Consider the following 71123-nt stretch of genomic DNA (forward strand, 5'->3'; position numbering starts at 1 on the left):
TTGAGATTTTCTGAAGGACAAGGGGTTAAGTACTTTGACCCCGATAAAATTGACGACTATCTTGAAGAATCAATTGGGGGACATTAAAGTTGCTAAAGTCCTGAGAGATGGGAACCTGTTGATTGTTTGTAGAAGTGAGGAGCAGAGGGACAGGGCCTGTAAAATGAGAGAAGTGGGGAAACATAAAGTTGTTAGTATGAGCAAGGTAGGATTGGGAGGTCAGGGGCGGAGGGGAGTGATTTGGGGCATACCTGTGGAGATGTCTATTACAGAATTTAAAGCTAACCTACGAGGGGCAGAAATAAGAGAAGCAAGGAGATTAAGTGTTTTTCGGGATGGTGTGAGGAGGGAGTCTGAGGGAATATTGTTGGAATTTATGGGAAGGAGCCTGCCGGACAGAGTGTCCCTGGGATACATGTCTTATACTGTGAGGGAATATGTCCCTAAACCCATTAGATGTTTTCACTGCCAGAGATTTGGACACACTGCTGCTGTATGTAAAGGCAAGCAGAGGTGTCCCAGGTGTGGAGAAGATCATAGCTATGAGTCCTGTGGAAACAAGATGAAACCAAAGTGTTGTAACTGTGGGGGGGACCATAGTGCTGCATATGCAGGCTGTGAGGTTATGAGGAGAGAAGTCCATATTAAAAAAAAACAGAGTAATACATAGAATCTCATATGCAGATGCAGTTAAAATGGTTGGTAAAAGTTCTGATAGACAGGCAGGAGTCATACATGAGGTGCCAAACAGTATACAGGGCAGGAATGTTGAGGGGAGAGTTTTGATAGATTTGAAGAAACTGGTCACGTTTGTAGCTGGAGTTATAAATGCAACGATGGAAACTAAATCAAAAACGGAAAGAATACAAATCATTGTAAAAGCAGCAGCGAACCATATGGACATCAATGAGTTGACATGGGAAGAGGTTCGGAACAACCTTAGTGCCCAGTCTAGTCAGGAGGTGGGAAGTGTGGGATAGTAAATGGTGCTTATACTTCAATGGAATGCAAGGAGCTTATTGGCAAATGGACAGGAATTGAAAAAGTGTATAGATGACTTGGATCAAAAACCGGATATTATCTGTATTCAAGAGACGTGGTTAAGGCCAAATTTAGATTTTAGAATTATCCAATATACGGGAATCCGGTGTGATAGAGCAGAGGGAGGTGGGGGTGGTTGTGCCACCTTTATAAAAAATAATTTCAATTACAGGGTGATTAAAATAGGAACACGAGAAGAATTTATTGGCATTGAAATTTATATTGGTCTGGGGAGAATATACGTTGTTAATTACTATAATCCATGCAAAAAGTTAGATCTCAGTCTTCTTAAATCAATTATTCATCAAGACAATGGGCATGTCATTGTTTGTGGGGATTTTAATGCACATAGCACATTATGGGGGGGAAGGTGACAGATGTTAATGGTGAGGTATTGGAGGATTTGATGGATGAATTACACTTGGTGTGTCTCAATGATGGGAGAGGAACAAGAATTGATGTTCGAACAGGGAATATGTCAGCACTAGATCTAACTTTTGTTTCAAATGTTTTGGCAGGGGGTAGTGAGTGGAATGTACACAACAGCACAGTGGGGAGTGACCATTATCCTGTGTTCTCTAGGGTTGGTGGTGATAGAGAACCACCAAGTAATGGAAAGGAAGGAAGATGGCTTTTTCATAAAGCAAAATGGGATGAATTTACTTTTATGTGTGAGGAGGAATGTTCAAACATTAGTATGGAGAGTACAGCTGAAGAAATGGAAAAGAAAATTCGAAATTTAAAAACAATTCCTAGAAGTAAAGCAACTATGACGAGGAGAAATGTTCCATGGTGGACTGAAGACTGCAAAATAGCAGTTAAGAATAGGAATAAGGGTTTGAAACTCTTAAAACGGACTCACACATATGAAAATCTGTTGAATTATAAGAGACTTTGTGCACAGGCAAGAAGGATTATTAAAAAGGAGAAAAGGGAGTACTGGAGGGCTTTTTGTGATAAAATTGATCGAACAACTCCAGTTAGCACGGTTTGGGGAATGATTAGAAAAATGAAGGGTATAAGGAGGGAGTTACAATATCCAGTATTGGAAATGGGTGATGACCTGGCGATATCGGACACGGATAAAGCAGAAATGTTGGCTAAAACTTTTGTGAGAAGTCAAAGTAATGAGAATTTGTCAGGGTATAGGAAAGGGAGGAGAGATTAAATTAGGGAACGGCACTACAAGGAATTTGATGATAACACTTATTTGACAACTATGGATGCTCCGTTTACCTGCTTTGAATTGGATTTAGCACTACATAAATCTAAAATTACATCACCCGGTAGGGATGGTATAAGTTATGTTAAAACATTTAGGTAGGAAAATGAAGTTGAAATTATTGGACATGGATAATAGGGTCTGGTGTGAAGGTAAATTGCCGTGGTTATTCCTATATTAAAACATGGGAAAGATCCGAGCAGCCCAGAAAATTACAGGCCCATAGCACTCACATCACATGTTGGGAAAGTGATGGAAAGAATGATAAATGAGAGATTGCAGTATTAACTGGAAAGTAAAGATTTGCTGTCCCCATATCAGAATGGTTTTAGGAAAGGTCGAGGGACAATGGATCCTGTAATCTGTCTAGAAGCAGACGTTCGGAAAGCCCAAGTAAATAAAGAATATTTTGTGGCAGTATTCTTTGATATTAAAAAGGCTTATGATATGGTCTGGAAAGAGGGTTAAATGATAAAATTAGGTATGTTAGGACTTAATGGAAGAATCTATAATTGGATTTAGGGGTTTTTGTTTGATAGATATGTTCAAGTTAGGATAGGAAAGTCCTTTTCTAATAGGTACGTAGTGGATAATGTAACCCCACAAGGTAGTGTGATAAGCCCTGTGCTGTTTTCAATTATGATTAATGATATATTTAATTCAATTAGATGTGAATTTGGGAAAGCATTATTTGCAGATGATGGAGCCTTGTGGAAGAGGGGAAGCAATATTCATTATGTGGAGAGAAAGATACAAGACGCGATTACGGAGGCGGAAAACTGGTCTTATGACTGGGGATTCAAATTTTCAGTAACTAAAACAAAATGCATGGTATTTACTAGGAAACGTGGAACTGTTTTGAACTTAAGGTTATATGGAGAAGCAATTGAGCAAGTACATAGTTTTAGGTACCTGGGTGTTATATTGGATACAAAATTGAAATGGAAAGAGAAAATTGAAAGTATAGTAGGGAGATGTTAGAAAGTCATAAATATAATGAGATGCTTGAAAGGTACTGGGTGGGGAGCTAGTGCACAGGCTTTAAAACAAATATATATTACAATGATTAGGTCAGTCACAGATTATGGACTTATTGTTTACAATACAGCGTGCAAAACGTTATTACATAAAATAGAAGTCATCCAAAATCAGGCTTTGAGAATATGCACTGGGGCTATGAGGTCAACTCCTGCTGTGTCATTACAAGTTGAACTGGGGGAACTACCATTGAAACTAAGAATTAAACAGCTGATGCTTAACTATTGGGTGAAAATACAGGGTTGTGTAGGTGTAGAGAACATGGTTAGGAGGGCTATTGATCCTTGTTGGGAAAGTGATAATGAGACAAATGAAAGTGCTGCTTGGAAATTAGCTAGGTTAGCGAGAAAAGCAAATATTCATGGAAAAACCCTAGTTAAGACGTTTTTGTACCCGACCACTCCTTTCTGGATTTTTCCAACTGCACAAGTGGATTTGTATCTCCATAGAACAATAGAAGATAGAAAAGGGAAGGGAAACTGGGATGAGATAACAGCAGACAGATTAGACACAGTCCATGCTTCATTTATACCCATATATACAGATGGATCTAAAGACCCAAAAAAACAATGAGAACTGGTTATTCTTTCTGTATCCCTACATTGGACGAATATGTTGGGGTTAAGACGTCAAAGGATCTTTCAGTTTTTGCAGTTGAAATGTTGCCAATATCATATAGTTTACACTGGCTAGAACAGAACAGAATTGGGGATGGTATAATTTGTTCAGATTCATTGTCAGCTTTGATATCTCTGAAGTCATACTATTCTGAGAGCAGATCAGATATATTATATGAAATTTATGAGAGTTTGATCAGGTTGGCAAACTTGAAAATAAACATTAGATTTATGTGGGTCCCAGCACATAGGGGGGTGGAGGGAAATGAAATGGCTGACTTCCTGGCAAAAAGGGCATTGAAACAGGGAATAGAGATAGAAATTCCATTAGGTTGGACAGAATTTAGGGCAATTATTAGGAGGCGTATTATGGAAGAATGGCAGACACAATGGGAAAGGGAGAGGAAAGGTCGACATCTATTTAGTATTCAGGACAAAGTAGGGAGAGGTATGAATGTCAGAGTAATCACCAGAGATAGCTGCATAATATCACAGTTGAGGATGGGACACACTGGTTTTAATAATACATTGCATCTGATAGGGAAACATCCAACTGGTTTGTGTGAGTGCGGGAAAGGGGAAGAGTCGGTGGAGCATGTTCTATGTCAGTGTGAACTGTATAGGGAGGAAAGACGACAACTGGAAAGTAGGGTACGGATGATAGAGGGTGAGCAAATGACTTTAAAGAAGATTTTGGGAGGGGAGGAGAATTTAAATGGTGCAATTATAGGTTTTTTGAAAAGAACTAGGTTATTGAGGAGAATTTAGTTTTTTTTTTTTGTTTTTTTAAGTTAAATTTGGTTAGGTAATCCCCACTCTGACCCACACTCCAACACAGTAGGTGGCGGTAATGCACCTTCACGTTAGTGCCTCCCACCAATAAAATCACAAGAAGAAGAAGAAGATGGAGTAGCGATTTCAGATCGGGTAGCGACTTGAGTGTTCAGAAGAGGTTGGCGGTGTTTTTTCGTCTTCGTTTTGGTGAATGTCGGAGCCGCTGTGTCAAGAATGTCTTCCGTTCCGCCTCCTAAATGTTGTGTATTGAAGTTAGTAATGTTGAACTCCATTACCCAGCATGCATGTGTTACCCAGAATGCTTAGAGAACGGTCACGTGAGAGTGCGCTGAGCAGAGAGCTAGGAAGCGGTTGATAGCCATGCACTGTGTAGTACGTTGAAAGAGACTGTTAAATAAAAGGTCATAGAAACCCAGCGACTGACTTGGCTTACTTTAAGATAAGCAAGACAACACATGGTGTCAGAAGTGAGCAGCAAGATTAAAGAGAAAAATTCTTGTGAGTGAAAACATGCCGAGGAGCAACAGGCTGACAGCGAGTGCTACATCGAGTGATGGCTACGAGCAGCAGTGACAGTGAAGCGGGAGCCGAGGGAGAAATTGAACAAACAGAAGAAGATTTTGTTCCTGATTTGGTGAATAACGCACAGCAGCAGAGGACTGTGGATGCCCAAATACCCCGACTCGCCATGGATAAGCTAAGTCCGCCCACTTCCATGCAATTGACAGGCAATCTGGCTGATAACTGGAAACGTTTCAAGCAAAGATTTAACATTTATTTGGCAGCAAGTGGAGCAGGGAACGGTGATGAAAAACTTAAAGCTAATATCCTATTGCATGTTATTGGAGAAGATGCTTTGGATATATTTAACAGCTTTCAGCTGGATGAAGCTAACCTGACTCTGGCAGAATTAATGACAAAATTTGAAGAGTATTTTGTACCCACTCAGAATGTGACCTTTGAAAGGTACAAGTTTTTCACCCATGATCAAAAGCAAGGAATACCTTTTGATCAATACTTAGCAGAGCTTCACACATTAAGCAAAACATGTGAATTCGGGACTCTGAGAGACTCACTGGTGAGAGACAGGATTGTCTGCGGTACAGCGGATAATGGACTAAGAGAAAGACTGCTTAGAGAAACTGGACTTACATTAGATAAGTGTGTTTCTATGTGTCGAGCAGCAGAGACCACAAGAGCACAAGCAAAAGAGCTTCGGAGAGATGATACAACAGTACATGCAATACAGAAAGAAAGAAAGAAAAATAAAACATATCCTAAACAAGAGGAGAAACATGCAGGTTTTAAATGTGGCAAATGTGGAAACAGCCACAAGCCAAGATCATGCCCTGCATATGGAAAATCTTGCAACAACTGTGGGAAAAGCAACCATTATGCTAAATGTTGTAAAGCTCCCACAAGACAAAAAGGCCACACAGTTGATGAGGAAGAACAGGAAGACGAGTTCATTGTGGACATGGTGCATGTAGGCACAGCAGAAAAAGAAGAATGGATAGTACCACTTGAAGTGAACGAGACAATAATTCCATTCAAGATTGACACGGGTGCACAAATAAATCTGTTATCTATAGAGGATTACAAAACACTGACAGTGAAGAGCAAAATGAATCCAATAAAAACGAAGGTGACTGGCTACACAGGCGAACGCGTTCCTGTAAAAGGAGGCTGCATTGCAACATTTAAACATAAAAACCAGAAGATACGAGCACAACTACTCGTCGTGGATAAGAAGGTGCAACCAATTCTAGGGCTAAGCACGTCTGTAAAGCTGAACCTAGTTAAAAGAGTGTTTGTCGTGACATCACCAGAAGTGACAAATGATAATGACTCGCTCATGAAAGAGTACAAAGATTGCTTTGAAGGACTAGGATGTTTACCTGGAGAGCATAGAATATGCGTGGATAAAAGTGTCCCTCCTGTCGTGCATCCATGTAGGAAAGTTCCATTTGCGCTGCGAGAAAAACTGAAGGACGAGCTAGCACGCATGGAAAAACTTGAGGTCATCAAAAAGATAGATGAACCAACTGAATGGGTCAGCTCACTGGTAGTCATTCAAAAGAAAACAGGAGCTCTCAGAACGTGCCTAGACCCAAGAGACTTAAACAAAGCAATCAGAAGAGAACATTTCAAGTTGCCAACCAGGGAAGAAATCATGGCACGGTTTGCTGGAGCTAAGTGGTTCAGTAAATTAGATGCATCGTCAGGCTTTTGGCAGCTGAGGTTAGACGAAGAGAGCTCAAAACTCTGTACATTCAACACGCCCGAAGGCAGGTACAGGTTTCTTCGCCTACCATATGGAATTAGATCTGCGCCTGAAGTCTATCACAAGACTATACACATGATCTATGAACACATACCAGGAGTAGAGACCATGATGGATGACATCATTGTCTGGGGAACTACTCGAGAGGAACATGACAAAAGACTGAGACAAGTGTTGGACAAGACAAGAGAAGTAAATCTGAAACTAAATAAAGACAAATGTGAGTTTGGAGTGAAGACACTTACCTTTGTGGGAGATGTTGTTAGTGAACAGGGAGTGAAGCCAGACCCAAAAAAGACTTCAGCTATAAACAGTATGGAAAGACCAACCAACAAAGATGAAGTTAGGCGGTTCTTAGGGATGGTAACCTATCTCGCCAAGTTTGTCCCACAACTGGCAACCCTGACAACACCCCTTAGGAGTCTTCTTGAATAGAAAAATGAATGGATTTGGTCTCATGAACAAGAGCAAAGTTTTCGGAAACTGAAAGAGGTTTTGACACAAGAACCGGTGCTAAAGTTCTATGATCCAGAGAAGAGGACCAGAATTTCAGCGGATGCGTCACAGCATGGCTTGGGAGCAGTGCTGCTGCAGCAACATGATGAGCAGTGGCTACCTGTAGCCTACGCATCCAGAGCATTGACAGGTGCAGAGTCCAGGTATGCTCAAATAGAAAAAGAACTGTTAGCCAGCATGTACGCATGTGAGCGGTTTCATCAATATGTTTATGGCCAAACGTTTGAAGTGGAAACCGACCATAAACCATTGGTGTCAATCATGTCTAAAGCACTGAGTGATTGTCCAGTAAGGATACAGCGGATGTTAATCAGGCTGCAGAAATATGACGTGCACATGATGTACACAAAAGGAAAGTACATGTACACAGCAGACACTTTGTCTAGAGCAGTGGACAAAGATGAAAAAGAAGACAGCGGAAAAGGAGCAGAAATACAAGCATATGTGGACATGATTCTGACATCTCTGCCGGTAACTGCTGACCGAACAGAACAAATACGAACAGAGACAAATGCAGATGAAATCATGAAAGAACTGAAAAGAACAATACTCAAAGGATGGCCTGAAAACAAAAAAGAATGCCCTGGAAAAATACAAGATTTCTGGAACTGCAGAGCAGAGCTCACAGTGGTGGACGACATAGTTTTAAAAGGAAGCAAGTTTGTCATTCCAACCTCACTGCGCAAGCAGATGCTTCAAAAGATACATGAAGGTCACCTTGGGGAGGTCAAGTGTAAACGCAGAGCAAGGGATGTAATGTACTGGCCAAGAATCAACCAAGACATCAGCCAGACGACAGCTTCATGTGAACTTTGCTGCACTTACAGGCCGAAACAACAAGCAGAACCACTGATGTCTCACCCAGTTCCACACAGACCTTACTATAAGGTTGGGACTGATTTGTTTGACTGTAATGGTAAAAGTAACATGGTGGTAACAGACTACTTTTCGAACTATCCTGAAGTCGGAGCGCTGCAGTCAACATCAAGTAAAGCAGTGATTAGTTTCCTGAAGTGTGTGTTTGCCAGACACGGTGTTCCGTGTGAACTGTTTTCAGACAATGGACCGCAGTTTTCCAGCAGTGAGTTTGCTGACTTTGCTAAGGATTGGGGTTTTAGACACGTAACATCAAGTCCAAACTATCCAAAGTCCAATGGCTTAGCGGAAAGCTCAGTAAAGACAGTTAAGACTCTCCTGAAAAAAGCACAGGACAGAAATGACTTTCAAAAAAGTCTTCTGATTTACCGGAGTACACCTCTACAAAATGGATTGTCACCAGCTCAGATGCTGATGGGAAGGCGCATTCGCTCCAACCTACCAGTGCATGAAGACTTGTTGACCCCAAAGGCTGCACACAAAGTCAGGAAGGCCAAAGAAGAAATGAAGGTGAAGCAAAAGCGGCTGTATGATCGTAAGGCTAAACATCTGCCTTTCCTAAAGCCATGAGACAAGGTACGTCTTAGAGATGCTTCCACAGGAAACTGGAGACAACAAGGACGCGTGCAAGAGGAAGTGTGTCCACGGTCTTATAAGGTCCAGTTGGAGAGTGGACTGTCTCTGAGAAGAAACCGTGCGGATCTGCAGCTTCAGCCCATGGTAGAAAATACTGCAGTAACAGATACAAGCCTGCCGGACTCTGATGCATCTTTAAACCTAACAACAACAGAAGATCAAGAACACCCAAAAGAGAGTCTGACAGCAGGGTCTGCATCACCTAATAGATCGAAACTTTCAGATTCAACCAACTTTCTGGACGTGACAAGTTCGCTAAGACCTAAGAGACATGTTCAGCCACCAAAGAGGCTTATTGAGACTTGCTGAAAGTTTAAAAAAAAAAAAAAAAAAAAAAAAAAAAGAGAGAATAAGAATGTTTGTATTTGAAAATGTTTTGTAGGAAACTGTTTACACATACTGTTGAGATGTTTACTATCTAGACTTGGTCTAAAGAGAAAAATGTCTTTCTTTAAAAGGAGGAAGATGTTGTGTATTGAAGTTAGTAATGTTGAACTCCATTACCCAGCATGCATGTGTTACCCAGAATGCTTAGAGAACGGTCACGTGAGAGTGCGCTGAGCAGAGAGCTAGGAAGCGGTTGATAGCCATGCACTGTGTAGTACGTTGAAAGAGACTGTTAAATAAAAGGTCATAGAAACCCAGCGACTGACTTGGCTTACTTTAAGATAAGCAAGACAACACATTAAAGACGTTATCAACAACATGGTCACTGATGCTGCTGAAAAAATCATCCGACACTTCGAAGAAAGCTGCGTTCAGTTTGAGGAGGAGCTCCATCGTCAGAGCAGACTGCTGGAAATCATCGCGGATCCACAGACGAGACATCAAACTCTACGTAAGTTCATTTCTACCGCAGGAACGCACAACTGTCAGGTTTGCTGGTGATTCATACATAACCATGTTCCCGTGAGTTTTCAGTGAGCTAAGCTAAATTTAATGCCAACAGCGAAGTTATAAAAAACATCAAAGAAAACAGTTGTTTCTTTAATAATTAAAGCGTTTATCATCCAGTAGTTACAGGCTGTGGTTTGATATCGTCTTCAACTGCTTTAGTTCTTTTTTTTCTTCAAAACTTTATTGAAGATGTATAGGATACAAAATCAAGTCAGTTTTTAAGTACACAGATAAAAAAAAGAGTAACAAAATGTGCCAGGGGAACATAAAGAGCAAAGGAGAAAAAAAAATTATAAACAAGAGCAGTAAAAGCAGTAAGTTGCTATTCTGTACATTTAAAAAATTCCAGGGTGTCAAAGGTTCTTAAATCTTTGGGGTTGGAAGAATATTTTATTGTTCTGATATATTGGCTTAACTCAATCATAAAAAGTTTGAATGAGGGTTTTTTTTTTCAGAAAATTTGCATTTATGAATATGGAATTTGGCTAGTATTAATAAAAGGTTAATTAAATAGTGTTCCCTTATTAGTGAATTATTAACATTATAAAAACCAAATAATATATCCTTGTATACCAAATCAAATTTTTTATAAATTTTACATCCAACAAAAGAGGTAAAGTCTTTCCAAAAAGTTGCTGTTAGGGGGCATTTCCAGAATAGAATAGATGTATAGTTGTTTCAGTGTCTATTTACAGAAGGAGCAGTTTTTATTAATGTCTATGTGTAGTGAGGATTTGGCTGGGTAGCATCTGTGAACAAGTTTAAAGCAAACATCCCGGGGTTTATTTGAAATAAAATATTTGGAGGACAAAGTCCAAACTTTCTTCCATTCAATATCTGGGGCAAATTTTCTCCAATAGTTGGTTACCTCATGCTGTTCTTAGATTCATATTTTAGCTTCCTGTGGGTCCCTTAGTGGGCGGAGACTTCTGATCTATTTTTCTTCAAAAAAAAAAGACAGTTTTGTAAATTTAAAACTGTCATTTTTGTCTGAATAGTAGATGGAGAAATAAAAGAAAAAGCCGATACCATGGAAAATGTTTTTTTGCGCTTTTAAGTGTATCATAATGTTTAATTTTGATCCATTCATGCTTTTCTGAGTATTCCTCTAAAAACCTATGGAAGCATGTGTCTCATATTATAAAATAAAAGTTAATACTGGAAATGCTTTTTCCTTTTTACAATAAAGCTGGGTGCGTTGACTCAAAAATAAAATGAAAACAATCAATCCGCCAAATGGGTTTTTCTTTTTCTTCCTCAACACCGCTCATTCTGTCACTTCATAAAAATGATATAGAAAATTGTTTTTGACATTTCATATTCATAAAGTTCTCTGGTAAATGTGTAGCAAAATTCAATTAGAAATATCTAATTATGTGACAGTTAAAATGGATTAATAGAAATGCTTTATTTTTATTTTCACAATGTAACTGCATCTATTGACAAAAACTAAAATTAAAAATCAATCCTGCTAAATGCTTTTTAATTTTCTTATTTAAAGGCGCTTTTTCTGTGACAAAAATGCAAAGAGGGGATTGCATTTTCGTTTTCTCACCCACTGCACAAAAGCTTTTGGATAAATATCAAACGCAAGAGAAATGTAACCCCCATTTCTCGGATGAATAATAAATCATATATCCCTAAGGTCTAGGTCCCCATCTTCTTCAAGGTATATGTGGGTATATAAGCAGCAGGAGTCGCGGTCGAGAAAGGCTCAAAGCGCTTACAATGTGTCCATTCACTCTTCATTCATACTCGGTGATGGTAGAGGCGTTGCTGCCAATTCGCACCTACGGCTCCTCTGACCATCACCGGGATCAATCATTCATGCACATTCATGCTGTAGGTCACATGTGTCAAACTCAAGGCCCGCGGGCCAAATGTGGCCCGCCATGTCTTTTTATGTGGCCCACGAGTAGGGCTGTGATGATGACCTCATCCCCGCATCACCACACTTTTTTTTGTTTTTTGTTTTTTGTTGAAAGTTCAGAATATGGTGCGTGATTGGAACTATAATAAACACATTAAACACGTTCATTTTTGCTGATAATTTACTTTTTCTGCTAGTCCTGTGTTCAGACTTTCCTTATTTCTTTCAGACTGTTCCCTTCTTCTCTCCCACCGCGCCTGTCACTCTCTCTTGTCGGCGCGTGCTCTCACTGCCTCTGCTGCACGTGGCACACGGCTCCCTTACACACACAGGCGCGCTTTCAGAAGTACACATCCTCATTCTACAGCAGAAGTTTCCGTCTCGTGAGGAAATACAACAAATTTACTGCGTTCTAATGATTAATTTTCATTGTATTCATTTCCATTACAAGCTGCGTGCGTTCTTAAGTGCGCGACACGGCTCCCCGCCGGAGGATTTTGTGTTGGGGGGTTTATTACTGTTCTCAGTCACTCTGAAACACCAAACATGAGCACGTTAGATTTTGATGAATATCACTACATGTTTTGTTTGGGAACTATTTTGTGCAGCGCAACGTTACGTGTCTGTATAAACAAAGGCGGAGCCTCCTCCCGCGCGTTCTTCATGGGTGTCAGGCTTCATGGCTACCAGAAAGGTGACAAAGTGTCTGCAGTCTGTTTATTACTGGGCAATAAATAATATTCTGAGAAGATGTCTGTACCAGAAAGCACAGGTGAAACCATGCTTCCAGAGCGGTGAAGCCAGTTCCAGAGCGGTCCACTGCAAGAGAATCAACACGCACCCCCAACACGTGTGCGCACCTTCCTCACACGACGCAGCATACTCACACAGTCACAGTCATTCTACAACACCTATAGAGTTAGTTCATTAGTTGGATAGGTAGTAGTTAGTTGTTACTGTTATTTGTTAAAAAAGAATACTACATTGTAATTGTATTTATGTCTGATGCGGCCGCCGGGGAGTGGTTCATCACCGCGGTGATAAAAAATCCGACACGTCACAGCTCTACCCGCTTGAGCATAAAAGTTTTTAATTTCTTAAAATAAAAATTGTTGTGCATTTATTCATATCTAGGGGGAATTGGACTTGAAATATCGGATTGGGCAACTAGACTTAAACACTGTCCATATAACCTAACCTGACAGAATCAAATGTAAAAGGATTGTTGCTAAAGTAACATGCAAACATATGTTTCTATGCAACTGTAATTGTCACTTTAAAAAGTTATAATCAATAAACAATGAGTTATTTAACATAAAGGAGTAGATACATTTATTTTTCATAACATTTAGTTACATGCATAAGTTATATCTGGCCCTTTGACGACAACCACTATGCTGATGTGGCCCTCGTTTAAAATGAGTTTGACACCCCTGCTGTAGGTAGTGGCGTCTTGCCCAAACCCTCACCATTGCTGGGCATTCCCCTCCGGGAATCGAACCCTGGTTTCCTCTCACCTTACCAACTGAGCTACCCAGCAGCTCGGGTTCCCGTTGGGAGCAGTGTTCAGGGGGTGTGTTTATCTCTTGGGGGTGGTAACCCTAGAGCTGTGACGGTGTCGAATTTTTCATCACCGCGGTGATGAACCACCAGGGGGCGCGATGTCGCGGTTAAAAAAGTGCGTAAAAAAAGTGCGGTGATGACCTCATCACCGCGGTGATGCGGTTATCGTCACAGCCCTAAGTAACCCTTCTGGTGGAAGTGATTGGCCAAAATTTGCATGTCAAATCCAGCAAAGCAGCGGGGCGGGACTTTCTTTTAGAGGCTTTAATAGAAAAGAGGCGGCGGCTGTAACGTGGATTCAAACGGTAAAGTGCAGTTTAAAGCCATATTATTACCCATAACACACTCCTCTACTTACAATACCAAAGCACTGGATTTTTTTCTGTATTTAACGTTAAAACATACCGGTAAAACATGCATGCTAGTGTGTGTTTTTAAAAAGGCAGCGGGAGCAAAACTAAGTTTATATTTTTTTTTTTTCTGTCATCAATCAGCATCCAAAAATCCATCAAAGTCCTCGTCTTCTGTATTTGAAATGAACAGCTGGGCTAAATTTCAATCAAACAGGCCAGGTTCCCTTTCATTTTTGTGTCTCTTTGCATTTCCAGGGTTTCCAAAACGACGACGTTCTGCATTATGCACAAATCTGCACCGTTGTACCGGGGTGTTGGAAGGGGGGGGGGGGGGGGGGGGGGGGGCTCTCTCCCACTGTTATCATGCTGTTCTCTCCTAGGTCCTCTTTACCAAAGTCACACAACAACACATTAGGGCCGCTGTGTACATTTTGGAGAAAATTTAAGACTTTTAGGTGCCCCTTATGGTCGTGAAAGTGTGGTGTATATAGAAAATATGATCAAAGGCAGAGAGCCTCATGCAGCTCAAGAGCCGCCTGTCAGCCCCCCCTGCTCTAAAAAATGAAAGTTCCGCCCTGCTGCCTTGCCGGATTTGACATGCAAATTTCGACCAATCAAATCAACCAGAAAAGTTACCGCCCCCAAGTGACAAAAACGCCATCTAAAATCTTTGCGCAAACTCAGGCGAGCGCGCAAAGGGGAAGTGAGCGCGCAGGATCACCGCTCAGTTATGATTGCAGGCATGCAGTTGTAAAATGCGGGGTCGCTCAGTTAAAATTGCGCCTGCCCTGTTGTAAGGTTCGCTCACTCAGTTTAGAGGTAAGATCTTAAGCCCGAGCCCGAATCAGAACCCGACCCGGGCCGAAATTCGGGTCGGGGACTAAAATGACAATCATTACGTTCGGGTCGGGCCGGGCTCTCTCACTTTTCAATAAATATAGGTTTTGTTAGCAGCTTAGCTTGTCCCCCCTTGTTGCTGTGTTTCTTTGGTGTGACTGCGGTCATCAGGGAGGTGACGCAGCGACGGAAGGAGCCGTTGCCTTGGGGCGCTCAGGGATGACGCAGGCGCACGAGAGGAGAAATGTGCGGGAGAAGGAAGAAGGAGGGGCTGTTCTGCTGCATGTGTCCATTTGAATGAGAAGGTGATTGGAGACGTTGTGCTGTAACAGTTGATCCGACCAAAGAAAATAAACAGCAGGCCTGTTCCGGACCAAAGGTGTTCCGCTGAATTTGTTACCGATCATAACAGCGGTTTCCGACAACGGTCCGAAGCCTGACGCTGAAGATAACAGTTTATAAAAATGTAGACTAAAACAATGTGTGGATACTGTAGGAAAGAAATCTTCCGCTTTTCAGATCTTTCCATCCGTGCTTGTTCAGTAGTCAAGAGTCGTAAAGCAAACGAGGATTCAACCGGATTAAAAATACACGAAGTTTGTTGCCCTGACAATAGTTCTAACACAGATTTAAAGACATTGTTGCAGTTTTCTGAATTCTCAAGTTAAAAGACGCATAAGTTACATGCGATTTACTCATAGGCAGTCTTGAGAACAATAGAAAACTACCAAAACAGTCTTTTTAACATGTGTTTTGAAAGTCCTCCTCCGGAAACATGATGGCGGACGCATCTCCGCCCCTGGTCGCTCTGATTCGTCAGCAGATAGCCCGCCTGCTTTCTCTGGCTATTAGCTGGAGTATCAGCCTCTGGATTCGCTCCTCCCTGCCGTCGGACCAGATACGAGGGTGCACTCGGTTCACCGATGAAAAGAGTCCCCATCAGGTCAGAGTAAATCATTCCTGGATAACCTAAGGTTCTGTGAAGAAACTGGATTTTCTAGAAAGGACTGTATTAAATTTTAGTTCGTAACCCCGTCAGTTTCTTACACACAGAAATAATGAATAATGACTCAGAGACAAAACTTAGCTTTTGTGGAGGTTTTACTTCGTCCAAACACGAAGGGGACAGACATGAACATGGTACATTCAAAGTCCGAACCAACGAGCTCAGGGATGGGCTTTGGTATAAAAACCCTGCATTAGCATATTCAGAAGATGGTCTGAGGATCTTCGTGTGAAAATCACGCCCACAGGTTACTGGTGGAGAGGAGCTCCAAGGCTAAAGTGAAGATAAGTCTGAGGCCTGCTCAGCAGAAAACACATGCACAGAAAAGAGGGAGTATGGGAAGAAACTGTTAGAACAATAGCTTGGCTGTGCTTTCTTCAAATGTAATATAATTTTGAGATGACAATACATGCTCAGTGAATTAAGTTTAAACCATTAGTGTAATAAAAGTTAAAGGCAGTTTCTAACTATTCTTCACATACCCCTCTGTTTGTCATATCAAAATTATATATGGAAAGTCAGCAGAACTCCTGTCATCATCAACCATATACCATTTCACGAAGATTTTCAGTATAGGCAGCATATTGGCTCTGCATCGAAAACAAAAATGTAGAGGTACAGGTAAATACAAAAGAAAACATTAAAGCAACGTGAATAAATGAGCACATCAGAGGTGGTAGGTGATACATGAGTGTTGATGTGAAAACCTCCAGGGCTAGACTTATACCATCTGTGAAACATTCAGTGAGCGATCAGGGAGGGCAAAACTCATCAACGACTCTGTGCCCCTCAGCAGCCACCACTAAGGGTACGCATGCATCACCAGTCCAAACCTCGGCACAATTTCATTAATTAAAGTTACATAGAACAAGAAACAAATTAAGAAATAAATAAAAAAATCAAATCAAACAAAAGAAAAACAATAAAATAAATCTGTAAAGACCAGTTTCAACCACGAGCGGATGCGAACCAGGTTAATTGTAGGCATAGTGCTGATAGAGTCGGCCTGACAGCGATCATTCCTTTGACACATGGAATCAAACAGGTGACGAATAGAAAAAAGAAAAACAACACACAGGACCGGAGTGACTAGTTTTATCAGTACACTCCACCAGAAGTAAACTAATAAATTGGGGACCCAGACCAGTAGGCGTCAGTCATCTGAGAAGAAATTTGTGATTTAAGGGCCTTGACCTCACTGATGATGTGAGTGAGATCTCCAGAGGAAGAGGGAATAAAAGTTGAAGATGAAACCACGAGCAACAGCTGGACCCATGTTAGCTGGTTCGAAGCTCACTGTAGCTGGAAGAGAGGAGCGCTAGAGGAAACACTCCAGGGAGTGCCCCTCGCCAGGAGTAGTGTCACACTGCGGCGGCTCCGTTGTTGGACTTCAACCAGGGATGTGTCTCAAAATGTCAGTCTCATAGGCTCTCAGCAATTTATAGTGGCTTACGTGAATCCAGGAGGGTCGTACAGCAATTCGTACTGCGGTTGGCATGGTGAGGAGAACCTTGAAGGGTCCTGTCCACCTCGGGTGTGACCAATCAGTCCGTTGAATGGCCTTCGAGTAAAGCAGGTCACCAACAGAGGCCTTCTGGTCGGGATGCAGAGTCTGTGGGGAGGAGAGAGCTGGAGGCAGACTCAATGCGTTCCTTTGTTCTCACAGCTTTCTTCAAACAATCATGTAAATCATCAATGGTTTTATTAGAGCCAGGCATGAAAGTAGAAAAAAAAAATCAGGAAAAAAAAAAAAAAATAAATAAATATAAAAAAATAAAAATTGTGAAAAAACACATTGAAAGTGAAACAGACAAGAACTGCGTCTCATTTTAACAGCACTATGAGCGTTAGGTCGTAAATAAATAAATCATACACGGACACAGTAAAACGGTAAAAACAGGCACGTTGACTAATGGGAAAGTTTGAACGGAAGGGAGTAGAGCACACTGCATGTGATTCTGGAGAATTCGCACAAGAGAATCACAGGTGACATTGTTTCAACTATCAGCCGCACAAGCAGCTGCAGCTTACAGCGAGTGAGTAAAGGTGGGGGGCTGATCAGATAAGGTGGTGAGGTCCAGGGAGGGAAATAATTTTTGCTAGAAACAGAAACTAAATGTCCCAAAATTTTAACTTGTGCTTGGGCCAGCTGGAGTTTAGTTTTACCACACTTATTGCCCTGAGAGTTGAAACTTAGAAAGATTAGCAGACATGTCCTTTAAAAAAAAAAAAAAAAGTAAGGCGAGTTAGTGAACCAGAGATCCTCAGGAATGCTTTTAAGGGGTCAATCCTGATTTACAAGCAGAAATGCAGGGACCTGATTAGTGGGGTCAGAAGGCTGCAATCAAACTTTTTATGAGCAGGGAAAAGTGAACTAAAAAAAGGGAAGGCTGCACCCGCCATTTGAGTCTGATCATGTTTATACAAGTGGGAGGTCTGTCCTGCACAAACTGATCCACGTCTGCTTTGTAAGAAATGATACTTTCTATAGCTTTTTTCTGAACATCTACCCTAGTCCATGTCCTAAACACTAAAATACACAGTAAAACACGTCCTATCATTTTTTCGGAGAGTAGAGAAAGCTGTTATATTCTGCTTACAACGGAGAAATCACCCCTCCTTTCTGCAAGTTTTCATCCGCCTGTCTGCAGGCTCGGGCACGCGCACTCTGATCTGTGAAGCTGTTCCCCCCTCCTTCTACTCTGTCCTGCACTTTGATCTGCTTAACTTTCTATGAAATCCATAATCTTTAACCCATTTATCCAAATACTAGATTAATGTCTGATCCTGACTTTCCACATACTTCCAAACTTTATGAAAAGTTTTCTGGACCTGATCAATGTGCTTTCTTACTGTCTTTGTTAGATTTTACGAATGAGTCCCACCCATCTTTTTGAGGTTTTTGATCGACGATCAGCTACAACGTTCTCAATTTCAATCACAAACCAGAGTTCCCACCCAAATAACCCTTTTTATGGATTCTCCAGCGCTGAAACTAATCAGCAGAAAAAGCTTGGAGAATCAGAAAAGAAACCTAATTATTTGTCAACTGAGTCACTATTTTGTTTTAGAACGATGCATTAATCAAAGCGAGCACACACCACAGGGGCTGTCGAAAAAAGGGCAAACTCAGACACAGACAGAGAGACATAAAAGCGTTACACACACACATTTTCCCCGGAGCTCCGTTTCGTCTCAAAAATCATGCTCAGCCATCCCAAGGCTCTATTTCTTCGGCTTCACTCGCCGCGGCTGCACCTACAATTATGCCTACACTTCCGGCCTACACTGACGTCCCTACACTTCTTCTCCTTCCCTGGAGGACTTATTTCCCTACACTTGTGCCTACACTTCCATCCCTAAACTACCATTCCTCCGCGGAAGGAAGGCGGCTACAATGACGGTCTCGCGAACCGAACCACACTTGTCCCGTCTGCGCAAGATGACTCGTGCACGCGCAGCACCTTGCCTGCAAGCGGTGCTCTGTTCAGCGTGCTCGCGCAGCGGACTGCAGCCGTTTCTCTATTCTTCCCCCAACATTGATGCACGCACACACAAAGACACAGACACAGTCAACATAAGGCCCTAACAAGTAAAGAGAGGACAGACTTTCTGTGTGGCGTACTCACTTCAAGCAATGAACCTCGTTATTTGATGAGGGTCCGACGACGCCGAGGGCACAACTGGATCCAAGGGCGAGGGCCGATGGTTCAATGCTGAGGCCGTGGTCTCAGACCGCGCGGTTTTCAGGAAAACCCCCCCCCAGGGGTTCCAGCGATGTCCAAGGCGCGCGCCGGCCGGCCTCGAAGGACCAAATGTGAAGAAACTGGATTTTCTAGAAAGGACTGTATTAAATTTTAGTTCGTAACCCCGTCAGTTTCTTACACACAGAAATAATGAATAATGACTCAGAGACAAAACTTAGCTTTTGTGGAGGTTTTACTTCGTCCAAACACGAAGGGGACAGACATGAACATGGTACATTCAAAGTCCGAACCAACGAGCTCAGGGATGGGCTTTGGTATAAAAACCCTGCATTAGCATATTCAGAAGATGGTCTGAGGATCTTCGTGTGAAAATCACGCCCACAGGTTACTGGTGGAGAGGAGCTCCAAGACTAAAGTGAAGATAAGTCTGAGGCCTGCTCAGCAGAAAACACATGCACAGAAAAGAGGGAGTATGGGAAGAAACTGTTAGAACAATAGCTTGGCTGTGCTTTCTTCAAATGTAATATAATTTTGAGATGACAATACATGCTCAGTGAATTAAGTTTAAACCATTAGTGTAATAAAAGTTAAAGGCAGTTTCTAACTATTCTTCACAGGTTCCATTACCGGCATCCACGGCGGAGGTCAGCTCCAACCTCCACATGAGAACACGAATCTGAACACTTTCCCAAGGATAAGATCTTCAACCCAAATGGTAGAAATGTAGTCCATGGCATATTTATTGCGTCTCTGCAAAACTCCCATATTAGCACAAAGAACGTCCTATTTCTTTCACAGGGCTTTGCAAGGGGAGGTTTGCTGCTGCAACCATAAAGCATAAAGGAAGGTCACAGGATAATAAATCTTGAGAGTTCAAAATGAGTTCACTTCACACTAAAGATTAAGCTGCAACCTAATAAAGTATAATATATGAAAACATACATTTCTACAATACTAAACTAAGGAATACTTGCTATAAAATAAATAATTTGGTTAAAAAAGAGATGGCGCTGTAAGGTAATTGCCATATAACTACTACTAAACAGGAAGCGCAGCTGCAGTATTTCTCCGCGTAATTAAGCGAGTGCGCATCAAGATCTCTCTTTCACTCTCTTTGTCTGGCCTCTTATTCTGAGTTCCAGCGTTATTTTGTTGTGCAAATGCATTTTTCATGATCATAAAAATATGTAAATTATTTTAACCTTAAGAAATCTTGCGTTTTTTAGCCAAAAATACTATAGGATAAATTGAAGTTTCGGGTTTGCTTCGAGCTCGTGCCTGCAAATGTAGTTAATTGGTCGGGTTCGGGCTGGGAGTCTCGGGTGCTTCAAGTTTTTAAGTTTAGCACTGTTTCCTCCCAACTGGTACAAACCCCTGTGGGTTTTCCGGCTGCTGGGAAGGCACTGGGGTGCTAACTGGGTTAGCCCTGGCAGCGGGGCCTGCGCTACGAGTAACGACCTAGCTAGCCGGCTTAGCTTCCACTGTGTGGAGCCGCGCCTCCAACTGTTCTAGCCTGGCCTCCAAGTATAACACAAGACTAAACTTAACACTTCTTTTTATTTCACAGGACGCCATAGAAGACTTTTGAAGGGGAAAAAAATACAGTTTAAATAAAAACTTTCATATTCATAAAATGTTTTGTTTTGTAGCTTTGGACACATCACATCTTCTTTTAACCACTTTGTATAATCTAACATTTCACTTGTTCTTAGTGAAAAAAACAAGGATCACTCTGAATTTTCAGTCTCTGGGTTATTTGGGCAGATAAAGATTTTAGTCTGTTGCTTCCATTTGATGCTGATGAGCATGCATTAATGAACAAAATCATATCATGCTATCTTTAATTTGTCCTTAAACGTACCTGAACAAGTGATTGTGAATCTTTGTCTCTGCAGTTCTCCCCCACTATTTTCTGAGGAAGCAAGAGAGGAACTCCAGTTTGAAGCTGGAGAACTCAGAAGCTCCACAGACTAAAGGGCAGCAGGAGGAGCTCTGCAGCAGCCAGGACGTCGAGCAGCTGGATCTGAATCAGGAGACAGATATCTTGATCCTTACTCCTACTTATGAGAAAAATGAAGATCTGAACTGTCAGCATCGCCTAACTCAGAGCTTAAATGTAACTGATGATCAGAATGGAGAAGGAAACCAGCATGGTAAAGAAAAGAAAAAGACTCAAATGAAAAAACTTTGCAGAACAAAAAGGGTAAAAGAGCATTGTTGTGAAGAATGTGAAAAAAGTTTTACTACAGCTTACCAATTAAGACGTCACATGAGAATCCACACAGGAGAAAATCTTTTTTCGTGTGAAGAATGTGGTAGATGTTTTACACATTCAGGCAGTTTATCCGTTCACATGAAAATCCACACAGGAGAAAAGCCTTTTTCCTGTAAAGAATGTGGTAGAAGTTTCTCTCGAGTAGACAGCCTAATTAGTCACATGAGAATCCACACAGGAGAAAAGCCCTTTTCCTGTAAAGAATGTGGTAAATGTTTCACTCTTTCATGCAGCTTAACGGATCACATGAGAATCCACACAGGAGAAAAGCCCTTTCCCTGTAAAGAATGTGGTAGAAGTTTTAGACGTTCAAGCAAACTATCAGTTCACATGAGAATCCACACAGGAGAAAAGCCTTTTACCTGTGAAGAATGTGGTAGAAGTTTTTCTCATGCAAACAGTCTTACTACTCACATGAGAATCCATACAGGAGAAAAGCCTTTTTCATGTGAAGAATGTGGTAGAAGTTTCTCTCAAGCAACCAGCCTAACTAGTCATATGAGAATCCATACAGGAGAAAAGCCTTTTTCCTGTGAAGAATGCGGTAGAAGTTTTTCTCATGCAAACAGCCTAACTTATCACATGAGAATCCACACAGAAGTAAACCTTTCCCTGTTAGATTGATGTTGAAATTTCAATAGATCATAATGTCCAATATGACATTAAAATTCAAAGAAACATGATCATTTTTTTCCCCAAAACTTGATTTTCCATAAAGAAAAGACATGCAATAATAGCAGCAGGTTTTCATAGACAGTGTTCTGTTTCTGTTAATAACCCGTCTAGTTTAGATCATTTTGTAGTTCTTTCAAATGTTCATTGTTTTGAAATGCCTTAAATTTGCAATTTTTGATTTGTTCATCTTATTTACTGTATTGAAGAGCTGGACAGCCCGTGTTTGACATCACCCTTAGAAAATGGCTTGTTTCTTGCTCCATCCAAAGTTAAGTTAGTTGCCATTTTTTCCAGTTATAGATGCTGCCATTTGGAGCAACAGGATGTTAGTAACCGCTGATTAGTCAGAGTAACACAGTTTTCGTTTCTGTTGAGAAGATTGATTTACAATGGTCTACAGCCTACTAGGAAATATAAGTCACGGAGTACAAAAAAAGCATGAAAAATTAGAATACAAAAAATCAGCAAATCAGAGTGGAACAGAAAGGTGAACTGCTTTACAGCGAGGAACCATTGTTCATTATATTCAGTGTTTGAAAGGAAATTGACTTCATGAACCATGTTTATCTTATTTTCCGGACTATAAGTCGCCCTTTTTTTCATAGTTTGGCAAGGGGTGCGACTTATACTCCGCAGCGACTTATATTAGAAATAAATTGAAATAAATACATTGTTAACCCTCCTGTTATGTTCATTTGTGAGGAACAGAGATGATGTTCCTAGCTAAATTTGATCTATGAGGTATGTTAAGTGTTAAGAGTACGTTAAGTGACTCAGAGAATCAGAAAACCTTTTTTTTACAGTAAGATCTTGAAGGCTAACAACATAATATTCTATTTTCCAATGATTTCATAGATTCAGAAAATGCAATAAAAATGACAACTGTTTCTACAAAAACAGGATGAAAACAGAGTATTAGTTGGCCAATGATGCTTCATGAAAGGAATAAACTAATATGAGAATTACTGTGAAATTATGAAAAACAGTCTGCTACAATTGTGTCATATGAGTTTGTGAAAGTTATTATTTCTTGGTCTCAGATTTTGTCAAATAAATTTCCCTTCAAAATGCCACTTACAGTCCAGTGCGACTTATCTGTGTTTTTTTCTACTTTATAATGCATTTTTGGGCTGGTGCGACTTATACTCCGGAGCGACTTATAGTCCGGAAAATACGGTATATAACAAAGCTTTTATTTGAATATTGCCAAAAGAGCAGATGTGTTTTATTTTGAAAGCTAGTTTTTTTGTACAAACATGCTCCTACCATGAAAAGTACGAAGATAAATGTATTTTACAAGATGTAATTTTATTATTAAAGACTTGAACACCAACAAACCCTACTTTATTCAGTGATGAAAGTCTTCCGGGAATTCCCGGAAATCCGGGTTTTTGAGCAAACCGAACGTACTTTCCGGGAAATAAAGACCTGATCTCTACGGACAAATCGCTTTCCGGATCAAAAAATGGTCTGAAATCAGCTAATTTTAGCTTTATTTTCTATATTTCTCCGCAGATCGCTTCCTCTATGGTCGTGGCCATCTCTCGTCTTCCCGGCCTAATTGACCAATGACGGGACGTTTTAGTTGCTTTCGGATGCGTCGACGGGTCTGATTGGCTCTGTCTGCACCACGTGGTCAGCGTGACTCGCTTCCCTAGAGACCAAAACTGGCGGACCCACGCTAAATTTTCACAAACACATCTGAAGAGTTTGCGATCAAATTTGTGTTAAAATAATGGCAGGCATCGTCATTATTGAGCGTGGTCACGACCTCAGTTGTGAGAAGACGATAAAAAACAAATTGAAGTGGTCTTGGCTGGAAAAAAAAGATTTTTAAGGTAGTGTAGGTCAAATACTTTTTTGTGTAAAATAATCTCAAAACCACATTTTGAAATAATTTCAATTTTAGTTTTGAGTTTCAGTTTTTATTTTGAATACATTTCTCTATCTAATTTATTTGTATTTCCTAATTACCATGATTTAGTTCAGTATAGTTGACATTAATTATAAGTATTTGATGGTTTGGACCCACACTCCCTTAAAAAATAATGTTTACAATGTTTAGTTTAGTTTTTATGTTTGTTTTGATATTTCCCAGATTACTTAGTATTGGTGTTAAAGAATTGATGTATTATGTTATAGAATTATAGTTTAAAGCAGATCCCATATTTTGATGTAGTTATAGTTTGAGAAAACAGTGCAAGTGGATGTTGTACATCAGTCATTTCTAAAGCAGAAATAATGTATAAATAACTGAGGTATTTTCATAGAATATCATAGTTACTGGTGTTCTTTTTGCCATTTGGGGCTTTGATGTTACTATATTTTAGCAATTGTATGTTTTGCAGCTTTAAGGAAAAGCGTAGATTGTAGGATTGTGTTACTTTGAGCAATTTTCCAAATTCTTTTTTGGGACCAGCAAGTCCTTAATGGAGAGTCAAACTAGGGGTTTGAATGACAAATCATGATGCTCCAATTAGTCTTAGTTTCTTGATAAAGAAGTGAATAACTAGTTGCCAGAATGCACCAGAATGCATCTAAGACCACGTATTTTTCCAAAATTTCGCTCTGTGCCCGCCATATCGCTCAAAGAAAAGTTCAGGGATTTTTTCTTTGCCTGACTTTCATCACTGTTTATTTTAAATGTTTGTTAACAAGACTTTGGGATTCTTCAAATAATTTTTACAAAATCAAATAATCCAAAACAGAAGAAACACACCTCTTTTTTTAAACATTATTTTAATTTTCGTACATTCCAAGTTTCTTTTCCCTTCTTTTTTTCCCAGGCACACGCTCATAGTGTGAGATCAGCCTTGGTCCATTAATCCAAACAACCCCCCCCCCAAAATACACTGGTATACCAGTAAAAAAATATATAAATTTGGGTACCCCCCGAGAAAAGTTTCAATGTCACCAGCTGGTCACTTGGTTCAGTTTATTTGGGATGTGCCCATGCCTGGGAGTGCCCACGTCACTCCTCTTGGCCACTTGAAAAAACTCCGGCTTTCGGCCCCCCCATCACTCAACTGGATGCCACAATGAGTTTGGTGGGATAATCCCAGCTGGCAAGAAATGATGAATATTTGAGGAGTCTTTGTCATGGGAGAAGAGCACGGCGACGGTCTTTCACCTTCCTCCTACTTCCTTTGCTCCTGTTCCAACCCTATTTAACAACCTTGGGGCATGTCTACCATGCATCAGGTAAACAGTCCACAACATAAATAAACACAGTGAAAAACAGTGGAAAAAAAAACATTTATATATATGTGTAAGTGTATATATGTATATGTATATATACAAAATACACGTTACTCCCTAACGGTAGGACTGTTCTTTTGTTTTCCATAGTCACAATGTCTATGAAGACTCTCATTCATCCAGGTTGATTCCATCATAGTAGTAGGTTTAAGGGCTTCTTTCATCTGGACTTAGTTTTAAAGTTGGAAGACGTTTCACCTCTTATCCAAGAGGCTTTTTTTAAATTCTGTATTCTGTATCAATTCAGAACAGTAATGAAACTCTTTGTTGTTGCTGGGTTTTTTAATACACTGGATGTTACTGTAGTGGCCAGAGTGTTTCCTTCAAATCCAAACTTAGGAAGTGACTTGGGTCTTGTAAAGGATTTTGCATGAGTAATGTTTGATAAAGGATTTTGTGTGTTGCCAAATAGAGGATCAGAAAGAATTTTTACGTTGTTCGACGAAAGTAACAAGATCAATGAAATGAGCTCTGTTGTTGGTTCTTTCCATAATTTCATGTGCCGTCACTCTCCATTGTTCTCTCATTTTATATGGCAACTTTGAGATTATAGCTCTCATGTTTGCAGAGGTTTCCTTCCACAATAGTGACACACCGCAAACCAGCACTAACCGTGCTTGTTTAAAAAAACAAAAAAACAACCTAAAAGTCACTGAGAGGTTTCTTCATCTTCCTCCTGTGCACTAAAACCATGGAAGTCTTCCTCCTCAGTGTCTGATTGGAATAGCATCAGATATTCTCTCTGTGTCACATTCATCAGATGGCTATAAACCCAACAAAGATTCATGCATACATGTGGCATCATTACAAACCTCAACAAGTGTATCAAGAGCTATTTGGACCTTTGTGTTATCACATTTAACCATCAGCTTTGCAGCGATTTCCTAATGTTGCTTGCTTCATTTAATTTCAGTTTTCTGTTATTTTGTAGCCTGTCCAGTTTATCACCGAGAGCCTTTGCAGTCAGTCTAACCACTCGTTTTTCAGCTTGTATTTCACTACAAGTCAAACTATTAGTTCTGCTCGTGGTGCACGCTGCATTTCCGAATGTTACGTCTGAGCTGCGTCCCACGTCTCCATGCCAACGCCCTCTTTTATTCAACAACATGTTTTTGAGCAGTCTCATCGATCAGTCAACCATTGCATTGGATTTAATGTTCAGTTATGTGTGCACACTTTTTAAATGGCCATTGAAAGTGTAGCGCTACTCATACCTCTGGGTTTTAGAAGTGTTGGGCGCCGAAAGCAGAGTTGAACTTCACGGACCGGACCGCTTCAGTTGTCGGCTCTTCTTTGTCCAAATTCACAAATTACTCTGAATATCCGCTCCAATATTTCGATCGGATTCCAACAGAATCGTAGGCGGCGATCTTGCTGATCTTCTCGCTGTCAGCACGGGGTCCAGCCTGATTCGATCACTCAGCGAACAATCCACAGAAACTCTGAACTGGTTTCCGTATCCCGATATTTCCATAAATCCATCCAAAGAAAGGAGATGGTTTTTGACTACTAAATGTAGGAGCTAAAGGCCTACAAACAGTTTAGCAAAGTTCTAGCTCCTTTGAGCCACTGAGATGTGCGACGCCAGACTTGACTTGCGCGCCAAGCAGGCTGTTGTTTCCCTGTACGACGAAGAAAATAAGTTTCACTCCAATCAACTTTGCAATTTGTTTCTTTTATTATTTACGTTACTGAACGAATGTGACTTCCCTTATTCTTCATTTCCCGCACCAGCAGTCAAAAACCATGTCCCATCTGGCTGATGCACACCTGTCTGAGGTCAGGTGATCAATAAATTTTCTAATTGACAGCGAAAAATGAAAACAGTGACACCCACAGGACATGTTTCTCAATAGGACTCCTACGATGTTAATACTAAATTCATGATTTTTGGAAATTGCCATATTACTGTAGATTTAGAAATAGAAGTTGCTATTGATAATCATCACATTGTGGAAAGAGTGACTGAAATTGAGTTCCTCAGAGTAATTATGGACCTCAAAATAAGCTGGAAGCCACAATAAAGCAAGTCAGAGCTAAACTTGCTAAAGCTATGACATCATTTCCAGTTATCTGTTATCTGGTTTAATATTCACATTAACATTTATATTAGCATGTTTATTATACTAGTGAATACTCTACTGTGTTAACCACTTGCTGTCCACTTTATTCTAAGTTTGCAAAGTAAACCGCTTCCCCTTAGCTAAACTCCGCTAGCCTTAGTTTAGCATTTAGCATGGCTACCACCTCTTCTGATTTCTCCCCCTTTACTGCCCCATGTGCCACATGTTTAGCCCTAGTGCTATCCTAGGCACTTTACAATTTGGAGTTGGGTCATCTAGACCCACTAGACAGTGCTCTGAACCTTTGTTCTTCAATGATTTGTGATCTTCACTGGTGTCCGGGATTACATGAAATCTTTCCATCTTTATCCACCTTTGTCATGGTAGGAAGAACACAAAGTAAGGGTGGGGTCATCTAAGATAGCACAAGGGGTTAGTGAGGATTCCTGCCTCCTTTAGTGAGGATAGTGGTAGGTGTGTTAAGTGTAGTCTTGTGTTACACTTGGATGCCAGGCTAGAGCAGTTAGACCTCACATCTGGCTCATCTGTGCCTCTGTACCTGACAGTGTACCTTGTCTGGCTCGTCTCTGATCCTGCTCATTTCTTTGGCTGTGGATTCTGCCTCAGGCTTTTCCCGCACTCCCAGCCGTCCACCCAACTTCGTCTGGATGAAGCCCATCTGCTGGACTATTTAAACATGTAGTTGTAGTGTTAGATAAGCTAATTCTTGTCTAAGAGATGTGGCACATCCCCTGTCCGTCCTGGGGTGGATCCCTCCTTCATGTGAAAACATCCCTGAAGTTTCTACTTGTTTTTACCGGAATCCGTTTTTTAAGGAGTTTTTCAGTACCGATGGCAGGGATTCCCAGTTTAGCTTAGTCTGTTTATTTATAGTACTAGGTTTAAGGTTGTCACCTGGTCTTGGTTTTTAAAGTTGAAGATGTTTCACCTCTTATCCAAAAGGCTTTGTCAATTCGAATAAACCTGGATGAATGAGTCTTCATAGAGATATTTCTTCTGTTTATTTTGTTAGGTTTAGAATTTCCTAATGAATTCTATGACTTCATGTTCCTTATGATTTCATGTTTACTATACAATTATCGGTATGAAGCCCATTGAGACAACCATTGTTATAATGTTGGGCTACAGTGATCCCTTGCTATATCACGGTTTACTTTTCACGGTTTCGCTACTTCACGGATTTGGATTGTGCATTGTGTTCTGCATTCTGATTGGCTAAAAAGTCACTCAGCGAGTAGCTCAAGAATGGGACCCTTTGATGAGTCGTTCATTACAGTTCACCAACATAATCGATGGTGGCATGTCGGTGTATAAGGATCTTATAGCAAAGAAGAATAAAGAGCGACAACAACTGCCTATCACTATGTTCCTCTCCCGAACAAACACACCTGCAGCTGCACCGCGGGCTTCAAAAGGAAAAAACGCTGCAGAGGATGCAGCGGCTCAGTATGAAGAGCAGTGAAAAAGAAGACCGGAGTCACTATCTGTCCCACTGTACTTTTTTATTTTTTTCATAATCATTTTAAATTTTCTTCCGTTTAATCCACTCGGGTCGCGGTGGGCGGGGCTAATCTCCGCAATTTAAAGCCTTCTATTCTTATCGATGATTGAAATTATTATTTGACAGCACACTACAGAAGTTATTTGTTGAAAAACGTTTCTAAAGTACTTTTATTTGTTAAAAAAACAATTGATTTAGCCTGTTAAATGGTTTGTTCTTTCTTTTCAATGTATAATAGTGTATTTCATTGTATAATAATTGTAAAAAAAATAAAGGTTTCTACTTCACGGATTTTGCTTATCACGGGTTCTATTTGGAACGTAACCCCCGCGATAATCAAGGGATCACTGTATATAAATAAAATTGAATTGAATTCAATCCAATGGGTAGATTTCCAAAAATTCACAACTACAACAAACGGGAAAGGGCGTTTAAAACTCTCAGTATGAATAATAAAAATTTGTATTGCCAAACACTGGAAAACACTTAGTCTAATCATAACCCAATGGTCCCAGCAGATGTTGTCAGGTGTCACTTTAGAAAGAAATTAATATATTTTAAAAAGAAGAATTTGAAAATATACGGCAACTTTTAATCCATGTTAATAATATGGACCCTTTAGAATAAAACAATCAATTTTTGGATGGTATAACAGACTTCTGTTTTTACTTTAAAGTTCTTTCAGTTTATAATCATACTTTGCTCACTCTTGTTTTTGGGGTGGGGTGTTTAAATAAGACTGTGAATAAGAGAAGGCATTACTTAAATACTGTTAAAGAAAGTTGCAATTATTGTAATGGCTCAAGCCGAGTGAAGAAAAATCGTTTTTCTTCCCCACTGAAAATTCAATAAAAAGAATTTAACAAAAAAACAACACTTTTTTCATTGGAATGGATCTGTAAACACAAACGTTTTCATGTAATTTGTAAAATTGTGTTTCAAATAAAGGACCTCATGTTTACCAGTTTGTAAATTAATAATTTTCAAATCTAAATGATGATTTTGACAGGGATCAAAAAATAAAGTGACCATGGAAAAGCACTGAGTTAAATGCAAGGTGGTTAAGAAGGTGGGTGCACCAAACTTTCATGCTGGGTCACCTAAGCAAGACATTAACATTACAGTACGTTAGTAGGGAAAATTTCTTATTCAAAACAGAGAAAATTAATATTCAAAACAGACATGTCAAACACAAAACTAAATGTCTTTTTTATTTTCAAAGTTGTGGATAAAGGATTAATTTGTGCTTAATTTTGTCTTTGTGAATACATTTCTTTTTGACAGAGTCCCCCATACTTTTGCTGTTGATAACATGTCTGTATTAATAAAGTGTCAGTAAGTGGTGTTGTATCCTTTTAACCCTTGTGCTATCCTAGATGACCCCACCCTTACATTGACGTGTTATTCCTACCATGACAAAGGTGGATAGATTTCATGTAATCCATGGACACCAGTGAAGATCACAAATCATTGAAGAAAAAAGGTTCAGCGCACTGTCTAGTGCAGGGGTCACCAACCCTGTGCCGTCGAGCACCCCTTGTGGCGTCCGCAGGGAGTGCACCCAAAAACATTTTTTTTTTCTTTTTTTGAAGCAAATATTCAACAATCACGGCACGCCTGTCAATGACAATATCAATTCTAAAATAAAGGTAGACAAAAAAAACGAATATGAAAACAAATATAACTTAAATAATCAATAAAAATAAGGGTCTAGTACAAAGTTTAAATAGATCAAATAAATGACAATGTCTGGGCATTCTTATGATTCATGTGATGTAAAGATTTAGATTGAAACGGTTTAGTAATCCATTAATGTGAGGTTTCACCTTTTATTTACCTTTAATTTACAAGTATAAATAAAATTCTTTGAAATTACAATCAGTGCATTAATCAAAAAGTCCAGATTTTTGTCAATTAATTGTAATCGAATTTTAATTGTATTCCAGTTTAAAGTGTTAATGATGATATTTTTGGATTTGAGCCAATTATGAAAGGAAGACCAAAACTATTTTACGTGAAAACATTCAAAGAAAAGATGTTCCACATTTTCTACATCATTTCCACAAAAGATACAAAGATCACTCTCCCAGTTAAAGCGAGAATGTAAAAAATGACTGGAAGGGCAAATATAATTTAACGGGAATGCTCCAAAAATAACACTGCTCATATAGCAAATCAATATATTGTGGTGATCTGGGGGTTAGCCCCGCCTTCAGCTTTTAAGACTTATAGGAAGTGGGGAATCTTGGTTGTGATAAATCGCTCACCATAAGTGAGGGAGCTGTGAGCAGAAGTGAGGTTAATGCTGTTTGGCTGGTGGTGGATGTGTTCAAAATTAACATATGTTTTTCTGCTAACTTATGGGAGTGTTGTTCTCAACAAACCAGGGTTGTGTTTTATAATGGGGCACGGGTAGCAGATTCGGACATGTCAAGTGTGGCCTCTAGAGGATAGTGAATCAAGACTCGGGCGCAACTGTACCGTCCTGGATAGTAGAGGGTGGTGATTCAGTGCTCGCTATAAGTAATTGTGGCACTTTAGTTCTGCTGTCGTGAAATATGTGGCACAGTTATGGAATGGCCTGTGAAAGAGGCGCATGTGTGTGTGTGTGTGTGTGAGGAGGAGAAGGGGAGGGGTTGTGGGTGCAGGTTGCGTGGTAAAACGGCGCACGGAGACCATTGCGCAATACCTGGATCATTGGGTGGCTTAAATTACTCAGCTCATTCTAATAATGTCATTCTTCACTAACTATTGCGGACATTTTTATTACATGTCCGTATTTTCCATAGACATTTATTTTTACGGTTGTTTAGTTGGTGATAGTAACGTATAAATAAAGACAGCAGGTATTGCAGGCTGGAAAACAGCTGCACTTTTTCAGACCATAAAAAAACAATAGATCACTTGTTTATGAAAGTATTGAAGATTTTGGAGGATTTTACTGTTGGTGTTGCACAAAATTAGAAAAATGCCAAATATTTTTGGAGTAATCCCAGTGATGAGTTCTGCGATTTAGTTTTTAATGTTTTATGAGACCTAAACATGATTTTCACAATAACAGGTTTTTATATAATCAAATCCCTCGCATACGTTTCACAAAGACACACACAGGACCAGAGACACACACAGGACATCACACACAGGACCAGAGACGCACACAGGACCAAAGACACACACACAGGACCAGAGACGCACACAGGACATCACACACAGGACTAGAGACACACACAGGATATCACACACAGGACCAGAGACGCACACAGGATATCACACACAGGATCAGAGACACACACAGGACATCACAGACAGGACCAAAGACACACACAGAACCTCACACACCAAGCGGAATTGAACTAAAAATGATGTCAGGAGTTCAGCTCCAGAAAAAATGACAAAAGACCAAAGAAAACTGAAAAAATTGATTTATTATTTCTAATTATTAATATTTCCTGGCTTTGTTTGTTCATACTTGCATAATTTTGACAGAATATATTTATTATTTTGGATTAATATTCCTGTCTGTTTTTATTCACATTTATGTTTAAAAAGTTAAAGTTAAAGTTTTAAAGGTTTAAAAGTTTAGCTTTAGTGTGTTCAATAAATGTTTATCTTGCCTGGCCCGCAACCTAAAGTGTGTTTTGGATTTAGGCCCCCTCTGCAACTGAGCTTTACCCCCCCCGTAATACGAGTTCTTGCATTTTTTGTGTAAAATGAGCAAATAAATATAGGGCACAAAAAATGACATCTTCAAATTCTGTTTGTGTGATGTGTGTGTGTGTGTGTTGGGGGGGGGGGGGTAGGAAGTTTTTCGCAAACAGGTCCAGTGGCGCCCCGATACCACTTAGTGCCCATGAAATTAGAGTAGTAATCTTGACGCTACAGCTAATTTTCTTAAGAGGTTGGACCTGAATTGAAACCACCAGGGTTTGTACCTGCATTGGTTAGTGTGTCACTTTACAGTTAATGCTAATCCTTGACCACATAAGCCACCACTACCTTAAAGTCCCTAACAGGGACACCTGTGTCTGCACTCACTAGCTGCGTTTACATGGACAAAAGCAATCGGAATTAACGCCAGATCGGAAGAAAAACGCCTCATGTAAACACGCCGTTTGGTAGAGACTGCCCCGATCAGACTCATTCTGATTAAAATTGCTTTCCCATCAAGAGAAGGTTATGCCGATAGTTGATCCAATCGTAGTGCATATAAACAGTTTATTCCGATCGTGGATCACTACTGCTCTAGTTTTACGTCGCTCCAGAGAAGGCTTTGGAGTGCAAACAGGATCAGTTGGCTGCTCCACGCGCGAGTGAACTGTGTCTCTGAGCACAGCAGCTGGACTCGTAGCTTTGTGTTTGTGGGTAGGGGAGGGTGCTTTGTTACACCTTAACAAAGTCACGGTGTAACAAAGCACCGTAAACAGCGTGGCAGCGTGGTCACGCCGCTCTGCGTGACAGGAGAACCGTGTCTCCCGGTAGAACTGTGTCTCCGAGCAGAGGAGTGGTTTTCGAGCGGTGTGTGACCTGTCGGAGGCGGCTTTTCAAGGCTGAAATGCCGCGCAGTCCTTAGAAACCGTTCAAACAATCACGTGGATTTGTGTTACCAGTCGCATCCAGACAAAATAAAGGCTGATGTTATTCCCAAATATTTATGTGCAACTAGATGCAGATTGTAACATTGACCACATGGGTTTTGTGTTCATCCAAATGTTGTTAGCACGTGTTAGCCTACTTCTAAGCCTTCTTCCAGGTCCGTTTTGCCACAAAAAAAGCACTGACCACACAAGGATTAAAAATAAAATTACAAGTTATAAAATAAAACTTCCATATTCATTCTTGTTGTTGTTGTTAACCATTTCTGACATGTGCAGGAACCTACAAAAAGCTATTTTACACATTTGAGGGTTCGGAGCATCAATAGTTAGAAAGCTGCAAGACAATAGAGAAGCAACACAATCCTAAGATTTTGCTGGCCAACAAGCCAATGTGACAAAAGCCAAAAATTGAAGCATACTTGTATGCATTGGCATAGGTAAAGGTACAGTAGACAAAATTAAATATTTGTACATTTTTTAAATTAAGGAAGCCACTGAAAACATTTCAGTGATTTGTACACTTCTTGATAGTTTGACAACAAACCCTAAACAGTGAAAACAAAAACAGTTTCACCAGATTTGAGTGACTGTTAAGAAGAAAATGTCTCTTCTGATTGCACACTGGATTCTTGAGCTTTTTTGTAAAGCTCTTCTTGAGCTCTTACCCCCCGTTTTCCTCCTCTGTCTTGAGTTCCTGTGAACCATTTTGAAAGTGCTTTTCCTGTTTCCTTTTTGTCTAAAAGAATTTGACTTCAATGCATCCCTAAAAACGAGGAAAAAACATAATTAGCATTTTCTATGCCCTTCATATTGTAACGATCCAGCCAGACCGTCACTTTCGTGGGGTAGCTGAAACCAACTGCTAATTTAGATGGCTTCATTGGAGAGCTGTCCGTGCCCCATACACCGCATGATCCCGGACAGTCTCAGGGAGGAAATAAACAGGCAGTGCACCAGAGATTCCTTTCAGCACAGAGCCCGTTTATTCAAAGTACACATACAGCCCAAACAGCATGGAGCGTCACTTCAGCTTCCAGCCCTCTGACTCAAGGTTTCACCCTAAAGCTCCCCACTTCCCATGAGCCTTTGGGGCTGAAGGCAGCGCTAACCCCCGGGTCACTAGAATATTTTTCTGTATCACATACGTACATACAGAAGATAGAAATATCAAAAATAGTTTCATTGATAAGCTCTTTATAGTTTAAATATTATTCATTTCAGTATTTTAAAGAAACAATGTAGATCTCTTAAACAAAAATATGCAAAAAGTGTATATTAGCTTGAGTGGAAGATAAGTTCCAAGGCTTGTGCAAAATCTCTTATCATAATGTGGCATGTACCACAACACAGTTGATGAAATTTCACACAATATCAAGGAACACCTTTAATATTCTAAAACCATAAGCTGTTAAAATAAAAAGTTACTTAAAATGTGTTACTATAGCGCAAGCAAAAAAAACTATTTGGTAAACCACCTAAATGTAGATTAGATTGAAGATTATAGAGGTCTGTATTTCATCACGGAGACACTTTAAATATGAGAGACTGAACGAGAAAAAGCCTTAGCCTGAAATAAAATAAATTTTTTTATATATATATATATATATATATATATATATATATATATATATATATATATATATATATATATATATATATATATATATATATATATATATATATATATATATATATATATATATATATATATATATATATATAAGGCATGCACAATATACCGCAAATTTATCGTTATCGCAACATCAAGCTGTGCAATATGCATACCGCAAAGGACGGCAAAAATCGCAATAAATGGTTATGATAAGTGTGCCAAAACAAACTCATGGTAGCTTGAAATATTGAACAAATGAAATAAATCCCTTCATGCATTTATCCAATTGGAAGGACCCGTTTACGTTGTTGATCAATCAGATGAGCACTTTTATGTTTGATGTTTGCCTCTTACGTCGACAAGGGTCATTCGGAGTATAATTTTTAAACTGTTGTAGTGAAATGAAAATGACGTTTTTGGTTGTTTAGCTAGTTGTTTATATACCGCAAATTATATCGTTATCGCAATATTAATCACCAATATCGCATATCGCGAGTTTTCCTCATATCGTGCAGCCCTGATATATAACAGGAACAGGAAGGGGCTGGGGTGCATCCAGGACCACCACTGGAACGGGTTGTGATGCATCCGGGACCATCACCGGAACAGGAAGGGGCTGGGGTGCATCCGGGACCACCACTGGAACGGGTTGTGGTGTGTGCCGGACCACCACAGGAACAGGAAGGGGCTGGGGTGCATCCCGGACCACCACTGGAACGGGTTGTGGTGTGTGCCGGACCACCACAGGAACAGGAAGGGGCTGGGGTGCATCCCGGACCACAACTGGAACCGGTTGTGGTGCGTGCCGGACCACCTCCGGAACAGGAATGGGACGTTGAAGGGGAAGGCGGCGGCGACGACCCCCCCCTTCCTGGCAAGATGGCTCCCCTCCATAGCAGGAGTGCAGAACTGGAGCATGTCAAAGTCCCAATAAGACCGTGTCCTCTCTGCTTCCAGGCAGTAGGCCTCCAGAAGCTGCATGTCCCGCTCTGCTGGGTCCAGGTAAATGTATGGCTGGTCCATTCTGTCATGTGGGGAGGGGCAGGCGGGCAGGAAGGACCCAGAATGCAGAGGCGGGAGCACACGGTAGTGATGGGACGAGCGACACTGGTGCATCAGCACTGTGCCGATAGCTTAAGAGCGAAACCTTGTATTGGTGCATGTATTGCTTTAAGAAAGAATCACGTGACTGATACAGGAACTGTATCGTTTGGATGTGCCGCGCCAAAGTGTGTTTATCAGGAAACAAACTGTATCAACATGTCGCGGGTTTGTCGGATGGAGTTTTGCTTGATCATGGATCGTCCTAGGAAGTTTTCCCCGGTGTGGAATAATTTTGATCTCATGACGCCAAACAAAGTAGATCTATTTCGCCTTTATATAAAATTTTTAAGGTGGCACTTTGCACTCACTTTATCAGTTTATCAAGTGAATGACCTGTGATACATATGATAGTCAGTTAAGAGCCTTACAGTTGCTTTATTCATGTTATCATGTAATTATGAGATCCTGATCTCGTAATCATGAGATAGGGTGTCTTTTTTTTAACAAGTGAATGCAATGTTCTGGTAAGAGGTTTGAATTGTTTTCAGATAAATAAACTTTTTATCTTATTGTAGGTGAAGTGTCTGTTCTGCTCCACAGAGCTATCTTATTTCAATAAGAGCATTTCATCAATGCTGAGGCATTAAAGAGCTCGGCATGGCAATGAAGAATTGGCAGCTATTCGTGAGAGTACCCCAGGTATGTTGAAATTCTCTCTAAAAATTGTGCTAAAAAAATGCATGCAAACAGAAAGGCTCAAGGCCTGGTATCGAACCTGAACCTTCTTGCTGTGATGCGACAGTGCTAACCACTACACCACCATGTAGTCTTATGTCTATTTGATATTGTTTGTAAAAATTATAGTCCTTTTATTAAGCTTTTGACAAAATAGTTCCTTTTGGCTTGCAGTTCCTAACAAGCAAGCAGTGGATGAGGCAGTGGTCAATATGATCATCAAAGACTGTCAGCCACTCAGCTTTGTTGAAAACGAGGGATTCAGGGAGCTCCTGAAGCTTATTTTACCCTCGTATGCTCTACCAAGCAGGAAGGTATGTTTAAGAATTTTTATTATATGTTTGTACAAACTATATAACTATATTTTATTGGTGTAACAGTATTTGTATGGTTATTTTCAGACCATCAAGGACTTGGTGAGCCAGAGATATGAGGAGGAAAAGGAGAAAAACCAAAAAGGACCTCCAGAGTGCCGTTGCTGTTACTGTAACAGCTGATATGTGGACGTCTATGAATATGGAGGCATATCTAGCTGTTACTGGCCACTATGTGGACAAAGAAAGCCATGAACTCCATTCATCAGTCTTGGGAGTGCAGCATTTTCCTCCGAAACACACTGCAGAAAACATCGCCACGGTTAAAAGGAGCCTCATGGAGGAGTGGGGCATAGCAGGAAAGGTCAGGTGTCTTGTCACTGATGCAGCAGCAAACATGACTGCATGTGCTCGAATGCTGCAAATACGGCATACCATTTGTATAGCCCATTCCCTGAATTTAATTGTGAGAAAATCATGTGATCAAATCCCAACAATAACTGAAATACGCAACAAAACACGACACATTGTGACATACTTTCGATCGAGCTTGACTGCTAAAGAGAAGCTCACTCAAATACAGCAACAGTTGGGAACACCGGGCCATAAATTAATAAACGAGGTGCCAACACGATGGAACAGTACCTACCAAATGTTTGAAAGAATGACTGAGCAGAAGGAGGAAGTCTGGGTGTCACTGGCTTCATTAAAACCTGACATCACTCCACTGACTCCAGAAGAATGTCAGATCATTGAAGAGATGCTCAGGGTTCTTGCTCCTTTTGACCAAGCTACAAGAGAACTGTCTGAGGAAAAAAGGGTCTCTGGGTCAAAGGTCATTCCCATGATGAGAATGCTCCACATTGAGCTTCAACGTCAGGCCACAACAGTGACAAAAACAGCTGCTCAGCGACTGGCTGGAAACCTGAGGAAGCGGCTAACTGACGCCATTTGCGGCATGGAATCTCCAAGTGTAATGACTCTGGCAACTCTATTAGATCCCAGATTTAAAAAGAATGGATTTGTTAGCCAGCAAAAGGCAAGTGAAGCGGTGAAGAGACTGCAGTCAGAATGTGCAGAAATGAGGAGCCAAGAGCCTGACCCAAGAGAAGAAGAGCCTAGCTCTTCACATGGGTCAGAACCCAGTTCAGGTATGAAAATACATTTCTGTGGCACTTTGTGATATGATATATATCATGTGATAATAAAGTAATGATTAACTATTTTTTTTAGGGAACAATCTCTGGAAAACTTTAGATATGGAGGTTGCAGAGACCCAGAACCAGGAAATATACCCACATCTTCATCAACTTGCACTTAAAACTCTCTGCTCACCATCATAGTCTGTACCATGCGAAAGAGTATTTTCCAAGCCTGGGGAGCTGGTGTGTAAGAGGAGAAATCGCCTTGGAGCAAAGACACTCCAAAAACTTTTGTTTCTGAATAAAAATTCATGAACTAATCACTTTTTTGTCTTTTATTTCATATGATTTAGCAGTTAAGTGACAAATGTGCACATAAGTTAAAAAAATTGTAATTCTGAATGTTCACTCTAATTTGCTATATTTTACATACCAACTCAGTTTTAGCATTTACACGAACAAGGAATTTATTTACCTGCAATGATTTGAGAACTACTGCAGGGGTCACTGTTGGGTGACCAACACAGTATCAATACAGTGCTGACACAGTTTGTTTAGTGTGTCAATACACTCCTTGAGGTATCATCGTCCCATCACTAGCACACGGTTCCAGGACAAAGGGTTTAATGACTAACAAAAAGCACTGCAGAGCAGGGTAACAAAACAAAAACCAAAACTCACTGTGGGCATAGCATGATGAACAGGGCAGAAGACTTGCATGGAAGAGACATTACGACGTTAATGGAACAGCACAAGAGGAAGGCAGAGACAAGACTTATATACAGACAGGGCAGACAAGACACAGGTGAACATGATCAGGACAGATCGGGACAAAGGAAGTTAAACTCAAAAACATGACAAGACAGAAAACCTTTCAAAATAAAACAGGAAACAGAACTCAAACATGACAGAACAAGATATAAAGGAAAAACCAATACAAAAGAAACCCAAACCATGACAATCATGTAAATCATCAATGGTGTCATTAGAGCCAGGCATGAAAATATAAAAATTAGGCAAAAATAAAAAAAAATTTGTGAAAAACATATCAAAAGGGAAACGGGTCGTAAATAGGTAAAGTAATGCACGGACACAGTAAATAACTTTTTGTAGTGCGTCCATCATCTGGCGTGTGGTGATGTGACGAGAACCGTTTGAAACACATGCAGCCGAAGAATGTAAAGGGAGTCATTCGGGACTGATGAGGTAATAGCACAGTGTGGTCAACAGGGTCTGACAAGAGGAGCTAGGCAGGCGTTCCAGGGAAATTTAAAGCTAAAGAACAGGCTGATAACAGGGCCACTCGACTAATGGGAAAGTTTGAGCGGAAGGGAGTAGAGCATACTGCATGTGATTCTGGAGAATTCGCACAAGAGAATCACAGGTCACATTGTTTCAACTATCAGCCGCAGCTGCAGCCAACAGCGAGTGAGTGAAGTTGGGGGGCTGATCAGATAAGGTGGTGAGGTCCGGGGAGAGAAATAATTTTACTAGAAACAGAAACTAAATGTCCCAAAACTTTTAACCTGTGCTTGGGCCAGGTGGAGTTTAGATTTACTGCACTTATTGCCCTGAGAGTTGAAACTTAGAAAGATTAGCAGACATGTCCATTAAAGTTAGTGAACCAGAGATCCTCAAGAATGCTTTTAAGGGGTCAATCCTGATTTACAAGCAGAAATGCAGGGACCTGAGAAGTGGGGTCTGAAGGCTGCAATCAAACTTTTTATGAGCAGGGGAGAGTGAACTAAAAAAGGGAAGGCTGCACCCGCCATTTGAGTCTGATCATGTTTATTCAAGAGGGAGGTGTGTCCTGCACAAACTGATCCACGTCTGCTTTGTAAGAAATGATACTTTCTATAGCTTTTTCTGAACATCAACCCTTGTCCATGTCCTAAACACTAAAATACACACTAAAACACAACTTATTTTTATTCTGAGAGCATAGAAAGCCATTACATCTGCTTACAATGGAGAAATCACCCCTCCTTTCTGCGAGTTCTCATCAGCCTGTCTGCAGGCCCGGGCACGCGCACTCTGACCTGTGAAGCTGCTCCCCCCTCCTTGTGCTCTGTCCTGCACTCTGAGGCTGCTTAACCTTCCATGAAATCCAGAATCTTTAACCCATTTATCCAAATACTTGATTAATGTCTGATCCGGACTTTCCACATACTTCCAAACTTTATGAAAAGCTTTCTGGACCTGAGCAATGTGCCATCTTTCTTTTTAGTGAGATTTTGTGATAGCTGTGAATGCTTAGCCCCCATCTTTTTGAGGTTTATGAGTGACGATCAGCCACAAACGCTCTCAGGAATTCATAGACCACACCAGGCTTCTACAAGGGCTAAGTCCCTTGCGGATGTGGCTGTCCTGAGAACCAGCTTCTCAATTTCAATCACAAACCAGAGTTCCCACCCAAGTAACCCTTTTTATGGATTCTCCAGCGCTGAAACTAATCAGCAGAAAAACGCTTGGAGAATCAGAAAAGAAGCCTAATTATTTGTCAACTGAGTCACTATTTTTGTTTTAGAACGAGGCATTAATCAAAGCGAGCATACACCACAGAAGCTGTCAAGGAAAGCATACTCAGACACAGGCTTTTACACACTCATGGCTTCCGCGAAGCTCCGTTTCACTGTTTTCACTTCGTTTTCCTTCCGCGAAGGATAAAATTCACTAACATTTCGCTTTATTTTATTTTTTCCATTCCCACCGCGAAGGGAACGATCCTTCACTGGCAGCCTCGCGCCCACACACACCCTCCGCGAGGGGTCAAACCAACGACACCCAGTTTCAAAATAACTTCTTCTGAGTCCCACCGCGTGGGTAATTCGTCCACAGACTCCAAAGGAGTCGGTGCCTCACCAGCCATCAACCTCACCGCACATCACTGGTTTGTCTGCACAATACTTGTACTCACCCGGCCCCTTCTCCAGAGTAGCAATAGCTGTATATCAGTTTATTCATGTTAAAACCCTTCAGTTCATATAGCATGAGGGGAAACATTTTATCTAAAACCATTTGTGACTTTAAATGCCTTTCAATGAAAAAAATATATAGAGATAGTAAAAAAGAGGAAAATCCAAGGTAGAACTAATTCAGATGAGTTGGTGTCTCTTTGGGGTGTTGGTAAGAACACGCTGAAGCCCGAATGTAGTTTCCACCGTTGAGTGCAGATTTTTGAATCTGTTCACATCCATTCACAAAAGGTCCAAAGCTGAGACGCACAGGCGTACATAATTATTTGTTGCTTGTGTAAGTGTGTGGTCTAAAAGGAATGAAATAACCATCAGAAAAGGAGTTTCACAACAAACATAAACTTACAGTTTGTCAGTGACGCACACTGCGATATCCCGCTGTACATGCACTTATTATTCCCTTGTTAGCAAAAAATAAACTACTTACGTAAACTTATGAATACCTTGTTCCAGCTGTCACATTAGCTTCAGATCAACGCTCCCTCACCTCCTTCATTTGCTGTGCATGCAGCTGAGGGCAGCGTATTCTTCCGCGCCGGTATGTAGTCCTGTTTATGTATATTTTTGATTTTTTTTAAACAAATAGAAAAGAAAATCCCGTCGGAATTAAAGGCTGTAATTTGAATGAATTTACTTCCCCACACACACTTTCCCTTACTTCACTCCCTGTCTTTCTTCCTATAACTCCAATAAACTGTAATGTGTCTCTTTGTACAAAGACAGAAATAATAAATAATAATAATAAAAATAAATAATAAAAATAATAAAGTTTTACAGACATTGGAAGACACAAAATAGCTAAACATTACGAAAGTCCCTAGGATAGCCGTAAGCTAAGCTAACTCGCTCCTTGTAAAACCTGAACTACGTAAATAGGAAGACAGAAAAAAAGCACAATTAATTTTAAAATACAAATAACACCCTCATCTGGAGTTTAAGACAAAATTCCGGTGGAAAAGCGAGCAATAATGTCAATAAAAGTGTTCTTAAAATATATGATCTATATTTGATGCATGTTCAGTTCAGGTTGTTGCAAGTAGTTAACAAACGTTTGTACTTGCTGAAAATCTCTGTCCCGTGTTTTATTATACACTTAATGAACAAACAATTGTGTATTTTCCAAATATTTTCTATAATCAAAGATTACAAGAAAAAGTATCAGTATCTGTGACAATGGCCCTGTAATTAGTTGGTATCATATCAATACCCAGATTCTCTCATTTAAGGACGTTGTTCTCTATAACTTTTACCAAATTTCAAAAAAAACTTTTTTCAACTTTTTTTTTTCATTTATCCCTCTTTGGTTTCATTTTTTCCGGAAATAAATAAATTCTACTTTAAAACCACTGAAGAAATCCTTCTTATTAAAAACTTGATAACACCAACAATGAAACAGGGCCTTATCTCTCCAATTCCTAAACGTGGCAAGGACAAAAGGCTCATTGATAATCTATCACAGATTACATTGTTAAATACAGATTATAAAATCCTCACTCATGTGATTGCAAATTGATTAAATTTACTGGATTATGATCACTTAGTTGAAGATTATGATGTGAATTTTTCCTTGGATTTTCATAAGGCATTTGATACAGTTGAGCATGCTTTTATTTTGAAAGCCTGGAATCATTTTGGCTTTGGTGAAAAATTCATACATTTGATTTCTGTGTTCTAACATCAATAGCTCTATCTCTCTACCATTTGGAACAACGAAACGTTTTAATATTAGAAGAGGAATTTGTCAGGGATGCCCAGTGTCCCCATTTCTTTTCATTATTGTTAGCTATTCATATGAAAAATAGGCCCAATTATGCGTCGCATAGAGTATGGAGTCCCGAACTGTTCATAATTAAATAAATAAATATGACCTTGTGAAACCACACAATCAACCAATAAATCTCTCATAAATATATAAACGGATCATTAAATTGTGAAAAATTTGCACAGATATTAAAAATATTTAATTTAGCTTTAAAACCTGTTCATTTTTTTTAAAACAGCATTTTAAAATATTGATTTTAATCGTGTTAAATATTAATATAATTCTATGGCTTTTTTCCGAACTTCGGATTTCAAAATCAATATTTTCCAAAGTTGCTTTGTTTTTATTTCACATTCCTGTTTTTCAGAATAACTTATTTATTTCATAATGAGCTTTACGTTGTTTTTATTTTCATTCAGTAGATTATTAAAGTACACTTTTTTACTGTGCCGTGTTATTTCAGTTAGTTTATTTTATATGACTTATATCCTTGTTCAGATTCTCTTGTCCTCTGTTTTAAGAATTTTTTATAGAGGTTATTTTTCTTTTTACAAGCATTTTGTAGACCAGTAGTTGACCAAGGGCATTTGGCAAATTTCTTCTTAAATTTATAAATTGGACAGTTCTTATTGTAAAGTGAGCTAAATATTTCTACAAAAATATTTATAAGCGATATCCACATCTATCTGTACACAGAGTTCCAGTTTTGTCTGGATCAGTCTTTATTAAGAGATTTCATGTTTTTTTCGTTTCTCAATCTTTGATTCTTTTATAATTTTTTTTGTCTTCACCTTGATGTCAAATAGTGCAAAAACTAGTAAATGATCAGTTATGTCAAATGTCATTAGTCTACTCATATGAGTTTATTCTATATTATTTTTAAAAACATTATCAAGAAGAGTAGCACTTTCAGTAGTGATTCTGCTGGGTCTTTTTATGGTTGGATAGAAACTCATACTGTACATTCTGCTGATAAAGTCACTGTTTGCTTTATGTTTGCTGGGGTTTATCAGATCCATATTGAAGTCTCCACAGATGTATAATATTTTGTTATTTTGAGAGGTAAACATCCGGCGACCTATAAACACAGCTTAAACTGACATTTTCCCCTTAGTCGTTACATATTTCAATTGTAAGACATTCCAGTATAATTTATCAATTACTGTAAACTTCGTATTTTTTTTTCACATGTATTGGGACTCCTCCACCTTTTTTGTTTACTCTGTTCACATAGTTACGTTCGTAGTTTTCCAATTCAAAGTCAGCGTCCTTGTCGCAGCTGAATCAAGTGTCAGATATGGTGATGATATCAAAGGAATGCCCCATATCCTGTAGATAGTCATTGATGTCTTCAAATTTGGTATACATGCTTCTGCTGTTAAAGTGAATAATTGACAGCTTTTCTTCTAGGTTAACAGAGTTTTTAAAGTCATCTGTGCTGTAATATTTGCAGTCCATATTAACAGTGGAAAAGAATTGATCAGGGTTATAATAATAATAATAATGGATTAGATTTATCTGCGCTTTTCTAGACGGTCAAAGCGCTTACAGTGTGTCCATTATTCATTCACTCCTCATTAATGCTTGGTGATGGTAAGCTATGGTTGTAGCCACAGCTGCCCTGGGGCAGACTCACAGAGGCATGGTTGCCAGTTCACGCCTATGGCCCCTCTGACCATCACCGGGATCATTCATGCACATTCACACACCAGTGGAGCCACGCTGGAGGCAGGGAGGGTGAAGTGTCTTGCCCAAGGACACAACGACAGTTGGCTTTAGAAGCCATGGATAGTAGAGTTCATCCCCTCATCTCGTAAGACCAGCATCTTCACGTATCTCTTGTTTAGACTGTAGTGGGTAAATATTTTTCCAAGTCTTCCAAGCTCCTGATGAGAACAACCTTGGACTGCTCAGGGGAGCCACAGAGTTTAGCATAAATTGGTCATCTAGGATAGCACAAGGGTTAAACAAAACATTTTCTGCATCTTTAGTACAAATAGATGCGACCTATAAACCACCCTGATAGACAAATCATTTCTTTATACACAAAATACCCACTTGCACCCAAACGGGATACGCATTTTAAAATACCCTCTTGGAGATTTTTTACATACAAGATTTAAATTTCATTCTGAACCATGCATTATATGTTCATCTGAAACTGAACATCTCTTTTATAGTTGCAACCAGATAAAAATATAGGGTTGTTTGTCACTCAAAGTTTTTAATATTCCCTCTTTTTCTTTACCTGATATTCACTTTATGGAAAATCTGGAACCGGAAGTTTCTGATGTAATCAATGGAACCGGAAGTTTCTGATGTAATCAATCTTGTCATTATTTTGTGCAAACACTTCATTCATTTATGTAAACATATTCCCTTTATTTATTTCTTTTAGATTTATTTTTCTGATTAAGTGTCTTAAATGCATTTCAAACAAATTCAAGAAAACTTGAGTAATTTTTCAAAATATATTAAAACGTTGTTAATTTGAATTGTTGCCTTGTCTTATTGCCTTGTCCTTACTTATTTTGTTTGGAAATGAATACAGGATTTTCTTTCCAGCTTTATTGAACATATTATTAAAGTACAAAACACAACACCAAGGAATCAAATGAAACATCAGCCGCAATAACTAATGTCATCATTCCAAACTTATTCAATTACAGAAAGTAATAAACGTAGCAGAAACATATCAAAAATAGAGCTTGCATTAGTAAAGAAAATAAACAAGCTTTAGCGGATGTGACGTCATATTCGCGCATGCGTCGATAGATGGAGTAGTCATTTCAGATCGGGTAGCGACTTGAGTGTACAGAAGAGGTTGGCGGTGTTTTTACGTCTTCGTTTTGGTGAAAGTCGGAGCCGCTGTGTCAAGAATGTCTTCCGTTCCGCCTCCAAAAGACGTTATCAAAAACATGGTCACTGATGCTGCTGAAAAAATCATCCGACACTTAGAAGAAAGCTGCGTTCAGTTTGAGGAGGAGCTCCATCGTCAGAGCAGACTGCTGGAAATCATCGCGGATCCACAGACGAGACCTCAAACTCTCCGTAAGTTCATTTTTACCGCAGGAACGCAGAACCGTCAGGGTTGCTGATGATACATACATAACCGTGTTTGCGTGAGTTTTCAGTGAGCTAAGCTAAATTTAAATCATGCCAACAGCGAAGTTATAAAAAACATCAAAGAAAACAGTTGTTTCTTAAAAGCGTTTATCTTCCAGTAGTTACAGGCTGTGGTTTGTTGATCTCGCCTTCTTTAACTGCTTTAGTTGCTGTTTTTTCTTTTCCTTTAATTCAGAAACAAAACTATTGTTTGTTGTTGGTTCATCATCATGCTGTTCTTTTTTTCCCAAAACTTTATTGAAGATGTATAGGATACAAAATCAAGTCAGTTTTTAAGTACACAGATTAAAAAAGAGTAACAAAATGTGCCAGAGGAACATAAAGAGCAAAGGAGAAAAAAGAGATTATAAACAAGAGCAGTAAAAGCAGTACGTTGCTATTATGTACATTTAAAAAATTCCAGGGTGTCAAAGGTTCTTAAAGCTTTGGGGTTGCAGGGCTCCAGACTGCGAGCAATTGGTCGCATTTTGCGACCAAAATTTGAGAGTGTGCGACTGAATTTTACATCCAGTCGCACATGCGTGACCAGTAAATTTGCTTCCCCCACCCTTCGTATTTTTTATACATTAAACGTGGAAGGGGCACGTCAATGATCAATGAAATAATTAATGAGACGCAAGCGCACACGGACGCAGGAAGACACACACACTCGCGCACATACTCATGAAACGCGAGCACGTACACTCTCGCGTGATGCCTGTGTGTGAGGCAGCCACTGCATGTGAGAAGAATAGGGAATGCCACTGTGAGTGGCTAAAATGCGTGTAGGGGGAGGGGCCTAGAGATAATCGAGTGCGCGTAAACATCTGTGGGAAGGAAACGGAGAGACAAATATCAAAACCTGATATGTGCGTCTGAGCTATGAGCAAGCGAACTATTGATTCGTTCTTCCCACCTGCGGCTAGTGTACCAGTGCCAGAGTGTACAGCAGGGGTCTCAAACTCGCGGCCCGCAGGCTATTTGCGGCCCCCAAGATGATATTTTGCGGTCCCCGCCTTAATATGAAGGTTTAATGTTACTGCAGCCCACCAGTTTTAATGAATGACACTTTTTCATTGTCGTGCGCGAAGCTGACCAACCAATCACAGTGGGGTAAATGACTCTTGGGGGCGGGACAATGACAGGGCTTGAAAGCAGGAAACCTGACAGCTCCCTCCCCGGACCACATTAAGGAGTTCCTTACTTTCCTTTAGAACGTATTTATTCGCTCGTAATTTTCTAAATACATGCAGTCCGTGCTGAACTTTTCTCTGAGCCACACAGACCCGGAGGAAGGTTTAGGTTTTGGTTACGGTTACGGCGGCGCATAAAACGGTCCTGCGCGGTTGTTACGGCAGCACACCGCTCCCTCAGCTGAGGAGAATAAATGTCCCACACCTACATGCGTGACAGCTAACGGGGCTTGAACTTTAAACACGTGCGAGCAACAACAACATTAGTTTTAGACACACTGAAAATACGTGGGGAAAATGCAACGATAGACGTGTTTGAGATGAACCAGCGGCTCGCCTAGATCGTTGGGGAGACCGGGGGGGGGGGGGGCTGTGAGATGAAAGCGAATCTGCAGCAAGACTGAAGGAGGACAGGAAATTGGAATTGTCCTTAACATTCAATTTAGTTTTAATATTCTTCTCCCCCTTAGTATGATCTGTGTTATTATATATTTTATGATTATTTTAATGTTTTGTGATGTATGTAGCCTTTTTTTAATGAATTGGTATTTTAAATTAATTTAATTAATCACTCCACTACAAAAACCATCAGGACACATGTCCCATAATGCATTGTTTTGTAGTCTGTAGGGCAGCTTTCAGTCAGTTCAGTTTCCAGCTGTGTCCGGGTAGGTTTGCCTCTTGCCCCACCCCTTTCTCGATTGACAGTTGATGTTGGAGCAAAAACAAAAATATATGTCACACACCAGGTGATCTGTGCAGCGTTGAGTTCACCTGGGTGATCTCAAACACGCTTATTGTGCATCTTGGCTGCACCTATTTGGTGTCACAAAGATAAATTTGTACTGTCATGACAGTGATGCTTTTGTTTTGTTGCATCTTCAAAAGTGCAGAATAAAATGTGACACTGAATTTGAAACAGCATATTGTAATTTCTGCATCTATTATTAAAGTATTTATTAGTAATACAGTGGAAATTAGTAGATTTGGTTAGAATGTTGATTTACGGTATGCGCCCCTAAATTTTCTGGTTGCGCCCCTAAAATTTTCAGTTAGGGGCCACTGTGCTCCTAGTGAAAAAAGTTAGTCTGGAGCCCTGGGTTGGAAGAATATTTTATTGTTCTGATAAATTGGCTTAACTCAATCATAAAAAGTTTGAATGAGGGGTTTTTTTCCCAGAAAATTTGCAATTATGAATATGGAATTTGGCTAGTACTAATAAAAGGTTAATTACCGTAATTTCCGGACTACAAGCCGCTACTTTTTTCCTGCGCTTACAGCCTTGCGGCTTATTCAGTGACGCGGCTAATTTATGGATTTAATTGGCGGCCGCCATGTACGTACTTTCGAACTCAGTGAATAGTTTGAATTCTCTATCTAACACCAAGCACAAGGCATTTCTTTTCAACACACCTCTTAGCAGCCAAACAGCATGGACTTGACTTCAGGTCTTAGACACTTCAGTCATGGTTCAACAAAACGAAACACGCATGCCCAGCCGCATCCCAGAATCCTTTGGGGCCATTAGACCCAACGTGCACGTGATCGCCATTACAGTATGATGCAGCTTTCAAGTTAAAAGCAATCGTTAAAAGCAGCGTAAAAAAGTCCACCGTCACCAACGGGTTTGGAAAAGCCGGTTTGCTGCGTGACGGAGAGAACAGCGCATGGAGTGAATTTACACTCCATTTACGGTTTCTAAGGAAACCGTAAAAGCGGAATTTTGCTTTGAAAAACTCACAGCCTCCGTGTGAGCTGGAGACATCTTCTCCTGCTGATTGAGCTGCGGGGCCGATGGCAGTCTGATGGCTCCCACACATAACAACGCATCCGCCCCTCATACACAAAACGTACAGTATTAAGTCCGATTGCTCTGCACAGAAACGATTTGCTCCATCCACCGGCGCAACGGGGACGAAGTGCTCCTCCTTGAAGCTGCCCTGGCCAGAGGTGTCGGCGTAGATAGGAAGGGGAGACAAGGAGCGCGCGGGGCGGGAGCGGAGAGGCGTCCGCGGAGTGCAGAGGCTTCTGAATTCTGACGCACGCGCCGCACTGAGGCGCGCGTATCACGCTGAGGCGCGCGCTTTTCAGTCGCCGCTGCTTTATTTTACCGTTGTGTTTTCTAACCAGTCCTGTTACTCCCATAACGCTGCTGCGACACAAGCGGAAGGAGAGCTTTTACCGTTCACCCCTCCATCCACTGCTGATACTTGTTCATTCTTAAACACGTACAACAGAATGGCGAGCCGGGTGTTGGCCCCGCCTTTAGCCCCTAAGACTCATGGGAAATGTGGAATCGCGGATGTAAATTTCCTCATTATAACTGAGGGATGTAATGTTGATTATATGGTTACTGTTTGTAATTTTATGTTAGATACCTAGATTGTCAATAAGTAAAAAAAAAATGAAATAAAAACACCATAACTGAGGGACTTGTGAACAGAATATAGGTCCATGCTGTTTGACAGATGTCGATACACTCAAATATGTGACCCAGAGGCAAAACTGGCACCACCCACAATGTGCTAATAAATTGCACTCACTCTGGGATGCTGGGCGTGATCTGTCAGGATAACAATATCGGCTAACACATGCGCGGCTTGTACTCTGACGCGGCTTGTGTATGTATAAAAGCAGTCAAACACGTGAATATGGGTGGGTGCGGCTTGTAATCGGGTGCGCTTTGTAGTCCGGAATTTACGGTAAATAGTATTCCCTTATTAATGAATTCGTTTTTATTAATGTTTATGTGTAGTGAGGATTTGGCTGGGTAGCATCGGTGAAGAAGTTTAAAGCAAACATCCCGGGGTTTATTTGAAATAAAATATTTGGAGGACAAAGTCCAAACTTTCTTCCATTCAATATCTGGGGCAAATAGTTGGTTACCTCATGCTGTTCTTAGATTCATATTATAGCTTCCTGTGGGTCCCTTAGTGGGCGGAGACTTCTGATCTATTTTTCTTAAAAAAAAAACAGTTTTGTAAATTTAAAACTGTCATTTTTGTCTGAATAATAGATGGAGAAATAAAAGAAAAAGCTTTTTAAAGGGCAAATACCATGGAAAATGTTTTTTTGAGCTTTTAAGTGTATCATAATGTTTAATTTTGATCCATCCATGCTTTTCTGAGTATTCCTCTAAAAACCTATGGAAGCATGTGTCTCATATTATAAAATAAAATTTAATACTGGAAATGCTTTTTCCTTTTTACAATAAAGCTGAGTGCGTTGACTCAAAAATAAAATGAAAAAATCAATCCGCCAAATTGGTTTTTCTTTTTCTTCCTCAACACCGCTCATTCTGTCACTTCATAAAAATGATATAGAAAATGGTTTTTGACATTTCATTTTCATAAAGTTCTCCGGTAAATGTGTAGCAAAATTCAATTAGAAATATCTAATGTGACAGTTAAAATGGATCAAAAGAAATGCTTTATTTTTATTTTCACAATGTAACTGCATCTATTGACAAAAACAAAAATTTAAAATCAATCATGCTTTTTAATTTTCTTATTTAACGCCACTTTTTCTGTGACATAATTAAAGCAAAAATGCAAAGAGGGGATTGCATTTTCGTTTTCTCACCCTCTGCGCAAAAACTGTCCCGCTGAATTTGTTACCGTTTAAGTCCCGACCGGACTGGAGATCATAACAGCGGTTTCCGACTACGGTCAGAAGCCTGACGCTGAAGGTAACAGTTTATAAAAATGTAGACTAAAACGATGTGTGGATACTAAACTAAGGAATGCTTGTTATAAATAAATGATTTGGTTAAAAAATAGATGGCGCTGTAAGGTAATTGCCATATAACTACTACTAAACAGGAAGCGCAGCTGCAGTATTTCTCCGCGTAATTAAGCGAGTGCACATCAAGATCTCTCTTTCACTCTCTTTGTCTGGCCTCTTATTCTGGGTTCCAGCGTTATTTTGTTGTGCAAATGCATTTATCATGATCATAAAAATATGTAGATTATTTTAACCTTAACAAATCTTGCGTTTTTTCTGCCAAAAATACCATGGGATGAATTGAAATTTCGTGTTTGCTTCGAGCTCGGGCCTGCAAATCAAGATAATTGGTCGGGTTCGGGCTGGGTTGGGCTTTAATGCCCGCGGGCCTGGGTCGGGTCGGGCTGGATTTTTCAGGCCCAATCTTACTTCGAACTCAGTTCCTGTATACACTCGCTCAGTTGTCTTTGGGCTCGTTCAATTTATGGCAGTGATGAAACGCCGTAGTGCTAGGGGATTGTGTCAGACAGAGTCGCGGTTGGGATCATTGTCAGTAAAACGTAAAAAGGGACAAAAAAACAAGAAAAGTTTACAAACCATAAGAAAACTAACATACACTACTGCTCAAAAGTTTTGGACCACTTAGTAATGGTTATATATTTGAATGAAATGCAAAACAATTTTCAATAAAGATACCATGTTATGTATTTTCCGAGCGTTCGCATCTTCGCGATAATATAGGTGACTGGCAAATACTGATGTCATTGAATGGTAGTTATGTATGAATTTCAACACACAATTTTAGAAATGTTCCTATTTTTAAAAGAAAAGAAAAAGCTTTTACTTGAAGATAACTTTAGGGGGTCTCAAACTCAATTTACCTGGGGGCCACTGAAGGCAGGGTCTAGCTGAGAGAGGGCTGCAAATTCAACGCACACACACACGCAACTTGTGAGTGTCTGAGAGCCAATAAATTTGTATGGAACATGTACTATACTATTAACTATACTCTATTATTAACTGTTTTCTGTACAAAATATTCTTATAAAACTCTCCTTCAAATAAAATACGTAAATAAAAAATCAATAGGTAAATAAATCAGTAATACATTTCTGTTTATTTAGTCTTCTATATCTGTTTTCTTATTTAAATGTCCTTATTAACACAGTTCAGTTAACACTGTTGAATTATAACTATTAAACCCAAAAGAAGACTCCAATTCTACAATTCTGTAACCTCCATCAATGGGTTTTTCTGAATACGGCTTCTCTTGTCTTTTTCTTACTCCTGGACACTTGGCAGCACTTCCTACCAAATAGCTGAAACCCTCAGTGTGGCTTAAAGATGATTGTCAGTAAATCTGGACTGGACTTGGACTTATTGAAATTTAAGGTGGAGAAGTCAGAGAGTATGTTTGGCTGTGACAATTACCACATCACAGCGGTGATGAGGTCATCACCGGGACGAATTTCGCGTGCGACGTTTAACGTCTCGTGACTAAACAAAGGGCACCAATGTGTGCACACCGACGCGAAAAAACGCCACACGTAAAAGCGTCACTTTTTAAAAAAACGCCTCGGGTTGGTTTTTTTGGTTTGATGCGCCGCGTCAAAAACTATATAACTAAGGAGAATGGCGCTTTTGCACACGTGTCTGGAGCTTCTGAAGTTACAGTAAAACACAACTTGGGGGCGCTCAAACACAAAACTGTTTTGCTGAGCACACATACGTCACTCACTGACGGACATTCTAAAATATCCCCGAAAACGCTCATGATACATTTTCAGCTCTTGTACCAGTCGATAAAATTCCCCATGTTCTTCTCTCCTCATAACTATGGGATGTATCCAAAATCGGCGTCTTTTCCGGCGTCTTTCATCATTCAACAGAACAATAATTTCTTCATCGCTGGAACTGGAGCTAGAGCTACTGGTGCTTGAAATATTCATGTTTTCTTTGTATGATTCTGACAAGCGCGTAAATACTTGTTCTCTTCTTCTGAGTGAAAAGCGAGTTTAAGAAGCATAAAGTTGCGCAGCGCCACCTTGTGTACAGGAGTATTTCTGTTTTACATTAAGCGCCATCTAATGTCAGGGAATGAAATTGCATGTTCGCTCGGCTCATCGTCAGCGAAAATCGCCTGGGTGTGAACACAAAAAACGTGTTGGAAAAACGCTGGCGAAAAACGCTTGTGAATATTCACACAAAAAGTGAACACACAAAAAGTAAAAAGGGAGGATGAGGAGAAACTGTGAGGACAATAGCTTGTTTGTGCTGTCTTAGGGTGCAATATAATTTTGAGATGATAATACATGCTCAGTGAATTAAGTTTAAACCATTAGTGTAATAAAAGGTATAGGTAAATGTAATAATAGTAAAAAGGGAGTTTCTAACTATTCTATTTCTAATATTTCTAATTATTCCTAACATACCCCCCTGTTTGTCATATCAAAATTATATGTGTAAAGTCAGCAGAACACTTCTCATCATCAACCATATACCATTTCACGAGAATTGTCAGTATAGGCATCATATCGGCTCTGCATCGAAAACAAGTGTGGAGGTACAGGTAAATTCGAAAGAAAACATTAAATCAACGTGAATAAATGAGCATATCAGAGGTGGTAGGTGATACATGAGTGTTGATGCGAAAACCTCTAAACTTATACCATCTGTAGGAAACCTTCATTGAGCAATCAGGGAGGGCAAAACTCATCAACGACTCTGTGCCCCTCAGCAGTCATCCGCAAGGATACGCATGCATCACCAGTCCAAACCCCGGCACAAAAGCGTTAATTAAAGTTACATAGTACAAGAAACAAAGTAGGAAATAAAGAAAATAAAGAAAATTAAACCCCATAAAAGAAAGTCAAACTCAAGAAAAAAAATTCAAACCCAATAAAAAGGAAAAGTAACATCTTAAAGACCAGTTTCAACCTCGAGCGGGTGCAAACCAGGAGAATTGTAGGCATAGTGTTGGTAAAGGGTGTTGACATACGTCGCACGGCCTGACAGGGCTTTGTCAACCATCGTTCTGATGCGGGGAAACACACAGGTGACGAGAAGGAAAAATAAAAGCAAGACACAGAGAACCGGAGTGACTAGTTTTATCAGCACACTCCACCAGGGACCAGAAGTGAATCAAGTAAGCGGGGAATCGGACCAGTAGGTGTCAGTCATCTGAGAAGAAATGTGTGATTTGAGGGTCTTGACCTCATTGATGATGTGAGTGAGATTCGCGGAGGAAGAGGGAATAAAAGTACAACAGTTATCGTGGATTAAAGCACAAACACCTCCACGCTCAGCTAAAATGAAATCAAGCGCCATCCTGTTCTGTAAGATCATTGTTGTCATAGCCTTTCGTTCGGGGTCCTCATGAAGAAATTCTGTCAGATGCAAAAGGGACGCGGTGAGATTATCAAGGGACCAATATAAATCATTCACTGCGTTACGTAAAACAACAACACCGTAGGAAGGGAAAAGCGCCATGGCAACCGTTTTACCGGTGCCAATAGCAGGGGGGCGTTCGTAATGGGTAGTGTCGCGACGACGCCTGGACAGATGATCAATAGACGAAGCAGTGTCTGGGTCAGACTTCTGAAAAACGAGAGACGCAGGAATAATTTCAGCCAGGTAACAGGTGCCGCACCAATCTGCAGGAAGCCACAGATAGGTGTTAAGGCCGCATGTCCAAACATACTCAGGAGGACAGGGAAAACCCTGTGGTCCTGGAACGTAAGTGAGTGCAGCCGGAACAGAAGCTGGTGTACGTAAACCAGCACGAATGCCTATGGCAGTGTAATTGAAGATCAAAGCGTGAGGGAGAGGATTGTGTTTAGAAAGCATGGAGGCGTCGTAGCTCCAATGCATGCCACCTAAAGAAGCAACAGATAAGTTTGAACCAGGAACGACAACAACATCCTTACAGTGGGATCGGCCTAGAAAATGGGTAGAACGGGCATCACATCACAGAAGGTCAGAAGGACTGTAATAATAAAAATAGTTAGGTTGGTTCGTTTCCCCTTTCAGTTTCCAGCACACAGAAATGAATAAATGAGACTCAGAGACAGTTACTTAACTTCAGTGAAGATTTACTCCGCACAAAACAGCACAGATTTGTACGCAGGGTTACAGACAGAGGAACAGGATCCCAAGGTCTGAACTGGCTTGGTATATATACCTGACATTTACATATTCAAAAGATGGTCTGGGGATCTATGGTGTGAAAAACCCACCCACATGCTGTTGCAGGCTGGATACTTGAAGGTCATAAAGCTTCAAGTGTCAGATCTCTCTGATGTTCCCACAGACATTTGCCAGAGCACAAACACCAGAACACACAAAAAGTAAAAAGGGAGGATGAGGAGAAACTGTGAGGACAATAGCTTGTTTGTGCTGTCTTAGGGTGCAATATAATTTTGAGATGATAATACATGCTCAGTGAATTAAGTTTAAACCATTAGTGTAATAAAAGGTATAGGTAAATGTAATAATAGTAAAAAGGGAGTTTCTAACTATTCTATTACTAATATTTCTAATTATTCCTAACATCCGTCATTATTTCTTCGCGGCAGTGTAGATGCAACTCGGCGTCTATCTTCTTTGTTGGTATGTGTGCTCAGCAAAACAGTTTTGTGTTTGAGCGCCCCCAAGTTGTGTTTTACTGTAACTTCAGAGGCTCCAGACACGTGCAAAAGCGCCATTCTCATTGGTCGAATAGATTTCGACGCGACGCGTCAAAAAAAAAACGAACCCCCCACTGTTGTTTTTTTTTTTGACGCGTGGCGTTTTTTCACGTCGGTGTGCACACTCTCATTGGTGCCCTTTGTTTAGTCACGAGGCGTTGAACGTCTGCGAAAATCGCGCGCGAAATTAGTCCCGGTGTGTACGGGCCTTTACTGTTTAGTTTTTAATTATTAGTGCACAAACATAACATTTTACCGTGTTATGTTTAACATGTGCAGGCTAACTTTTGTCTTTTTGTCAATGTTCTTTTTATTTCACAGGACGCAATAGAAGACTTTTGAAGGGGAAAAAAATACGGTTTAAATAAAAAATTTTATATTCATAAAATGTTTTGTTTTGTAGCTTTGGACACATCACATCTTCTTTTAACCACTTTGTATAATCTAACATTTCACTTGTTCTTAGTGAAAAAAACAAGGATCACTCTGAACTTTCAGTCTCTGGGTTATTTGGGCAGATAAAGATTTTAGTCTGTTGTTTCCATTTGATGCTGATGAGCATGCATTAATGAACAAAATCATATCATGCTACATTTGTTTTGTCCTTAAACGTACCTGAACAAGTGATTGTGAATCTTTGTCTCTGCAGTTCTCCCCCACTATTTTCTGAGGAAGCAAGAGAGGAACTCCAGTGTGAAGCTGGAGAACTCAGAAGCTCCACAGACTAAAGGGCAGCAGGAGGAGCTCTGCAGCAGCCAGGACGTCGAGCAGCTGGATCTGAATCAGGAGACAGATATCTTGATCCTTACTCCTACTTATGAGAAAAATGAAGATCTGAACTGTCAGCATCGCCTAACTCAGAGCTTAAATGTAACTGATGATCAGAATGGAGAAGGAAACCAGCATGGTAAAGAAAAGAAAAAGACTCAAATGAAAAAACTTTACAGAACAAAAAAGGTAAAAGAGCATTGTTGTGAAGAATGTGAAAAAAGTTTTACTACAGCTTACCAATTAAGACGTCACATGAGAATCCACACAGGAGAAAATCTTTTTTCGTGTGAAGAATGTGGTAGATGTTTTACACGTTCAGGCAGTTTATCCGTTCACATGAAAATCCACACAGGAGAAAAGCCTTTTTCCTGTAAAGAATGTGGTAGAAGTTTCTCCCGATCTGACAGCCTAACGGATCACATGAGAATCCATACAGGAGAAAGGTCTTTTTTCTGTGAAGAGTGTGGTAAAAGTTTCACACGGATAGGGAAACTTTCTCTTCACATGAGAATCCACACAGGAGAAAAACCTTTTTTCTGTAAAGAATGTGGTAGAAGTTTCTCTCGAGCAGACAGCCTAATTGATCACATGAGAATCCACACAGGAGAAAAGCCCTTTTCCTGTAAAGTATGTGGTAAATGTTTCACTCTTTCATGCAGCCTAACAGATCACATGAGAATCCACACAGGAGAAAAGCCCTTTCCCTGTAAAGAATGTGGTAGAAGTTTTAGACGTTCAAGCAAACTATCAGTTCACATGAGAATCCACACAGGAGAAAAGCCTTTTTCCTGTGAAGAATGTGGTAAAAGTTTTTCTCATGCAAACAGTCTTACTATTCACATGAGAATCCATACAGGAGAAAAGCCTTTTTCATGTGAAAAATGTGGTAGAAGTTTCTCTCAAGCAACCAGCCTAACTAATCATATGCGAATCCACACAGAAGTAAACCTTTCCCTGTTAGAATGATGAAATTTCAGTAGATCATAATGTCCCATTTGACAAAATTCACAGAACATGATCATTTTTTCCCCCAGAACTTCAATGTGTCCATAAAGAAAAGACATGCAATAATAGCAGCAGGTTTTCATAGACAGTGTTCTGTTTCTGTTAATAACCAGTCTAGTTTAGATCATTTTGTAGTTCTATTTCAAATTTTCATTGTTTTGAAATGCCCTAAATTTGCAATTTTTGATTTGTTCATTTCATTTACTGTATTGAAGAGCTGGACAGTCCAAGTTTGACATCACCCTTAGAAAATGGCTTGTTTCTTGCTCCATCCAAAGTTGAGTTAGTCGCCATTTTTTCCAGTTATCGATGCTGCCATTAGTCAGAGTAACGGTTTTCGTTTCTGTGGAGGAGAATGATTTACAATGGTCTACAGCTAATTAGAATACAAAAAAATCAGCAAATCAGAGGGGAACAGAAAGGTGAACTGCTTTACAGCGAGGAACCATTGTTCATTATATTACAGGGCTCCAGACTAACGTTTTTCAATAGGAGCACTGTGGCCCCCAACAGAAAATTCTAGGGGTACAACCAGAAAATTTAGGGGCGCATACCGTAAATCAACATGCCAACCAGATCTACTAATTTCCACTGTATTACGAATAAATACTTTAATAATAGATGCAGAAATTACAATGTGCTGTTTCTAATTCAGTGTAACATTTTATTCTGCACTTTTGAAGATGCAACAAGAAGATAAACTGACAGCACCATCGCTGTCATGACAGTTGAAACAGTAAACAAAATACCATAAATTTAGAATAAAAAAAAGTTTTTAGTAACAAAGTGATTACCGTAGTAACCTTTCACAGTTTCAAACAATACTTAAATGTATGTAAACATTAGGAGATGGAAATTCATGTTGGCGACACCAAATAGGTGCAGCCAAGATGCACAATAATTTGAGATCACCCAGATGGACGCAACGCTGCACAGATCACCTGCTGTGAGACGTATATTTTTGTTTTTGCTCCAACATCACCTGTCAATCAAAATAAAAATATCACGAGAAAGGGCCCGGAAGCAAGACCCCAACCTGAGCGAACTCAGCTGGAAATTTAGTACTGAACTGACTGAAAGCTGCCCTACAGACTACAAAACAATGCATTATGGGTCCTGATGGGTTTTTGTAGTTCAGTGATCAATTAAAATAATTTAAAATACCAACTGATTAAAAAAGGCTACATCGATTACAAAACATTAAAATAATTATAAAAGATGTAATATAATAGATCATTCTTAGGGGGGGAGGCATATTAAAACTAAATTGAATGTTAAGGACAACAACTTGCTGTTCTTCTTCAGTCTCGCTTTAGCTTCGCCTTCATGCTCTCCCCCCGTAACCCCAACGATCCAGGCGCGGCGCTGGTTCATCTTAAACACGTCTATCGTTGCATTTTCCCCAAGAGTTTTAAGTGTGTCTAAGACTAAATCCTGTTGTTGCTCACACGTGTTTAAAGTTCAAGCCCCCGCATGTAGGTGTGGGACATTTATGCTCCTCAGCTGACCATCTCCCGCGGGAGCGGTGTGCTGCTCTCGGTGCGTCCTTCTTTCTTTACTCCTGTTCCAACCCCATTTAACAACCTTGGGGCGTGTCCACCATGCATCAGGTAAACAGTCCACAACATAAATAAACACGTGAAAAAAAAAGATATGTATATATACATCACACACAAAATACACGTTACTCCCTAACGGTAGGACTTTTCTTTTGTTTTCCATAGTCTCAATGTCTATGAATACTTTCATTCATCCAGGTTGATTCCATCATAGTAGTAGGTTTAAGGGCTTTCATCTGGACTTAGTTTTTAAAGTTGGAAGACGTTTCACCTCTTATCCAAGAGGTTTTTTTTAAATTCTGTATTCTGTATCAATTCAGAACAGTAATGAAACTCTTTGTTGTTGCTGGGTTTTTTAATACACCGGATGTTACTGTAGTGGCCAGAGTGTTTCCTTCAAATCCAAACTTAGGAAGTGACTTGGATCTTGTAAAGGATTTTGCATGAGTAATGTTTGATAAAGGATTTTGTGTGTTGCCAAATAGAGGATCAGAAAGAATTTTTACGTTGTTCGACGAAAGTAACAAGATCAATGAAATGAGCTCTGTTGTTGGTTCTTTCCATAATTTCATGTGCCGTCACTCTCCATTGTTCTCTCATTTTATATGGCAACTTTGAGATTATAGCTCTCATGTTTGCAGAGATTTTCTTCCACAACGGTGACACAGTAACACAGCACTAACAGTGCTTGTTTAAAAAAAAAAAAAAAAAACCTAAAAGTCACTGAGAGCTTTCTTAATCTTCCTCCTGTGCAGTGAAACCATGGAAGTCTTCTGTCTTTAGTCAGGTAATCAATCAATTTATAATTGACAGCAAAAAATGAAAACAGTGACACCCACAGGACATGTTTCTCAATAGGACTCCTACGATGTTAACAATACTAAAATCAGTATTTTTTGGAAATTGCCATATTACTGCAGATTTAGAAATAGAAGTTATTGATAATCATCACATTGTGAAAAGAGTGACTGAAATTGAGTTCCTCGGAGTAATTATGGACCTCAAAATAAGCTGGAAGCCACAATAAAGCAAGTCAGATCCAAACTTGCTAAAGCTATCACGTCATTTCCAGGTGAGCGTAATCCAGTGCCTGATCGTTGTTTGACTGTTTAGTCTTGTTTGAAATCATTAGCCTGATTGCTATTACTTAACTTAAGTGTTATCTGGTTTAATATTCACATTAACATTTACATTAGTACATTTACTATACTAGTGAATACTCTACTGTGTTAACCGCTTGCTGTCCACTTTATTCTAAGTTTGCAATGTATACTGCTTCCCCTCAGCTAAACACTGCTAGCCTTAGCTTAGCATTTAGCATGGCTACCACCTCTTCTGATTTCTCCCCCTTTACTGCCCCATTTGCGACATGTTTAGTGAGGATAGTGGTAGGTGTGTTAAGTGTAGTTTTGTGTTACACTTGGAGGCCAGGCAAGAGCAGTTAGACCTCACATCTGGCCGTCCCCCCAACTTCGTCTGGATGAAGCTAGGGTTGTGCCGATGGACGATATCATCGTCCATCGTGATGGGTGACTGACATCCCGATGGAGAGACCACCATCGTGATGCCACGCCCCCGCCACGTTGCGCTTCGACACCATAAACCGCAGTTACATGTACAAAATATCTTGATGGGATCAATGGTCGGATTAGAATCCAACCGTGTACATGGGCCCAGAAAAATGTTTTCAGAATATAAAAACGTTCACTAAGGTCACACTTTCCGTCGGAATAAATCATTCGCACACGCGCAGTATTCGCACATGCGCAGTTTGAAAACCGGAAGGATATAAATTCCGCCGAGCTGCTTTTTTTTTTTCAAACTTTATTGAATGTAACAATTCAATACAAAACAATGTTAAACAGCGCCGAGCGGCTATATACATTGACATGTCAGCTCGGTAATATACGAGACGATCTTCTAAACGTGCTTTTAATAATGTTACGATTATTATGAAACACCTGTTCGCTCATCATTTGAATTTTAATCCGTGTGGTCAGTGCTTTTTCTGAACGAAGCCAGGATTAGCAGTATGCTAACACGTGCTAACAACATTAGCTTTGGGTGGTGCTGCTTGCTGGCTGCACGTAAACATGTAAGAATAACATCAGCCTTTATTTAGTCGGGACACGACTGGAAACACAAATCCGCGTGATTGTTTGAATGTTTTCTAAGGACTGAGCGACATTTCTGCTTTGAAGCTCAAACCGCTGTGTGTGCTGACGATCCGAGCTGTGCTCAGACACACACTTTTAGACCCGGTTCTGAGTTCGGTTGCTTGTACCCCTAGAGCTGCGGGACGGATCGCAGTCTTAAATCTCCCACACATACCGCTCATGTACCCCCCCCCCTTCCCATCAAACACAAAGCTGTAAGTCCGCACTCCGCCGGTCCACTTCACTAGTGAAGTGCGGGAGCGGACTACTTCTTTTCTATTTTGTTTGTTACTTTTTTTGTTAAAGTCACTTCCGACAGTTTATACTGGATCATCGCGGATTAGTCATTAGTTGGGAAATAACATGAAAAAAGCAAAAAAACGAATAGCAGTTATATGAGAACGAAAAATGTAAAAATATCCCCCCCCCCCCCCCCCCCCCCACCCGCCGATGTCATCGTCCATCCCGATGGTTGACAGCAAACATCGTCAACGGCCAATTTAAGGGACATCGCCCAACCCTAGATGAAGCCCATCTGCTGGACTATTTAAACATGTAGTTGTAGTGTTAGATAAGCTAATTCTTGTCTAAGAGTTGTGGTACATCCCCTGTCCGTCCTGGGGTGGATCCCTCCTTCATGTGAACACCCCTGAAGTTTCTTCTTGTTTTTACCGGAATCCGTTTTTTTAGGAGTTTTTCAGGGATGCCCAGTTTAGCTTAGTCTGTTTATTTATAGTAGTAGGTTTAAGGTTGTCATCTGGTCTTGGTTTTTAAAGTTGAAGATGTTTCACCTCTTATCCAAAAGGCTTTGTCATTTCGAATCAACTTGGATGAATGAGAGTCTTCATAGAGATATTTCTTCTGTTTATTTAGTTTAGTTTAGAATTTACCTGATGAATTCTATGACTTCATGTTTACTATACAATTATCTGTATGAAGCCCATTGAGACGGCCATTGTTATAATGTTGGGCTATATAAATAAAATTGAATTGAATTCAATCCAATGGGTAGATTTCCAAAAATACACAACTACAACGAACGGGAAAGGGCGTTTAAAACTCTCAGTATGAATAATACAAAAATTTGTATTGCCAAACACTGGAAAACACTTACAGTCTAATCATAACCCAATGGTCCCAGCAGATGTTGTCAGGTGTCACTTTAGAAAGAAATTGATATATTTTAAAAAGAAGAAGAATTTGAAAATAAATGCCAACCATTCATACATGTTAAGAATATGGACCCTTTAGAATAGAATTTTGATCATTTTTTGGATGGTATAACAGACTTCTGTTTTTACTTTGAAGTTTGTTCAGTTTATAATCATACTTTGGTCAATGTCTAAGGAGAGTCACTCTTGTTCTTGGGGTGGGGTGTTTAAATAAGACTGTGAATAAGAGAATGCATTACTTAAATACTGTTAAAGAAAGTTGCAATTATTGTAATGGCTTAATCGAGTGAAAAGTAAAATCTGTTTTTTTTTTCCCATGGAAAATTCAATAAAAAGAATGTAAAAAAAAAAAACAACACTTTTTTCATTTGAGTGGATCTGTAAACACAAACGTTTTCATGTAATTTGTAGAATTGTAGAATTGTGTTTCAAATAAAGGACTACATGTTTACCATTTTGTAAGTTAATCATTTTCAAGCCTAAATGGTGATATTGACAGGGATTAAGAAAGAAAGTGACCACAGAAAAGCACTGAGTTAAAGGCAAGGTGGTTAAGAAGGTGGGTGCACCAAACTTTCATGCTGGGTCACCTAAGTAAGATGTTACGTTACAGTACGTAAGTCTGTATTAATAAAGTGTCAGTAAGTGGCGTTGTATCCTTTTAAATTGGCGACTAAACTGCCATCAAATAAAAGAGAAGAAGAAAACGTTTGTAGTCGTTCTGTTATCAAGCAGGATTGTACTGTCCTGATTCTCATGTGTTTTCTTTCTTTTTTTTCTCAACATTAAAATTTAACTGTTTCAATATTAAAAATATCATTATTTTAAACATTTGAAGAGGTTATAATTGGTGTTAACATCCGTATACATTCCCCTTACGCCATAGGGAAGTGACGTCATATTCGTTTATGCGTGGTTGGATGAGCTAGCCATTTAGGGTTCCCAGTTTGGGCAGTTTTCCGCGGTTTTGGCTCTAAATTTGCGGGTAAAAATGCCTTTGGGCGGATAGGCATGATTTGGGCGGGTTCAGGGTCGGTTCAGTGTTTTTTTTTTTCTCTCATGAAAATATAGTAGCGGACTAAATTAGGCTGTGTGACTGTTAGACTTCCACTAGTCAAATGACGGCTGTGTTTCATCTCTCTCTCGGTTTATAGCTTGCTGTCCCCCGTTAACCTGAGAGTAAAACATAAAAACGGGATCTGATTTAAAATTATTTTGTCGATGAAAATAAAAAATACAAGTTTCAGGAGCCCGAGCAGGCTGGCTCGCAGCGGGTCTCTCTCTGCCTGCCAGTTCACCTCCATGGAGAGGGTGTATTTTATTGCTCCTGCTCCAAAAGCCAAAAGCTCTGCGACAGACCGTCTAACAGGGGTCCGGAAACCATGGCTCACTATCTATCTGGCTCGGAGACAAATCTTTTTTTTTTTAAACTTGTTCTGTCCAACAACTGAGCAAACAGATTAGAGCTGAAGGCCTTTTGTGTTGGACAGGTTTTATTATTACAAAAAGAGGTTGTATGTCTTCGAAAAACCAGAGTGTAAATTTGTCTACGGACCTTTTTTTTATTTATTTTTTTTATTTGTCACATTTAGTGTGTGTGGGGAGGGAGAGGGGAAGAATGTGAGGGGGGGGAATAAAGGAAGAGATGTGGAGAATGTGGGGGATACAAGCGCAGATTTGAGTAAGTTATTATTTTAAGATGTGTAACAATTATACCAGATCTGCTGGAAAGACAAATGTTACATCAAAGGTGAAATTCTGACACGAAGATGAGCGGGAGATATCTGTCCATCAATACACTTTGGGTTAGGAGGAGGGATGAAGCAGACAGGGAGCAGTGTGCACATGCACATGGGGTGGAGATACATGCATGCTGCCGAAGTGAACCGTGTGTTCAGAAGGGGAACCAGATCCTCCCCAGCCAGACCGGGAGAAGCGGGGGAGAGACCCCCAGGCCGGGAGCGCCCCCGGCGACGGGAGGCATAGGCGAACCTCAGGCCACAGGACAGTTGCGCTTAACCATACCAGGCGGCAGCCATGGGGGCCACCGGGCGCCGGACACCTGTGTTGGACGAACCAGGTACTACGCCTCATGAGTGAGTTCATCCGCTTGGCAGTGGAGTATAGTTCCATCTGGTAGAGTGACCTGTAACCCATCCGGGCTGCACAGAATGGTGGCTCCCAGCTTCACCAGCAGGTCACGACCCAAAAGATCGGCTGGTACCATCGGCGAGTATACAAAGTGGTTGTTCAGAGTCTGTTTGCTGACCTTAGTGTTTAAGGCAGGGGTGTCAAACTCATTTTGGTTCGGGGGCCACATTCAACCCGTCTGATCTCAAGTGGGCGGGACCAGTAGCGTTAATCAAAACAACAGCTTTATTCTTGTTTTTTTACCCAATTGGAAAACATGCCTCAACCAACATGGTAGCCTAATCATTTCTTAATACACATTCATTCACAGAGGCCAATGGATCTTAAATAAAATTAATTTCCCTTTAAAAAATATTGGTTTATTCAATTTTATACAGCCTGAATATTTTAAATCTGACACTGAAGCAATCCTGATAATAAATTCAAGAGGGGCTACAGAAAAAAATGGAACATCTTCCTAAAATGTAAACATCCAAACGATGACAAAATTACACTAAATTAAACGTTCAAACATTTGTGAACATAAGAGTTTGGAGTTAACCTCCTTTCTCTCCTGAAACTTCACAAGACCGTCAGTTTTAGGATTCAAATCCTGTGCAGAAACACATTTACTGTCATTCAAGTGTGCAAAACACAATGAAATGTCCATTATTATTATCATTCATTATTATAAGAATCTTTTCCTGGTTTCTACCTGAATTTTGTGGCAACACCTGCCGTTTTCCTGATCTTTGATGGAGCGCCATCAGTGACCAAAATATTTCATGTGACCAGTTCACTTCAACATCGTCCAGCACAGTAATGAGAGAGCTGACTATGTCATCAGTTGTTGTTGTGTCCATCAATTCAAGAAACTCCACTATGACGTCTCTTCATCACCTCTAATAAATATGCAAAGCTGTACAAATCTGTGATGTTGGTGCTTTCATCAATAGTGACTGAAAATACAATAAATGACTGGATTCCTTCATATGGCTGCCCCTGTTTCCTCAGAGATGTTGGATCTGATCGTAATTCTTGACAGACTCATGTTTAAGGTCAACTGCTTTTTGGGAACAAGATTTCTGCAGCCTTCAGCATTTTTCAATAAGTTCACCATCAGAAAATGATTTGGATGTTTGCTCCAACTTGTCTGCAATAAGGTAGTGTTAGGTTAAAAAAAACCTGCAACATCATAACAATTCTAAAAGAAAAGAAAGACCAACAGACAAAGGTAACTTTACGAGGAGAGCAGACAGAGATCTACCCAGTAAACAATCTCTCTCCACTCTGGCGCAAATTCTGCTGCCTCCTCTTTTAATAAGTTGATTTGGGTTGTCCCTAAGTTACACATGCGCTGAGCTCTAAGGAGGGGAAACAGATAAAAACACAGCTGCAGCGCTATCAGAAAACATTTATTACAACATGTCCGTCCTTCCACAGTCTTCTCAAATCATCTCTGGACCTGCAAATCCGTTTCTCACAGATAAACTAACACAGAGCGTCCTTCGATTCATTTTAGACACAGCTAAAACAGGTTCTCAGGAGAATGCTAAAAAGACGCAAAGATAAACATCACAGCTAGGAGATGCATAAAATAAGCAAATATGAGATAACCTATATACATTATTCCAACATAACTCCCCCCTGTTTATCCATATCTGCGCAGACCTCACATCACTACTAGTCAGCCACTTCACGAAGATGTCCAGCTGGAAGATCATGTTCACGAGCACAAACACATTTACACTTGGAGGGTGTGTGTTGGAGACACTTACACAGAGGGGATGCGGCTTGGTCTCTTCAGGTCTAATAGCTGTGGAGATGAGACGATTGCACAAAGAACGCAGGCAAGGAATACAACAGCATCCACTCAAGGTCAAGATGGCCATAAATATAGCTATGGACACCAAAGCGGAAGCTACCAATGAGTGATACTTCCCAAACACACCTAGCCAGGAGTTCCACATGGTGGTATCAACACCGGAATGGTCCTTCATCTTACCATTGAGAGTGCGAAGGCCCTCTATGGCCTTGGTCAGACTGCTGTCTGCAGCGGTGTTGTTAGGAATGAACGTGCAACACTGTTCACTGAACATGGTGCACACGCCACCCTTTTCAGCCATCAGCATTTCGAGAGCGATCCTGTTCTGGAATGCCATTGAAGATGTAACAGAAAGCTGTTCATGCACAGCTTCAAACCCTTCTCGTGTCCAGTTACCTTATTTTTTGGACGTTGTAGTGGATGTAGTTGATCCTGTCCACGCCTTTGTCAATCGTACACCACCAACAGAGTGAAGATCCCCAGCCGGCAGCCACCTGATTAATCAATGTACATTCATCTGGTACTCCATAAGGAACCCCTATGGCGTCTATGTAAGTAGGGTCAGTGTCTGTGAGCCACACTTCCCGCTTATGGCGAGGTCTCCATCTGTGAGGATAAATACCAGACATTTTAGCAACCAAAACGTCAACCGTTATAGGATACACAGACAAAAGTAACAGAATTTAGTTTTGAGAGTTGTAAGTTAAAAATAGTAGCAGTATTCTCTGGGTTTAGTGGATTTCCTTAAGCCATCAGTCGTTTTGGGCAAACATGAGTGGGGGGACTTACAGTCCTCCTCTCAGTCGAAAGGGTTGTTCCATTTTCATACCCAGGGGGGCGCCAGTACTGCCAGGTATGCCTCACTATAACAATGGTTACAATCACAACTTTCTTTGATAAAAACAATTTGAATTTAGCCAGCTGCTTTAACTGAAAGAAGCTGGATCTCACCACCGAACTGATCTGCTTGTCCAAATTTAAAACCAATGTCCATCTTCACTCCTAAGTTTGTCAGAGTAGATTTACCAGGTTGAGTGAGAGAGCCCAGAGCTATTGGGTGTGACTCACTGTTGACACAGGGACCAAAGACAATCATCTCTGTCTTTTCGTCATTGAGGTGGAGAAAATTTAAGAGCCATCCAGATTTGTAATTCGTTCAAGCACTTAATTAAAGGGCTGATGGAGTGGGCATCCTTCTTTGTTATTTTGTTATTGTTTTTTATGTGAAACATAGTTCCTATCCTTTTCATAATTCGATTAACAAAATGAGACCCATTGTCACTATAAATAATAATAATTATTATTATTTTTTTTTTCCAAGTGTACCATACCGAGGAATTATGTCTTTGCATAATGCTTTGGCTACTGTTATTGCATCAGGATGTTTTGTTGGGAACAATTCAATCCATTTAGAGAATGCATCTATTATGACCAGACAGAATTTTTACTTTTAATTAGATCAAGTCCATGTGTATAACCTGAAACAGAGATTGGGGAGCTGGAAACTTCCCTCGTGTTGGTCTAAGATTTCCCTGAGCATTGTGCTTACATGCTCCTATAAAAATTTTTTTGAATAAGAATTAAATCCAATGTTTGTTTACTTGTCTAATCATCCCCCCCCCCCCCCCCCCCCCGTTGACACATGGGTCACCCCATGGGTCAATATAGCTGCCCATTTAAAAATATATTTTTTTTTTTATAAAGTAGGTTTGTTGTCTGGTCATACATATATACCATTTAGGAGTTTAGCATTATGTTTGTTCGAGAGCTCTTTTTCAGATTCCAAACTCCGTTGTTGCATTTCTTTAAGTATTTCTTTGTCAACCTCCTCATTTTTCTTTGAAGAACCATCTACATAAAGTATTACACCTTTCGTCAGTGGTTGATCTATTAGGTCATTTCTGCTCTGTGCTGTTTTTTCTGCTTATTCCTGGCAATCATGCACACCTCCATCATAAGGAAGTGGCAACTATGTAGCAGGGTCCAAGGGGGTGCACCATTCTATCGTGAGGTGTGGTTGGAACAGTAATATGGCCATGCAGGATAAGAGTCACGCAGGCAACAAAAAAGTTAAGTTTGTCTGTAAAAGTAATGCTAAAACTGCATGCGAAACCTTAAGGGTCAGTGGGTGGAATAGTACTATTGTTGCACTTACTTCTACTATCATTGATGCCACAATTGCTGTCCTAACTCAATGCGGCAGTACACATGCCACACCATCTAATTTTGAAGAGAAATAAGCTACAGGTTTCATTTTGTCTCCATGTTGTTGGACTAAAACTGAGGTCAATAAATTACATTTGCAGTCTACCATTTGTACAAAAGGTTTACTATAATCAGGTAACACTAAGGCTGTGCTGGACACCAGAACTTGTTTTATGTTACAGAAGGCCGTGTCTGCTTCCTGTGTCCAGTTTACAGGGGAATTCATTTTTAAAATTTTGTCATACATCCGCTTTTGGAGATAAACCGTTATGTCAGCATAGTTCAGTACCCAGTTCCTGCAATAATTAATCAGGGTTTAAATAACATCATTTGCTTTTTTGTTTGAGGTTTTGGTGCTTGCAGAATTGCAGTTTTCCGTTCTTCCATAATTGTGCGTCCTGCTGCCCTTAAATATGACAAAGATATTTTACCTGTTTCCTGCACAGCTGTAATTTATTATTACTGACTTTGTGGCCTTCATCAGCTAAATGTTTTAACAGTGCCACTGAATCCTTCAATTAACCCTACATCTGTAGGTCCTTTAGACCAAACACTGTTTCATGGAGATTTTTTAACAGATCTTCCTCCTTCTCAGTTAACGCTAATAATCATCTGACCCAGACCTTCAGTTTTTTTTTCCAAATGCACACCCATTTTAACAGAGGTCAACCAAAAGAAAGTCACTTGAGTCAGTCCAGTTGAGGGACTTCCTTGGATGTGGGGTGATAGTGGGGGAATCCAGTCATCAGCACTTTCCCCCATCCTAAACACCTCCCAGATTGTGCCAGTTCAGCATGAAGACGTGCCAAACATGATTTAAAATTCAACACGTTTTCCCCCATTATTGCAGCTACAGCTGCACTGCATACAATTGCGTAAAAGTGATTTTAGTTGCACTAACTCTAACTGAGAAATACACCATTTGCTGCTTTCACTGAAACTTGCTTGGCTGCAGGCTTTGCGCCTGGAATTTGTTCTTTGATAGCTGTCCTACATGCACCAGCGTCATACAAGAAAAAAAAATCATCACATTCCCATTTATGCTTAATTTAATTTCTGGTTTCACATCTCCATATGGCAATAAATCCTAGAACTTCATCAACACCTCATCATCGCATCTGACTCATCATTCTGCTTTTCAGGGAGTCCTGTATTAAAAAATGCAAAGCCCCCTGTCCCCTGACCTAGTCATGCTTGTTCCTTCTCTTCCACAGGTCCAACACCCTGAAAAGGGGTAACCATAAGCTCCTCTCTGACATCCTCACTACCTCTCAAACCTCTTCTGTTATGTCCCCTCTGGAACTGTCCTTCTATTATAAAAACCATTATAAAACACCTCCACTCAAAATTTCCATGTCCTGCACAAACTGATTCACATCTGCTTTGTAAGAAATCACACCTTCTATATCTTCCATTGTCCATGTCCTATACACTAAAACACAAACTAAAATATACACTAAAATAGTCGGGGTTGATCATCTCTTGCCTTGGGGTTTGCAACCTGGATCATTGGAAATTATTCTGTCATTGCTGATGTGTCTTCAGGTTCAGAGGGGAGAGGAGAAAGTCCCTCTCCCATCGTTTTTGACCACTGTAATTTCTGCCCTGTCTGTGATCTAGTCAACATTCCTTTTTGAGAGGATTCCCCATCATTAGGTGGGGGATCCTTTACTAACTGGGGGTAAAGAGAGCTGTTTACATTTGCTCCGTGTGGAGCAGCCGCTCCTCCTTTCTGCAGGCTAGTGCACGCGCTCCCTCCCTCTGCTCTCTCCTGTTCTCTGAAGCCGCACTGCCCTTTTTTTCCTTTTTTCCGCCTCTCTCAACCAAAATTCCGTAGACTCAAATCCTGCTTTCTGGATTTTCTTCTGATCTTTTCCTGTCTTTTCTTTAATCGCATCCTGTAATGCAATTATCCTCTGAGTGTTTAACCTTCCATTAAATCCATAGTCTTTTACCCATTTATCCAAATGCTCGTTTTTTGCAGGATCCAGACTTCCCACATAATTCTAATCCTTGCTCTGTAAACTTTCTTTTGGACTTTTCTTGCTCTGTGCCTTTCTCATTTAAAAAAAAACAAAACAAAGCAAAACAGAACACTTGTTTAGCAGTTCAAAAAACACAATCTGCAAATTAAGCGATTTGCTAAACACAACAACAAAACACAGCAACAAGGAACAAACAGCAAATACGGCGATTTGCACACAAAATCACATTAACATTCACACACTCTTTTACTTTACTTATTTATAAATGCCGGCTTTTTAATTATCTTTAATTCCTACATCTGAAAGTTATGGTACTGGGATTTTGTATATCATATCTATTCATACATATATGTATTCTTTTCATTATTTTATTCAACAC

At 40.1% G+C, this 71123-nt stretch overlaps 3 protein-coding genes, 1 long non-coding RNA gene and 1 pseudogene across 5 annotated transcripts in view; 4 read left to right on the plus strand and 1 right to left on the minus strand.

Moving 5' to 3' along the window:
- Positions 1-4937: 4937 nt before the first annotated feature.
- LOC111946709 (gastrula zinc finger protein XlCGF8.2DB-like) lies at positions 4938-22878 on the plus strand. 2 transcript variants are annotated; one of them, XM_023950489.1, is made up of 3 exons: positions 4938-5168; positions 9710-9863; positions 21154-22878. In XM_023950489.1, the coding sequence occupies exons 2-3, from the start codon at positions 9731-9733 to the stop codon at positions 22155-22157; spliced, it is 1137 nt and encodes a 378-aa protein (XP_023806257.1). In that variant the 5' UTR covers positions 4938-5168; positions 9710-9730; the 3' UTR covers positions 22158-22878. The 2 variants fall into 2 exon arrangements, with proteins under 2 accessions (XP_023806257.1, XP_023806256.1); XM_023950488.1 differs by lacking the exon at positions 4938-5168 and having other exon boundaries at positions 9494-9863.
- LOC110014252 (uncharacterized protein K02A2.6) lies at positions 5162-9339 on the plus strand. The gene has a single exon (XM_020701023.2). It carries the CDS (start codon positions 5267-5269, stop codon positions 7430-7432), a length of 2166 nt encoding a protein of 721 aa, XP_020556682.2. The 5' UTR covers positions 5162-5266; the 3' UTR covers positions 7433-9339.
- Positions 22879-37155: 14277 nt separating the features above from the next.
- On the plus strand, positions 37156-38903 carry LOC110017417 (zinc finger BED domain-containing protein 4-like). Its single transcript, XM_020713208.2, has 2 exons — positions 37156-37351; positions 37439-38903. Exon 2 carries the CDS (start codon positions 37467-37469, stop codon positions 38532-38534), a length of 1068 nt encoding a protein of 355 aa, XP_020568867.2. The 5' UTR covers positions 37156-37351; positions 37439-37466; the 3' UTR covers positions 38535-38903.
- Positions 38904-45953: 7050 nt separating this feature from the next.
- On the plus strand, positions 45954-58249 carry LOC105356789 (annotated as a pseudogene).
- A 7718-nt stretch (positions 58250-65967) lies between these two features.
- LOC111946711 overlaps positions 65968-71123 on the minus strand; it is a 5979-nt gene continuing 823 nt past the window's right edge. Inside the window, exon 2 of the long non-coding RNA XR_002872440.1 lies at positions 65968-67160. This is a non-coding gene — a long non-coding RNA (uncharacterized LOC111946711). The remainder of the gene's footprint in view (positions 67161-71123) is intronic.

Source organism: Oryzias latipes, chromosome 21, assembly GCF_002234675.1.
Source record: "Oryzias latipes chromosome 21, ASM223467v1".
Classification (NCBI taxonomy): domain Eukaryota; kingdom Metazoa; phylum Chordata; class Actinopteri; order Beloniformes; family Adrianichthyidae; genus Oryzias; species Oryzias latipes.

Excerpts from the sequence above, each read along its gene's own strand:
- LOC110017417 (XM_020713208.2), top strand. The coding sequence starts at position 37,467 with ATGAGGAGGAAAAGGAGAAAAACCAAAAAGGACCTCCAGAGTGCCGTT.
- LOC111946709 (XM_023950489.1), top strand. The coding sequence starts at position 9,731 with ATGGTCACTGATGCTGCTGAAAAAATCATCCGACACTTCGAAGAAAGC. Across the intron at positions 9,864-21,153 it reads GACGAGACATCAAACTCTAC|TTCTCCCCCACTATTTTCTG; the intron begins GTAAGTTCATTT and ends TTGTCTCTGCAG.
- LOC110014252 (XM_020701023.2), top strand. The coding sequence starts at position 5,267 with ATGGCTACGAGCAGCAGTGACAGTGAAGCGGGAGCCGAGGGAGAAATT.